The 72,089-nt window shown below is 38.9% G+C and overlaps 1 protein-coding gene, 1 long non-coding RNA gene and 1 pseudogene across 2 annotated transcripts in view; all 3 read left to right on the top strand.

The window, feature by feature from the left end:
* The first annotated feature begins 29,987 nt into the window (after positions 1–29,987).
* On the top strand, positions 29,988–42,994 carry LOC140598539 (mitotic spindle assembly checkpoint protein MAD2A-like; annotated as a pseudogene).
* A 1,823-nt stretch (positions 42,995–44,817) lies between these two features.
* On the top strand, positions 44,818–47,178 carry LOC140598538 (uncharacterized). The gene is made up of 2 exons (XR_012000978.1): positions 44,818–44,887; positions 46,993–47,178. It is a non-coding gene; the product is annotated as an uncharacterized lncRNA (long non-coding RNA).
* Positions 47,179–59,052: 11,874 nt separating this feature from the next.
* Positions 59,053–72,089, top strand: part of LOC140598723 (rho GTPase-activating protein 20-like) — a 24,350-nt gene continuing 11,313 nt past the window's right edge. The window contains exons 1-4 of the mRNA XM_072757250.1: positions 59,053–59,118; positions 66,094–66,243; positions 68,002–68,043; positions 68,682–68,766. Coding sequence (XP_072613351.1) covers positions 59,105–59,118; positions 66,094–66,243; positions 68,002–68,043; positions 68,682–68,766 — 291 coding nt within the window. The 5' untranslated portion in view covers positions 59,053–59,104. The remainder of the gene's footprint in view (positions 59,119–66,093; positions 66,244–68,001; positions 68,044–68,681; positions 68,767–72,089) is intronic.

Raw genomic sequence — 72,089 nt, 5'->3', positions numbered from 1 at the left:
ACATGCGTCCATGGGTCTGAAGAATTGAAACTCTTTGGCTTTGATCATTACTGTAGTGAACAAAGTGGCAAATGTAAGCCAATATTTTCCTAAAAGTATATTGCCTGTATTTCTGAGACATGACCAGAGTAGAGTAATTATTGCATCATTACCTCTGGGCTGCATTTATTTTCTCCTCCTCAGTCACTTCATCAAAAACACCAAGCCATTTATCCTAGAGGTCAGATAAAAGTAAACTTCCTTGGATATTTAGAAGAAAATACTATGTAGATAACAAAAATACACACACACACACACACACACACATATTGGAAATATTACAGAGAAAACACTTAGTTGAAAACTTCAGTTAAGTCCCTACTTCTTTCATAGATACCCAAAATGTGACCCACACGGAGCTCAGCTCTGACTCTCCATCGATGTGCACATGCGAAAGAAGGTGTGTGGATTTTCTCCAACAAAAACGAAAGCTTCAAAGCAGAGCCTAAGCTTTAGTGGAAATGAAGACAAAGCTCCGTTCTATCATATGGCACTTACTCTTTTGTGTGCTTTTTTGCAAACTACTAAAAAAATACTCTCATAATTGCATCATTCTTCCTTTCAATCACTGTATCAAATAGTGTAATGGCAAACTCATGATGGTCCTGAGGATATATTAATTTCTAGTGTAGGCCAATTCTCCAGATAGTTTGACATGATACTATTCAGGCCAAGGTTGCAGAGTCTGATTCTCCACAAAGATTAGTCAACTTTAGGAAGGGAAAACTTTAGAAATGTCTAAGAACTCTACACACACTTGGTCACCATCTTCCTAGTCTGTGCTTATAACACAGAAATAGAAAAGACCTGACTAAGTCTTGCTAGAAAAGTCAATTCCATGTGTGCAGCTTAAAGAGGGCAACACTTACCATGCTATGCAAGTACTTAATGTATCATCATTCTTTCCCCTTTCTCTTGGTGTCTATACATATATTTACTGGTGTGTTTTATTATAGCCCAGTGTAGTAGTGGTCAGAGACTATTGCTATCTATCATAGAGTTAAACAGTAATGGGGGACAAGGAAGGACCAAATATGACCTTGGTTCTAAGAGTGTCATCATTATTGCCTTAACATAGTTTTGTTCAGAGTTGTTAGCAAGTGCCAAGGTAGATGGATTAAATTGTTTGTTCTAGTTCTCACTTCTTTCTCCATTTCCCTTTTAGGAATATAACTGGATATCTGTGAATTAGCTGTATAATTTCAAAAACCTATTGTTTTAGTCAATCTTTTGAATTTTAAGAATCGAAACTATTTTTGTATGTTGTGCCTACTCCAAAAGTTAGCTTTATCAAAAGAGGCATGTAGCCAGAGCTTGTTACCATGTCGTTATAACCTTGGATGGTGGGATAGACATCTCAAATATTAATAAAAGGATGCTTAGGATGTGGTGAAAGGAGACACAAATGGCAAAATCCTTCCTCCATGACTTATAAAGTAAAAGGCATTAAGAGACAGGAGAAAATGATGCTTAAGAATGATTGCCTCACTGAGCCTTTTTGGATTCCTCATAAAGTAAACACTTGCGTACTATTGTAAACTTCTATACCTATTTTCAAATGTTTCATATGATTTTTCTTTTGGAAACTGCCTGCATTAGGAGGGTGGTGAGGATGTAATCAAAAGCGGGATGTTTGCTTTGGTAAACATTATGTATGTGCCAGTGGATATTTTGAAATTTATTATTACTAGTAGTCATATTAGCATTAGTATTTTGCATGGGGTCTTCAGGCGGGCGGTGAATGGTGAAAACAGAACGTATTTCTAATGTATGGGGCTTTTAACTCCTACAGTATCTTCCTTAAATTTTGATTTCATGAAGTGTTTTCCAGTGTGTCAAGTTCTTAATCAGTTATGCCTATGATGGTTCCTGGGCAATCATAATGAAAGACAACAATCAAACCTTGAGTTGTTCATGTGTGGATAAAGCTAGAACTTTGCCCAGCTTTAAAACAGATGCTACCACAAGAACAGATTCACTGTCAAAGTTCACTCTGTCCCCAGAATTTAGTTTCACCTTTATGATTCCGTATGAATTTATATGGGCTGATTTTCTGAAGATGCCTTCTGTGAGTGGTCCTTTCTGATTGATAAAGGAATGCATATCCTGTAGGGAAAAAAAAGAAAGAGTATATAGCATTTCATATCCCAAGCCCAGAGCAAAAGCTTTCTTCCTTTTGGAAAGAGGTAGGGATGTGATGGTATACATTTTAGAGCTGGAAGTACTAAAGTCAATTTAGATTCTTTAGTCAATGACTCTCTAGAGTTTCTAACCAAAAAATCCACCTTACAGTCATACACTGAAATATTGTAATCACTTATTTTAATACGATTTTTTCATTGAATTTATCCTTTTAAACAAACTTCCATGTTTCAAGGCCTTTGTGGAATCCTCGCCTGTCTCCTACTTTACCAGTCTTTTCTCCTTATTCCCTTACATAGATGCTCTTCCCCCAAGTATGGAATACTTTTTGCCATACTCATTTCCCATTCATTGATTCCTCTTTAAGTGATTGCATCCTCCATTCCTACTATCTCTATTTCATTTCCTCTTTTCAAATCAAGCTCAAATGCTCTCTTCTTATTCTCCAATTACATTCCCTTCATGAGTCTTTCACTGTCCTTTGCTCTATCTTCATGTCCTCTCCCTGCAGTGTAGAAAGATAATAAGGGCTGGAGTGAGATAGACCAAGGGACCAGAAACTTATTATGCTTCTGATCTATTGTGGGACCTTGGGCACATGCAAACTGTACTGAGAACTTTCTAATTCATTTGTAAATTGTGGAGGATGATAGTTTTAGCTACCCCCTAAAATTGCCATGATGTAAGGACTGGGGTAGTAGCTAGCAAGTAAGTAATGTGGTAAATTTCTTCACACATAGCATAACATTCCCAAATCTAGTGCAGTGCTTGCAGAGGTCCTGGGTACTCAGTGAATTTCCACACTGAAAATTCAGTACACCAATTTCAGATAACACATAACCAAACTCTTTGGCTGTCATTTAACATATTCTGGTAGGATTAATGGATTCATATTTGCCACAAGATGAGTCTTTATGCTTAGGTAAGATGTTTTCTAGTGTTAGATTAAGTAGACTCAGTTGAAGGAGACCTGAAACTACTGTGAGTTCCGGAAGACAATGGCAGACTGTGAAGATGATTCATGCACACAGAGTCCATTTTGACTGATCTGAACAGCACTACGTAGGTCTCTGTGGAAACAAGTGGAATGGACAAAAAGTTGTCCTATTGTATTAGCCTCATGACTCTGCAGTACCTAAATCAAATGACACTACGAAAGCTTCTCAGCCACAGCAGGGGCTGTCCAATGATTTCTCCATTTGGGTGTAGGTTTACATGAAAACACTTGGCCTCTCCAAGGTCCCCCTCCTCAGGAAGGCAATAAAAGACCAAACTGAGACCTACCAGAATTGGGAAGGGCAAGTTGTCATTATCACAGATATCAATGAGGGAAAATGGAAAGAGCTGTCTGGGTTTTGCAGAAGGTGCAGGTGTGCACTGGTTATTTTTGCAAGTGCCAGCGCACCGCCAAAAGGCCAAGTTTCTGAAAACACTAATTTTAATGGTCTTCTGGCCTGAATCTAAGGAAGAAGGGAGATTAGTGTATTTTAATTCACTTAGCCTTATTTTCACCATTGCTATTATACAGCGTGTTCATTGTAGTGGCTAGACGAGGGAAACTGAGTCATTTGTTGTATAGAATTCTGCACGTTCTGATGTTGGCTAATACCATCCTCTTGGTGTTGAAGACTTCTTGCCCATATCCTTCAGACTGATGGTTAAGCCTAGAGACTCGATCACACTCAAGGTCAGTATTTCCTGTGCCATCAGTTACTGTCGATTACACTGCATCAGGAGACACTGAACCTGTAGACGTTTGTTTTCTACTGGTGTGATCAGTGGGTTCAGGTGTCGGATCTCATTTTAAAAGCTAGAAGGATTTATATTCAAATCACGTGGAGTTTGCTAATCATAGGCTTTCCCAGCCCTTCTCCCCTCAGCCTCAGATATCCTCTTTGGTTTTCTCAGTGCTCAAGTTTCTCCCATGCAGAGGATCTGCCTCTTGTGACACAATTTGCCTGAGCCCTACTTCTCTGGTTCCTCTGCTCTGGGTCATCTTCAAGGACGACTTTCTGCAGTCAGGGTCCTTGGGAAGTTGTCATCACATGCTGGCTATGTGGTGGCTGTGTTTTCTTGTCATACCCCACCAACCCACCCAGAGATGATGTTTTTGTTTAAATATGTTTAACATTTACTGAAAAGAGCCTAAACCACAATGAACTGTGGAAACACACTTCCTCATACACACACTCAAACATACATGTATATATACATCTACACACAAGTACAAGGCTTGAGAAAACATAGAAAAAGCAAAACAATGAGAGGTTATAAATGCATTTATTTACCACCAGTTTCCAGAGATGATTTTTAATTACTCAACATTCCCTATCAAAGGAAGAGCTTTCCAAAGAAAAGGTGATCAGCAGTGAAAAGCTGAATTCAGTGTTTCGAGTGGTCAGCTATGAATTTTTTCCTTTGAAGATACCTTAACATTGCTTAAATAAGTGAATTCCTTAAAAGTCAACAGATGAGCCAAGCTGTTGAAGGATAAAGAGATGAGCAACATTTCACCAAATGACCTTAAACACCTGGCCTCTTGGCTTTTCTGGAATGTAGTGAGTACATCACCACCTCCACTGATGTGGGTGCCAGCACTCCACCAGAAGCATCCTAGTTCTGCCACTTAGGAAGCTCAGCATTTTAAAGCTTCGGTTTGCTCAACTTTAACATAAATGATGCTGCCTACAACTCTTAAACTAAATATATAATATTCTACTCAGCACAAGGCAATAAATGTCCCCAGGATGATTAATTTTCGGGGTCACTTCAAAAAGGTCAAATAATGTCAAATAAATGTGGCAAAATTTGGGGCATTTGACTTTCAAAATAAAAATATGAATTTTCCAAAGCAATTTGACAATGGAACATTTCTGGGAATGGGAAAACAATGCACGGATCATATATTCTATATGCACAGATACCAATCTCTGTCTATACACTGGCATATGTAAGAAACCTACAGTTCTGTAGTTCTAAATAGCTCACTTGATGTCTAGTTTGGTTCTCTGTTCCAAGACTGCTAGAGTTTTAGGATTCCTTAATTGCCCCCATGAGTGTGTCTATTATCTGGAGTCTTCTAGTGCCAGGGAGGCTGTAAAATGGTGAAGTGGCACTTATCTGGTTGCTCTGTGTCATTGATGTTCACTAATGGCCATTGAGGTGTCGGCACTGCTCTCTTGACCTGGGAAATTGGTCTGTGTGCCTGTTGATGAGGCATGTCTTTCAAACCCAGTGGATTTCTATTTCTTCCATACTATTCTGTGACTGATGGAGATACTTTTACTAACCGATCTGTTCCATGTTGAGATATAAGAAACTCTGCGTGACCATAGAGGGCCATATTTCTTAGACATGTCAGCTCGCTATTCTGTGAGGAATATCTGCTTCCTTTTGGTTTCCATGCAGGAAATGGTGCAGATATCCCATGGACCTGCCTAGTGGTTTTGAGGTTTTCCCATGAGATTGCCACCAAAATCTTCGACTCTATGCCATGAATCATTTTTGTTTCCTAGAAAGCTAAATCTTTAAGACTCATAAGCAACAAAGAGCTCCCTTTTCCTCATATTCTCCTCTTGCTTCTATTCCCTGAGGAGGTGATTTAGTTGCCTCTTAAGGCAGCTTAAGATGGGAAGAAGGATGAGGGACAAAATACCTGAGGTAAAAAAATGAGTTAGTACTTCAAAGATACTTCCTACCATACTTGGAATACCCCTTAGGAAATGCTGTTGTAGAGAACTGAGGATTAAAAGCCAGTGAAGAAGAGGATATGTGTAGTAGTGGTGCTGCCATGAGTTTTATGATGTGTGGTCTCAAGAAATAATGCCTCCTCATCTTGTAAACCACCATCTTGGGCGTGGTCCTTTGCACAGTCCTCTCCCACATTAACTCTTGAAAAGTCTCTTTTGGTTCTGGGAACTCTTCCTCCACCCTATGAAAGGAGGAGAAGCTACCTTATGGAAGACATGAGGACCAATTGAGAGCCAGCTCCAACAGACAGACACCTAGGTTAGCTCCAGATGAGCTGCAGGCTAACTGCAAGTGCACAAATGACCTCAGATGAGCCTCCACTGAAGTGTTATGTGAATCATAACCAAGTTAAAAAGTTGTCTAACCTACTGAGTTATGGAATGATTTTTATTATCCATATAAAAACATACAACACAACACAATACAGTACAGTACAATACAATACATTAAAATACAATACAAAAAGTATGTAATAGGATATGGTAGGCATTGAAGAAAAAGGAGATATATTGTGGGAAGATTTCCTCAATATGAATATATGGGACCAAGGGAAAAAAATTAAATGGAAATAGCTGGGTCTTGGAAGGGGTTCATTTCTCATTCACTGGAAAAATAAAGAAAGAGGAAAAGTCAAGCGTCATTATGGAGATTCCAGTCTTCAGGACTTAGTAAACTGTAGACATGTAGATGGATGGACCCGTGCCAGATGGGTACTTTGTAGCATTCTACAGTTTTGCCTTTTTGGAAATCACTATCACTCTCAGTGGCTTATTTTCAGGAGTTTGTTTTTATGTCACTGATGAAAAACAAACAATTGTCTTATACCAGCATATTCTCAGACATGACACTAGACTAATCTTAATTCCTAATGACGTGGGTTACCCTAAAGATTTCCTCAACACAATGAGGTATATGTCGTAAAAATGCAGACATGTCAAAACTATGGAGAGATTTATGATATGTGTCTCTAGGTTCTGAATCTAAACTCTGTTTTACAAAATAGGGTGTTGCCAGAGAGCTGTGGTCAGCTAGGCTCCAATAATACTCGCTCTAGTCTCAGGGGGGAACTTCTAGTTCCATTAGTTGCTTTATTAGAAATGTATTTTACATACATTATTTTATTTAATCTTTACAGCATATCTGAGATTTAGACATTATTTTTATCCACATATTAGGGATCAATAAACTGATACTGAGCTTGAGTAATAGGTCAAATGTCATATAGCTGATTAATGGGAGCACTGGAGTTTGTACTCTGGAGAGGTGGTTTGAAGTCAAGTCAAGTCCTTTTTTACTCAATGATGTTGGTTCTTTTCAACTCATTTCAAAGAGCACTGGAATCCTATGGTACCTCAAGACCACTGAGCAAAACGAGGAGGGAGGAGGAATAAAGCCTTGCACTCTGGTTTCAAACAGAACACATTTATATATTACAAATAGAAATACAAAATTATGCATTATATGCTTAACTACATATATAATATAATATATATGTGGGATCCATTTAAAACTGTGTTTAAAAAAAAATTCCCAAACACTCTATCATACCATGCTATCTCCTAATACTGCTAGAAACTTCTTGAAGTTTCTATGCTTTCTTTGTTCTCCAACAGTATGAAACCTCCCTTGAACTGTGAGCTAGCCTTCGGAAAAAGGAGCAGCTGGGAATCATTGCCCTGGGGATGCTCTGGGCTCCAAAACGGGGCGAAGTATCTACCATGACCCCCGGCAACCTTGCTGTCTGCATCTGGCCAAAGCCAATTAAGTTATTCACAGTACCTGCGGCCTTCTCATTGTTATCACAACTCATTGAATTCTCTCCCAAGAGAGAAGTGATGTCTTCTCCAAATATCTTGAGGCAATTTAAATCAAAAAGTGTACAAGACAAGCCTGTAATGCAAAAAGACCACAAAGGGGTGCTCTTTTTTATATGGCATAGCTATAAGTCACATTTTGTTTATAAATCTTGGATCTAACCAATAATGTGAAAGACTTCTAAGAAGAATTCAGAGTTGATAAAAATATAGAGAAACCTGAGTTCTCTAAGAAAAATAACATAGAGTGATACTTTACAGTGTACTTTGGGTACGGATTTTAAAATACTACTAGTCAGTGGGCTAAAGTTCTAATTTGTCGCCTAGTTTAATAGCTAACATTGTGATATCAATGGTTACATTTTTTAAACTAGCATGGTTTTCAAAGTAACCTACTTTATTAAACTTTACTTATTTTTCAAAATCTCATTTCCAGTTTATATTGGATTGTAACTTATGTATAATATCTTATTTAAATGCGTAAACCATAGACAAAAACTTATGAAATCCATTTCTTAAAAGAGGAAGTATCTTAGTTGGAACGTGGAGATTCTCGTGGGTTTTTTTGTTTGTTCATTTGTCTGTTTTTTGAGGAAAATCTCACATGGCTGGAGAGAAAACATGTCTGTCTGTCTAACTGCAGTCCCTTCTCATGTCTTGCTTTGCCTAATGCTGGCTCTAGACATGGGCTGGGAAAAAGCTGTCATCTTATTAGGTAGGTGTGACTACATTAGGAATTCCTCAATACTCTAGAGGTTTCTGTCTGATGTAGCAGAGGCAAAACAGTAGCCAAGTATTTTTCTAAATGAGCCACAACTTGCAGAGCAAGGCCAATGTATTTGGAGCCATGGGTGCTCATAGTGCCCGAGCCAACTAGAATGTGCCTTAATGACCAGAGGAGCTGGGTGTTGTTACCACTGTGTCATGAGGAGCCATGGCTTTGCCCAAGGTTCCAAGCTCCCCCCTCAAGGATCAGGTTGAGAGTTGAAGCTTGGCATGTCAAACTCCGGAGCCCAGGTTCTTTTCTACCATATCACCCCACTCTATCTCTTTTGTTTAGTCAGTCTAGTATTGAATCTCCTGGATAGGAAAGGAGCTACTCAACTGCTCTGCATTTCCCACTTTAACAACACCCCTTCCCATATTCCACCCGAGTAGGATAACAAACTCTGCCATTCCAAGGAAGCCTATGAAGATGTGCTCTTTTCAGTACTGATGCATCCGATTTACTACTATGGATTCTAAACCCCAGAGGACACAAATGAGAGCTCTCTCTACCTTTTTTAGGAAGTTGTCTTACAATTCCAAGCTGCAGGAATTAGACGGACAAAGAATGCTTGGGGCTATACGCAGTGATAAAATAAAAGCTGTCATCTGATTGGATGAGGTTCATTGCTCAATGTTGTATAACACTCCAAAACGGCATCACAAGAGAACAACATTCGCTTTTGGCAGCTGGGCTAGAAGCCTAAAGTCAGAAAGATGCACTTTTGAATAAGGCAAGTCATTGCACTTAGGAAGCTGGAAGCATAGAGACGGAGAACAGAGGACATCTTTTTAGATCTAGTACACAACCCGCTGTAGCAGAGTTCCAGGCATGAACGTATACAAAAATGTTTCACCGAATTCGATTTCTGAGGTAACCCACTCTGGTTAAATGTTTGACAAACGTAAGGTTATACCATGGGCTGTTGATGCTCTAGGATATCTCTTAGGCCACTGAATTTTGTCTACCAGTTTCATATATTCAGAAGGTGTACAATGGCTAAGGAATCTACATTAATAAGGTCAAGTGAAGAGCAATAATAGCCATAACACATGCCTGTATTCTGAAACATGCCTCCACGGGTATGTAGAATTGAAACTCTTTGGCATTGATCGGTATTTTAGTGGACAAAGTGGCAAAAAGTAAGACAATATTTTCCTAATAGTATATTGGCTGTATTTCTGAGAAATGACCAGACAAGAGCAATTATTGTATCATTACATTTGGGCTGCATTTATTTTCTCCTCCTCACTCGATTCATCAATAACACCAAGGCATTTATCATAAAGGTAGAATGAAAATATACATCCTTGGATATTTCGAAGAAAATCCTTATGTAGATTAAAAAATATAAATATATGCACATATATATGTATATATAATATAAAATATTTATTGGAAATATTACAGAGAAAACACTTAGTTGAAGCTTCTCTCAGTCCCTACTTCCTTCATAGATACCCAAACTGTGACCCACGCGGAGCTCAGCTCTGACTATCCATTTACTTGCACATGCAAAAGCAGGTGTGTGGATTTTCTCCAACAAAAATGAAAGCATCAAAGCAGAGCCTAGGCTTCAGTGGAAAGGAAGACAAAGCTCCCTTCCATCATATCGCACTTACTCTTTTGTGTACTTTTTTGCAAACTATTACAAAAGCTACTCTCATAATTGCTTCATTCTTCCTTTCCTTAACTGTATAAAAGTAGATGGTCTAATGACAACCTCATGTTGGCCCTGAGGATATATTCATTTCTAGTGTAGGCCAATTCTCCAGATAGTTTGACATGATACTATTCAGGCCAAGGTTGCAGAGTCTGATTCTCCACAAAGATTAGTCAACTTTAGGAAGGGAAAACTTTAGAAATGTCTAAGAACTCTATGCACACGTGGTCACCATCTTCCTAGTCTGTGCTTATAACATGGAAATAGAAAAGACCCTACTAAGTCTTCTAGAAACATGAATTCCATGTGTGCACCTTAAAGAGGGCAACACTTATCATGTTATCTGAGTACCTAATGTATCATCATTCTTTCCCCTGTCTCTTGATGCCTATATATATATATATATATATATATATATATATATATATATATATATATATATTTAGTGCTGTGTTTTACTGTAGCCCAGTGTAGTAGTGGTCAGGGACTATTGCGATTTATCATAGAGTTGAACAGTAATGGACCAAATATGACCTTGATTCTAAGAGTGTCATCATTATTGCCTTAACATAGTTTTGTTCAGAGCTTTTAGCACGTGCCAAGGTAGATGGATTAAATTCTTTGTTTTCGTTTTCACTTCTTTCTCAATTTCCCTTTTAGAAATAGAACTGGATATCTGTGATTTAGCTGTATAACTTCAAAATTAATCTATTTCTTGAGTCGATCTATTGAATTTTCAGAATTCCAACTACTTGAAGACATGGGGACCAATAAGAGCCAGCACCAATAGACAGACACCTAGGTTAGCTCCAGATGAGCTGCAGGCTAACTGCAATTGCATAAGTGACCTCAGCTGCGGCCAGAACTGCTCAGGTGAGCCTCCACTGAAGTGTTCTGTGAATCATAAACAAATGAAATGGTTGTCTAACCTACTGAGTTATGGAATGATTTTTAGTATCCATATAAAAACATACAACACAATACAATACCATACAGTACAATACAGTACGATTCCAAAAATATGTCATAGGATATGGTAGGCATTGAAGATAGAGGAGATAATTTGTGGGAAGATTTCCTCAATATGAATGTAAGGGACCAAGGAAAAAGCTTTAAATGGAAATAGCTTGGTCTTGGAAGGGGTTCATTTTTCATTCATTGGAAAAATAAAGAAAGAGGAAGTGTCAAGGGTCATTATGGAGATTCCAGTCTTTTGTGACTTAGTAAACTGTAGACATGTAGGTGGATGGACCCATGCCAGATAGGGACTTGGTAGCATTCTGCAGTTGTGCTCTTTTGGAAATCATTATCACTCTCAGTGGCTTGGATTCAGTAGTTTGTTTTTCTGTCACTGATGAAATGAAAAACAGACACTTGTCTTATCCAGCACATTCTCAGACATGACACTAGACTCATCTTAATTCCTGATGACACGGATTACCCTAAAGATTCCCTCAACACAATGAGGTATATGTCATAAAGCGAAGACATGTCAAAAGTAGGGAGGGATTTATGATATGTGTCTCCAGGTTCTGAATCTAAACTCTGTTTTACAAAATAGGGTGTTGCCAGTGAGCTGTGGTCAGCTAGGCTCCAATAACACTCGCACTAGTCTCAGGGGGAACTTCTCCTAGTTCTATTAATTGCTTTATTAGAAATGTATTTTACATCATTATCTTATTTAATGTTTACATCATTTATAAGATTGATACATTATTTTTATCCAAATTTTAGAGATGAATAAACTGTTACTGAGCTAGAGTAATTGGCCAAAGGTCATATAGCTGATAAATGGGGGCACTGGAGTTTGTACTCTGGAGAGGTAGTTTGACATCAAGTCAAGTCCTTTGTACTCAATGATGCTGGTTCCCTTCAACTCATTTTAAAGAAAACTGGAATCCTGTGGTGCCTCAAGAGCACTGAGCAAAACAAGGAGGAAGAATGAATAAAAGCCTCATGCTCTGGTTTCAACCAGAACACATTTATATATTATAAATAGATTTACATAATTGCGTATTATATGCCTAACTGCATATATAATATAATATAATATAATATAATATAATATAGATATGGGATCAATTTAAAATTTTGTTAGAAAAAATTGCCAAACACTCTATCATACCATGCTATCTCCTAATACTGCTAGAAACTTCTTGAAGTTTCTATGCTTTCTTTGGTCTCCAGCAGTGTGAAACTTCCCTTGACCTCTGAGCCAGCCTTTGGAAGAAGGAGCAGCTGGCAATCGATCATTGCCCTGGGGATGCTCTGGGCTCCAGAACAGGGCTAAGTATCTACCATGAACTCTGGCAACCTTGCTGTCTATATCTGGCCAAAGCCAATTAAGTTATTCACAGTACCTGCAGCCTTCTCATTGTTATCACAACTCTTTTTTAATTCTCTCCCAAGAGAGAAGTGATGTCTTCTCCAAATATCTTGAGGCCATTATCAATCAAAAAGTGTACAAGACAAGCCTGTAATGCAAAAAGACCACAAAGCGGTGCTCTTTATCATATAGTATAGCTATAAGTCACATTTTGTTTAAAATCTTGGATCTAACCAATAATGTGAAAGACTTCTAAGAAGAATTCAGAGTTGATAAAAATAGAGAGAGACCAGAGTTCTCTAAGAAAAATAACATAGAGTGATACTTTACAGTGAACTTTGGGTACAGATTTTAAAATACTACTAGTCAGTGGGCTAAAGTTCTAATTTGTGGCCTAGTTTAATAGCTAACATTGTGATATCAATGGTTACATTTTTAAAACTAGGATGGTTTTCAAAGTAACCTAATTTATTAAACTACTTATTTTTCAAAATTTCGTTTCCACTTTATATTGGGTTGTAACTTATGTATAACATCTTATTTAAATGCATAAAGCATAGACAAAAACTGATGAAATCCATTTCTTAAATGAGGAAGTATCTTAGTGGAATTTGGAGATTCCTGTGGGCTTTTTTTTGTTTGTTTGTTTTTGTTTTGTTTTTTGAGGAAAAACTCACATGGCTGGAGAGAAAACGTGTGTCTAACTGCAGGGCAGTCCCCTTCTCATGTCTTGCTTTGCCTAATGCGGGCTCTAGACATGAGCTTGCGGAAAAGCTATCATCGTATTAGGCATTGTGGCTCCATTAGGATGTCCTGGAATACTCTAGTAGTTTCTGTCTGATGTAGCAGAGGCAAAACAGTAGCCAAGTATTTTTCTAAATGAGCCACAACTTGCAGAGCAAGGCCAATGTGTTTGGAGCCATGGGTGCTCATAGTGCCCAAGCCACCTAGGATGTGCCAGTAACGACCAGAGGAGCTAGGTATTGTTACCACTGTGTCATGAGGAGCCATGGCTTTGCCCAAGGTTCCAAGCTCCCCCCTCAAGGATCAGGTTGAGAGTTGAAGCTTGGCATGTCAAACTCTGGAGCCCAGGTTCTTTTCTACCATATCACCCCACTCTTCTCTCTCTTTTGTTTAGTCAGTCTAGTATTGAATCTCCTGGATAGGAAAGGAGCTACTCAACTGCTCTGCATTTCCCACTTTAACAACACCCCTTCCCACATTCCACCCGAGTAGGATAACAAACTCTGCCATTCCAAGGAAGCCTATAAGATTGCTCTTTTCAGTACTGATCCATCCGATTTACTACTACACATTTCACATTCAAAGCATGGATTCTAAACCCCAGAGGACACAAATGAGAGCTCTCTCTACCTTTTTTAGGAAGTTGTCTTACAATTCCAAGCTGCAGGAATTAGACAGACAAAGAATGCTTGGGGCTATATGCAGTGATAAAATAAAAGCTGTCATCTGATTGGATGAGGTTCGTTGCTCAATGTTGTATAACACTCCAAAACGGCATCACAAGAGAACAAGATTCGCTTTTGGCAGCTGGGCTAGAAGCCTAAAGTCAGAAAGATGCACTTTTGAATAAGGCAAGTCATTGCACTTAGGAAGCTGGAAGCATAGAGACGGAGAACAGAGGACATCTTTTTAGATCTAGTACACAACCCGCTGTAGCAGAGTTCCAGGCATGAATGTATACAAAAATGATTCACTGAATTCGATTTCTGAGGTAACCCACTCTGGTAATGTTTGACAAACTTAAGGTTATACCACTGGCTGTTGATGCTCTAGTATCTCTCGTAGGCCACTGAATTTTGTCTACCAGCTTCACATATTCAGAAGGTGTACAATGGCTAAGGAGTCCACATTAATAATGCTCTTCAGGCGAAGAGCATTAATAGCCATAAGGCATGCCTGTATTCTGAAACTGGCCTCCATGGGTGTGAAGAATTAAAACTCTTTGGCATTGATTGTTATTTTGGAGGACAAAGTGGCAAAATATAAGCCAATATTTTCCTAATAGTATATTTGCTGTATTTCAGAGACATGACCAGAATAGAGTAATTATTGTATCATTACCTTTGGGCTACATTTATTTTCTCCTCCTCAGTCAATTCATCAATAACACCAAGCCATTTATCATAGAGGTCGAATGAAAATATACTTCCCTGGATATCTTGAAAAAAATCCTTATGTAGATTAAAAAAGATATATACAAACAAACATAGATATAAAATAGAAAATATATCTTGGAAGTTTTACAGAGAAAACACTGAGTTGAAACTTCACTTTGGTCCCTACTTCCTTCATAGATACCCAAACTGTGACCCACACGGAGCTCAGCTCTGACTATCCATTTACTTGCACGTGCAAAAGCAGGAGAGTGGATTTTCTCCAACAAAAAAATGAAAGCATCAAAGCAGAGCCTAGGCTTCAGTGGAAAGGAAGACAAAGCTCCCTTCCATCGTATCGCACTTACTCTTTTGTGTACTTTTTTGCAAACTATTACAAAAGCTACTCTCATAATTGCTTCATTCTTCCTTTCCTTAACTGTATAAAAGTAGACGGTCTAATGGCAAACTCATGTTGGTCCTGAGGATATATTCATTTCTAGTGTAGGCCAGTTCTCCAGATAGTTTGATATGATACTATTCAGGCCAAGGTTGCAGAGTCTGATTCTCCACAAAGATTAGTCAACTTTAGGAAGGGAAAACTTTAGAAATGTCTAAGAACTCTATGCACACGTGGTCACCATCTTCCTAGTCTGTGCTTATAACACAGAAATAGAAAAGACCTGACTAAGTCTTGCTAGAAAAGTCAATTCCATGTGTGCACCTTAAAGAGGGCTACACTTATCATGTTATCTGTGTACCTAATGTATCATCATTCTTTCCCCTGTCGCTTGATATATACATTGTGGTGTGTTTTACTGTAGCCCAGTGTAGTAGTGGTTAGGGAGTATTGCTATTATTGTATAGTTGAACAGTAATGGGGTAGAAGGAAAGACCAAATGTGACAAGGAAGGACCAAATATGACCTTGATTCTAAGAGTGTCATCATTACTGCATTACCATAGTTTTGTTTAGAGGTGTTAGCATGTACCAAGGTAGATGGATTAAATTCTTTGTTCTAGTTCTCACTTCTTTCTCTATTACCATTTTAGCAATACAATGCGATATCTGTGATTTAGGGTATATAATTTCAAAATTAATCTATTTCTTAGTCGATCTATTGAATTTTCAGAATTCCAAACTACTTTTGTCCATTGCACCTACTTCAAAAGTTAGATTTATCAAAAGAGGCATGTAGCAAGAGCTGGTTGCCATGTTGTTATCACTTTGGATGGTGGGCTAGACATCACAAATATTAACAAAAGGATGCTTAGGATGTGGTAAAAAGAGACACAAATGGCAAAATATTTCCTCCATGACTTATAAAGTAAAAGGCACTAAGAAACAGGAGACAATGATGCTTAAGAATGATTTGGTCACCTCACTGAGCCTTTTTGGATTCCTCATAAAGTAAACATTTGCTTACTATTGTGAACTTCTATGTCTATTCTCAAATGTATCATATGATTTTTCTTTTGGAAACTGCCTTCATTAGGGTGGTGAGGACGTCATCAAAAGCAGGTGTTTGCTTTGGTAAACATCATGTATGTGCCAGTGGATATTTTGAAATTTATTATTATTACTAGTAGTCATATTAGCATTAGTATTCTGCATGGAGTCTTCAGGTGGGCGGTGTGTGGTAAAAACAAAGTATTTCTAATGTTTGGGGCTTTTAACTCCTACAGTATCTTCCTTAAATTTTGATTTGATGAAGTTTTTTCCAGTGTGTCAAGTTCTTAATCAGTTATGCCTATGATGGTTCTTGGAAAATCATGATTGAAAGACACCAATCACCACTTGAGCTACTCATGTGTGGATAAAGCTAGAACTTTCCCCACCTTTAAAACCGATGCTACCACAAGGACAGATTCGCTGTCCAAGTTCACTCTGTCCCCAATATTTAGTTTCTCCTTTAGGATTCTGCATGATTTTCTACTTCCTGATTTTCTGAAGATGTCTTTCATGAGTGGTCCTTTCTGATTGATAAATGAAAGCATATTCTGTAGGAAAAGAAGAATAGTATATGGCATTTCATATCCCAATCCCAGAGCAAAAGCTTGCTTCCTTTATGAAAGACCTAGGGAATGTGACAATATGTGGTTTTACAGCTGGGGAGACTAAAGTCAATTTAGATTCTTTAGTCAATGTCTCTCTATAGTTTCTACCCAAAAATCCACCTTACAGTCATACACTGAAACATTGTAATCACTTATTTTAATTTGATTTTTTTCATTGCATTTACCCTTTTAAATCAAACTCCATGTTTCAAGGCCTTTGTGGAATCCTTGCCTGTCTCCTACTTTACCAGTCTTTTCTCCTTATTCCCTTCCATAGATGCTCTTGCCCCAAGTATGGAAATTTTTTTGCCGTACTCATTTCCCATTTGTTGATTCCTCTTTAAGTGATTGCATGCTGCATTCGTACTACCTCTATTTCATTTCCTCTATTAAAATCAAGCTCAAATGCTCTCTTCTTATTCTCCAATTACATTCCCTTCATGAGTCTTTCACTGTCCTTTGATCTATCTTCATGTCCTCTTCCTGCAGTGTAGAAAGATAATAAGGGCTGAAGTCAGAAAGACCAAGGGATCGGAAATCTATTATCCTTCTATTCTATTGTGTGACCTGGGGCACATGTTAACTGTACTGAAACATTTCTAATTCATTTGTAAATTGTGGAGGATGATAGTTCTACCTACCCCCAAAAATTGCCGTGATACAAGTACCGGGGTAGTAGCTAGCATGTAACTAACGTGGTATATGTCTTCACACCTAGCATACATTCCCAAATCTAGTGTAGTGCTTGCAGAGGTACTGGGTACTTAGTAAATTTGCACAGCAACAATTCAGTAGACCGATTTGAGATAACACAGGCCAAACTAGTGGCTGTCATTTAACATATTCTGTTAGGATTAATGGATTCATATTTGCTGCAGGGTGAGTCTTTATGCTTAGGTAAGATGTTTTCTGTTTTTAGATTAAGTAGACTCAGTTTAAGGAGACTGGAGTCTACTGTAAGTTCAGAAAACAGTGGGAAAATGTGAAGATGATTCATGCACACAGAGTCCATTTTGACTGATCTGAACAGGCCTACATGGGTCTCTATGGAAACAAGTGGAATGGACAAAAAGTTGTGCTGCTGTATTGGCCTCATGACTCTGCAGTGGCTAAATCAAATGACACTACCAAGGCTTCTCAGCCACAGCCAGGGGCTGTCTAATAATTTCCACATTTGGGGGTAGGTTTGTATGAAAACACTTGGCCTCTCCAAGTTCCTTCTCCTCAGGAAGGCAATAAAAGACCAAACTGAGACCTACCAGAATTGGGAAGGGCAAGTTGTCATTATCACAGATATCTGTGAGGGAAACTCCAAAGAGCTGTCCTGGTTTTGCAGATGGTGCAGTTGTGCACTGGTTGTTCTGACAAGTGCCAGCGCACCACCAAAATGCCGAGTTCTGAAAGCACCGCTTTTCATGGTCTTGTGGCCTGTATCTAAGGAAGAAGGTTGATTAGTGTATTTTAATTCACTTAGCCTTATTTTCACCATGGCCAATATACAGCATGTTCATGTAGTGTAAATGTCCCCAGGATGATTAATTAATGGGGTCACTTCAAAAGGGTCAAGTAATGTCAAATAAATATGGAAAAAAATGGATCATTTGACTTTCAAAGGGAAAGTATGAATTTTCCAAACCTATTTGACAGGGGAACCTTTTCTGGAAATGGGAAAACAATGCATGGATCATATATTCTATATGCACTGATAGCAATCTCTGTCTATACACTGGCATATGTAAGAAATGTACAATTCTGTAGTTCTTTTTTTTTTAATTTTTTTTAAATTTATGATAGTCACAGAGAGAGAGAGAGAGAGGCAGAGACACAGGCAGAGGGAGAAGCAGGCTCCATGCACCGGGAGCCCGATGTGGGATTCGATCCCGGGTCTCCAGGATCACGCCCTGGGCCAAAGACAGGCGCCAAACCGCTGCGCCACCCAGGGATCCCAATTCTGTAGTTCTAAATAGCTCACTTGATGTCTAGTTTGATTCTCTGTTCCAAGACTGCCAGAGATTTAGGATTTCTTAATTGCCCTCATGAGTGTGTCTATGTTCTAGAGTCTTTTGGTGCTGTAGAGGCTGTAAAATGGTGAAGTGGCACTTATCTGGTTGCTCTGTGTCATTGATGTATACTAATAGCCACTGAGGTGTCCAAACTGCTATCTGACCATGGGAAATTGGTCTGTACGCCTGTTGCTGAGGCACGTCTTTCAATCGCAGTGGCTCTCTATTTCTTCCATACTATTCTGGTACTGATCGAAAGACATTTACTAACTGATCTGTTCCATGTTGAGGTATAAGCAACTCTGCATGGACATAGAAGGCCCCTTCTTTCTTAGACTTGTCAGCTCATTATTCTGTGAGGAATTTCTGCTTCCTTTTGGTTTCCATCCAGGAAATGGTGCAGATATCTCATGTACCTACCCAGTGGTTTGGGGCTTTTCCCATGGGATTGCCACCGAAATCTTTGACTCTATGCCATGAATCTTTTTTGTTTCCTAGAAAGCTAAATCTTGAAGGCTCATAAGCAACAAGATTTATTCATTCATTCATTCATTCATGAAAAACACAGAGAGGGGCAGAGACATAGGCAGAGGGAGAAGCAGGCTCCAGGCAAAGAGCCTGATGTGGGACTCGATCCAGGAACTCGGGGATCATGCCCTGAGCCAAGGCAGACGTTCAACAGCTGAGCCACCCAGGTGTCCCTTAAAAATATTTTAAAACTTTTCCAAATTCACATGGTAAATAATCTAGAATAGGACTGAAATTCAGGGCTGTGCGATTAAAAAAATCAATGTTCATAACTAAGATTCTATGTTCTTATTTTAGTCCCAGTGCCTTCTTTTTGACAACTCTGGTCCATAAATTATGTTAACAGTTAATGCACTTAATTCTTATTACACCTATAGGTTATTTTTCTCTGAAACACATGGATACCATACATTTCTTCTGCTTGAAAAAACTAGAATTTTCCCATTTGCCTTCCAGATAAAACCTTGTATTTGTTAGTGTGGTATTCAGAAAGTAAAAGTAAATTAGGGAGATCAGAGTGAAGAAACAGGGGACTCAAGATGAGTTAAAGTTCAGAGTGATTAATGTACTTAATTGTATTTACTTATTTATGTTTTTTTAATTATCTATCGAAGAAAATATCCATTGGATTTCTGATATTTTTCCTAAGATACATTTAAAACTACCATCATGGGGTGCCTGGGTGATTCAGTCAGTTAAGTGGCAAACTCTCAATTGCGACTTGGAACCAAAGTACCACTACCCCCAGCCCATTTTTTGAGGTGGCACGTTGAAACTGACCTCTAAACTTTCCTATTTGCAATATGTAAAGAGTAGTTCATTCTGTCATGTCATGGCAAAATCCTTTTTTTTTTTTTTAAAGAATGACGAAGTTTTTTTTTTAATTTTTTTTATTTATTTATGATAGTCACACACACACAGAGAGAGAGGCAGAGACATAGGCAGAGGGAGAAGCAGGCTCCATGCACCGGGAGCCCGACGTGGGATTCGATCCGGGGTCTCCAGGATCGTGCCCTGGGCCAAAGGCAGGTGCCAAACTGCTGCGCCACCCAGGGATCCTGGCAAAATCCTTTAAAAAAAAAAGATTTTATATATTTATTCATAAGACACACATAGAGAGAGAGGCAGAGACAGAGGCCAAGGGAGAAGCAGGCTCCTCACAGGGAGCCTGATGCAGGACTTGATCCCAGGGCCCTGGGATCATGCCCTGAGCCAAAGGCAGATGCTCAAACACCGAGCCACCCAGGCACCCATCAGCATGGCAACATCTTAGCCATTTTTCAATATGTTATACATTTGTGCACACCACTGTGGATCTTTGCCACAAAATCTTTTTACCTCAAGGTAGTGTCCCCTAAAGGTAAGAGGTGATCACAGCTGCAGAAAAATTTAGAGGACTCTAAAGAATAGAGAAGTCAAAAAAGGACTGTCCCTGTTCCCACTGGGACTCCTAGGAGGTAGTTGAGTGTGTCTAAGCAGAGAGGGTTGGGATGATCCCAGAGTCTTCTGTGCCATGGAAGCAGTGTGGAAGAGGTCCAGGAGTAGGGATGAAGAGGGCAATAAATGAAGGACTGCTGAGGGAGACCATGGGGGAATTTCTGATGTCTTAGTAGATGCTAATGAGTTATGATGCCATTGCCCAAAAACTATGAAACCAAGCCTGTACCAATTTTTTTTAATGTATGCCTGATATTTGGATTGAAAACATTGTGACTGCTACCTAAGTCATGGGATCAAATATTTTTTCCCTCAGCCTTCTCTATTAAGAAATTATCTCTGTCCTCTATATGTCTACTCCATGTTTAAATCATTCCCGTGACACCTTTGTGGGGGAGATTATAGTAGAGTAACTAATGCTACATGTCCTGTTTTCTTTATGAGATTGTAATTTGGGCAGCCCAGGTGGCTTAGCGGTTTAGCGCCGCCTTCGGCCCAGGGCCTGATCCTGGAGACCCAGGATCGAGTCCCATGTCGGGCTCCCTGCGTGGAGCCTGCTTCTCCCTCTGCCTGTGTCTCTGCCTCTCTCTCTGTGTGTGTCTCACATGAATAAATAAATAAAATCTTAAAAAAAAAGAGATTGTAATTTTGCTGGATTAAGTCGTATTTATCTTGTTATATCCCATCCCTTGTAGGGTCAAACACAGGGTCTTATACTTCTCACATAGTAGGTACTTCGTATATAATATGTATATAATATGTAATATGTTATGAAATGAACTGAATTGTAAAGAAAATACCATTGAGTTTGTATTCCAGAAAAGACCCTTTCATATACTGCATTGTAGGACAAAGTAGCATCACACAGTTCTTTATCACATACATTAATGAGTTCTTACATAAATAAGCGAAGGGACAAAAATATTAGCAAAATGCTGTCAGTTACATAATAAGAGTTTTGCAGAGAATTTACTCTGAGTTCTCTAAAGCAGATAATTCAGTCCTGTGGCTCCAAATAGGCATTTATTATGTCTCCAGAATGCCCCTTTCTTTATTCCATCATTATAGAAGCTCTAATCATAGGGCACAATTTTAGAGAATATGTAAGTTAACATGAAAATTCAGATTTCCACTTATGGAAAATTGCATGTGGAAAAACCCCAGCTGTGATTCCTAAATAAACATCAAGAAAATGAACAGAAAAAACCTTAGTGTGAAACATTTCCCTTGAAGAATTTTCTTCTTACTCTGATACTGGCTTGATTACAGGAGGCTGTTGGAGTAATAGTTATATTTCCTTTGTGATTTTTTATTTTATGCCATTCTTGTAAAAACTGAATTTGTCTGATTTATTAATTTCTGTTTTGAGACATGAAAAATCACTGATCTCTAAATTTTCTTTGTATTGATTACCAACATCTCCATGAATCTGTATGAGACTGCCCCGGAAGACGACTTACCTCATTGTGAGAAGATGAGATATTGACTATTTCATGCATATAGCAAAATGTTAGAATAGTGTCTTGTAATTAAAAGTAACTGTATCTATAAGGATATGATTATGAAATAAACATTGGAAAATCTGGTTGAGAAAAAAGAAACTACTCACCCTATTAAAAATAATTTTTAAGGGTGCCTGGCTGGTTCAGTCAGTGGAGCATGTGACTTTTGACCTTGGGGTTGTTTATAAGTTTGAGTCCCACGTTGGGTCTAGAGATTACCTAAAAAAAGTTTTTATATGTCTCAAATTCTGAAACACTCATGATGAACATGACACCCAAAGTGCATTTTTACAATAAATGTGTTACTTTGAGAAGAAATATCTTTGTGTCTAACTAAAGAATATGACAGACCTGAACTTTTATATTCTAGAACTAAAAGTCTTACTGTTTGACATTTTTATGTTCATTTATACATTTTATATAAATATAGACATTTCTAGAAATATAAATATTTTCACATTTCCCCCTATACATATGCTTACATATTTATATTTCATTTCTAAGGTATTTATATTTTTTGACCTACCTCATACTTTAGAGATAGTGATGGTTAACTCATTAAACACCCAAACCAAGTAAATGGGACAACAGCACAATTGTTAGACTCTATAGTGGTGCAGGCCATTTATGTGACCTTAACATGGATCTCTTAACATGGATCCCACAGCATCATGGTAAACAAGACAAATACTTTGGATAGAACAAATGCCTTTGTGATGTTCTTACAAATTTATATTCCCATTAATGGTGATATACCAAGAATAGAGTATGTTTTTAATTTCTTTTAGGACCACAGCTATGTTTTCCTTCTCACAGCAAATGGTAAGATATCATCACTATTGGGAATTGAAGTCCACAAAAGAGAAAAAATAGTTCTTCAATGACCAAATGTGATTTTCAGAAGTCATGTTTAGTGAGTAACATGATTAATCTTGCATTTAAAAAGGAGTCAGAAATGATAAAAGGAAGAACATCTTCCTTCTTTTGAACTACATTTCACTCCACAAATACTAATACACAAAGAGTAGAGAGTCATGTGAAAAACCTATAAAGGATAATTCAATACAGGAACTTGCATAGAATTATTTTCCATGAACTAATCAGAACCTGCATTAATGTAAATGAAATCTATTTTAGCTTCCAGGAATGCCATTGATTCTTTAAGGGACCTAAAAGAATAAAGAATGAATGTATAAGAATAGTAATATGATGGTAATGTGTAATAATTATACATCTACCTAATTGCAGAATATAGTGCAAAGTGTAATCATTACTGTTGTTGTGCCCAAGATAGCGAATCCGAGAAACCACCGAGGAGCTGACAACGATGCAAGCACACGAGGGTTTATTAGCAAGCTCGAGCTTGGGTCCAAGTATACCCGACACAGCGGAACAAGGACTTGGACCCCGAAGTGGGTTACAGCTGGGTTTTTATGGGCTGGTCTAGGGGATTTTCAGAAGGGATGGAGGAATTTCTCAAGTTCTGTTTACATTCTGATATGGGGCTTTCAAGGGCATTGAGCTCTGTTCTTATTCTAATAGGGGCTTCCTGCCCTTGGCTTGGGGTCTGTTCTTGTTCTAATATGGGACTTTCTACCATGGGCGTGGGCTCTGTTGTCTTTCTGATATGGGATTACCTGCCGAGGACACTGAGGACATTCTGCAGTTTTCCCATAAAGTTCAGCTCTTATTCACAGGGGCCTAAAATGGCTGTACTTGTGCTAACGCTAAACTTGAGGTGGAAAGGCTTTGATTTTTCTTGGCCTCCACACTGTGAAGAGCAATTTAGTAATCATTAATAATTCTCAGGTGTTTCCCTCATAGTCCAGTGATACAAAGCAATTGTTGTACATTTTCTGCCGATATCAGCCATCACTTTAAAATTGGTTTTGTTTATCTTTACTGAGTACAAAAATTGGCTGTTTTTTAATTTCGAATAAATTTTAAATATGAAAATATTTTGATACTATATTACATATGTTGTACTTAAATTACATGCTGTAGCCTTCCACAACTCACCCTGATACTTTTGGTTTTCTTACATGCAAACTGAAACGTCCTTTGAAAAAAATCCTCATTAGCTGATAGGTCTCCTTTTGTTGACATATCCTAGAGATATGATAATTCCAGAAAGAGGATAAGGAGACAAGAATTTTAATCACTAAATCACAAAATCTTTTGTAAAATTGAATAACCTCCAGATGCTATCCTTTTTAGCCTTGTAAACTAATGGAAACATATTTCAAACTGTAGATTTTTCTTCCCTTTAATGAGGTCACTTGTACCTTTTAGTGGTCTACAAATAGCAAGCTAAATAAAAGAATGTCTTCTTTTTTTATACTCTGATAGCACTAAAAATGAACAAAAGCATCTCTGCTAAGCTTGTCTACTGTTATCTCCAGCCTCGTAGGCATATTTCATTTAAATTATTCCTTGTCTTTCATGAACATACACATTTGGTCTTGGCATGTAGCTGGGCCAGTGGCCATTTTTAACGTTGCAGCATAATAGACCCATGGGAGGAGAAAATAGTGTTCTATTTGTTAGTACTTCTCAAAGTACTTTGGATTGCATACAAAATTACCTGGGGATCTTGGTAAAATATAGCTTCTGACTCAGGAGGGCTGGGGTAAAGCCTGATGATTCACATTTCTAATAAATCTCAGGTGACCCAGTGCCGCTGGTCCACTAACCCTCACTTTGTTTGCTAGGTATGATCAAAGTGATGTATTTTCATCTTTTCTCTTGAATTGAGTGCAAGCTTGGGGGAAGGGACCTAACCTATCTTTATCTATTCTTCAGCAGGGCCAAGCACAGCACTTGGCATCTGGTGTGCGCTCAATAAACATATGTTGCATACCAGACGATAACCAAGAGTAAAGACTCCCTGTTCTCTGGTGCCCTAAATTTTGTTTTCTCTCAGAATGTATAACAACAAGAGACCCTTTTCTCACCTAGTAACGTGATCTGGTTACAAGTCAGAGTAGTAAATTGAAATTATAAGGTTGCACTCACTAGAAGTCACAGAACCAGGATGACAATTTTACAACTTCTTTTATCACCTCTTCCCAGCTTTCCTTTGTCTAGCTAGAACATATTCTAGGAGTGGTGCCCTCTTCAACTCCTCATGGTCCAAAGTGCTGAAGTATTAAGCCTCTTAGAGGGAAAGTAAGGGAGGAGCACAGGAGGCTGAGGGTAACACCTTGAAAGTTCTTTTTAATTTGAGAATATCAACAGAGGGTCACCCGGACTTACACATGCATTGCTTTGACCTTCTTCTAAGATGTAAAATTGTTTGTTCTTGAGGTTATTTATCCACAGTTGTTGTTGTTTTTTTTGTTTGTTTGTTTTGTTTTGTTTGTTTTTTTTTAGTTAGAATTGCTCCTAAGCATTTTTGGAAACTGAAGAGGTCACTGGTGTGTGGCTGTTGCATTTTGCCCTAGATCATTAGGCATCCACCTTCAATAGTGTACAGTGAAGCCATCCTGTGGGGTGCTTGGGCAGCTTGCCTTCTTCGTGTGATGGACGTGTAGACAGTCTTATACCCACTCTGTGCTTAGAAAATCAGTGTTAACAAAAAGACATTAAAGGCATTCAAATTGGCAAAGAAGAAGTCAAACCCTCCCTCTTCGCCGATGACAAGATACTCTACATAGAAAACCCAAAAGCTTACACCCCAAGATTGCTAGAACTCATAGAGCAATTTGGTAGCGTGGCAGGATACAAAATCAATGCCCAGAAATCAATGGCATTTCTATACACTAACAATGTGACTGAAGAAAGAGAAATTAAGGAGTCCATCCCATTTACAATTGCACCCAAAAGCATAAGATGTCTAGGAATAAACCTAACCAAAGAGGTAAAGGATCTATACCCTAAAAACTATAGAACACTTCTGAAAGAAATTGAGGAAGACACAAAGAGATGGAAAAATATTCCATGCTCATGGATTGGCAGAATTAATATTGTGAAAATGTCAATGTTACCCAGGGCAATTTACACGTTTAATGTATTCCCTATCAAAATACCATGGACTTTCTTCAGAGAGTTAGAACAAATTATTTTAAGATTTGTGTGGAATCAGAAAAGATCCCGAAGAGCCAGGGGAAGTTTAAAAAAGGAAACCATAGCTGGGGCCATCACAATGCCAGATTTCAGGTTGTACTACAAAGCTGTGGTCATCAAGACAGTGTGGTACTGGCACAAAAACAGACACATAGATCAATGGAACAGAATAGAGAACCCAGAAGTAGACCCTCAACTTTATGGTCAACTAATATTCGATAAAGGAGGAAAGACTATCCACTGGAAGAAAGACAGTCTCTTCAATAAATGGTGCTAGGAAAATTGGACATCCACATGCAGAAGAATGAAACTAGACCACTCTCTTTCACCACACACAAAGATAAACTCAAAATTGATGAAAGATCTAAATGTGAGACAAGACTCCATCAAAATCCTAGAGGGGAACACAGGCAACACCCTTTTTGAACTCGGCCACAGTAACTTCTTGCAAGATACATCCACAAAGACAAAAGAAACAAAAGCAAAAAAGAACTATTGGGACTTCATCAAGATAAGAAGCTTTTGCACAGCAAAGGATACAGTTAACAAAACTCGAAGACAACCTACAGAATGGGAGAAAATATTTGCAAATGACGTATCAGATAAAGGGCTAGTTTCCAAGATCTATAAAGAACTTATTACACTCAACACCAAAGAAACAAACAATCCAATCATGAAATGGGCAAAAGACATGAAGAGGAATCTCACAGAGGAAGACATAGACATGGCCAACATGCACATGAGAAAGTGCTCTGCATCACTTGCCATTAGGGAAATACAAATCAAAACCACAATGAGATACCACCTCACACCAGTGAGAGAGGGGAAAATTAATAAGGCAGGAAACCACAAATATTGGAGAGGATGCGGAGAAAAGGGAACCCTCTTACACTGTTGGTGGGAATGTGAACTGGCGCAGCCACTCTGGAAAACTGTGTGGAGGTTCCTCAAAGAATTAAAAATAGATCTGCCCTACGACCCAGCAATTGCACTGTGGGGATTTACCCCAAAGATTCAGATGCAATGAAACGCCGGGACACCTGCACCCCAATGTTTATAGCAGCAATGTCCACAATACCAAACTATGGAAGGAGCCTTGGTGTCCATCGAAAGATGAATGGATAAAGGAGATGTGGTTTATGTATAAAATGGAATATTACTCAGCCATTAGAAACGACAAATACCCACCATTTGCTTCGATGTGGATGGAACTGGAGGGTATTATGCTGAGTGAAGTGAGTCAATCGTAGAAGGACAAACAGTGTATGTTCTCATTCATTTTGGAAAAATAAATAATAGTGAAAGGGAATAAAGGGGAAAGGAGAAGAAATGTGTGGGAAATATCAGAAAGGGAGACAGAACATAAAGACTCCTAACTCTGGGAAACGAACTAGGTGTGGTGGAAGGGGAGGAGGGCGGGGGGTGGGGGTGACTGGGTGATGGGCACTGAGGGGGGCACTTGACGGAATGAGCACTGGGTATTATTCTGTATGTTGGTAAATTGAACACCAATAAAAAATAAATTTATTAAATAAAAAAATTAAAAAAGTAAATTCTAGAATCTCCAAAATTATACCAACAATTATTTACATATTCAGAAAAATGAAACCGAAGAAAATATTTCGTTACGTGCTCAGTATCAATATAAAATTCCTCAGAAAGAGAAACAATTTTTATTTGTAGTAAGCTGAGCATGTGGCTCTACCAGTATAATGCCCGAGTTCTGCCTCTAAATTCCTGGTGGAAGTAGTGAAAAGATGGTGATTTAAACACACCTGTGTGTATACACAGGTACAAAAGATTGAAGGGTGTACGGAAAATATTTTAGGGCTACTTGGCCTATTAGGTATGTTTCAAACTGATCAAAATCTGATAACACTGTCATAGGCAGCATTCTAAGATGGCAGAAAAATCCTCTAAGGAGCACATTTTATGTATTTTTTATTTTTTTAAAGGAATCTTTTCAATTTATTATTATTTTTTTATGATAGTCATACAGAGAGAGAGAGAGGGACAAGGCAGAGATACAGGCAGAGGGAGAAGCAGGCTCCATGCACCGGGAGCCCGATGTGGGATTCGATCCCGGGTCTCCAGGATCACGCCCTGGGCCAAAGGCAGGCGCCAAACCGCTGCGCCACCCAGGGATCCCCCAAGGAGCACATTTTAGATACTCTCCTCATTTTGAGTGTGGCCAGAGCCTGTGAATATGATAGGATTCACTTCCCGGATTAAATTCATCAAAGGTAAAAAAAAAAAAAAAATTTAGCTAAGGGTAAATTAACTGACTAGGTCTAACCCAGTTAGATGAATCCTTAAAAGGGATCTCCATGAAGTCAGACTCGCAGTATGAGAAAGTCTATGGAAGAGCCATCTGGCAAAGGCACAAGACTCCCCTCTGGCCAAGGAGCAAAACAACAGTAACCCCAGTCCCAGGTTATTAATTCTGCCAACAGCCAAGGGGCTTGGAAGAGAACCCTGGGTCTTCTGGGTTGATGGATGCAAATGGATGAGATTGCACTTGCAGAGACACCTGTATTTCAACTGCGTGAGACTCTTGAGTAGAGCATCCAGCTGTGTCACAGCAACCCCTGATGTACCAGATGGCGATAATAAATGCGTGTTATCTTCAGCCATCAATTTGCGGTAATTTGTCATGCAATCATAGACAGTAAGACACTAAGGCATTTCTCATATAATCAAGTAGGATAGCATGTCTGGTGCGTAGTTTTTGAGACTTGATTTTTACAAATAATGTTTCTAGCTGCTTCAAGGACTACAGTGTTTTTGCAATTGACACGGATTGTGCGCTCTCTTTCAAACTTCTCATCCTAACATAACATAGTGAATTCGTGGGTCAGAATTCCCTGACAACTTCTTCCGCGTGTCTGGGCCTGATTGGGGGGGAACTTATTCCCGAGGAACTTATTCCCGCGCGCAGAGGCAGCCCCTGCGGCTCCCCGCTGACAGCACAGGACAGGAGCTGCGGCTCACCCCTTTAACCCCAACCCAATTCCCTTGTTTTTGAAGAATTTATTTATTCATGATAGACACACAGAGAAAGAGAGCGAGGCAGAGACCCAGGCGGATGCAGAAGCAGGCTCCATGCAGGGAGCCCCACGCGGGACTCCACCCCAGGGCTCCAGGGTCAGGCCCAGGCTGAAGGCGCCTCAACCGCTGGGCCACCCCGGCCGCACCCAATTTCTTAAAAGCTGCGCCCGGATCCAGTCACCAGGCCCTCTCAAGCTGCAGCTGGGCAGCCACGCAGGCGGGTTCTTCACTGACTCCGGAAGCATCTAAGCAGAAGTTTGGGGAGGTGGCGGGGGTCCCTGGGGCCACGTTAAGAGGCAACCCGCGCGGTTCACATCACTTTGAAAATGGCTTTGAAAAAAAAAAAAAGAAACAATCGCTTTGGCACTGACGAGCTGGGATCCTGGGCCGCTCAGTCCGCAGGCCTCGGGAGCGGGCGTCAAAGCAGGTTTTGCAGTCCTCTCGCCTCAGCTGCTGCCCGCGACCACAATTACAGGGGCCTGCCAGGACCCTTTGGAGCCCGACAACCCGGAAGTGCCTGACCACGCCTACCCACTGCGCCTGCGCGAGGCGCCCCCCCTCCGGCGAGCAGGGAGACTGGCGCTGGGCGGGCTGAGAGGCTCGTCGCGCCTGCGCGGATGGCCCCGGGGAGCAGCGTCGTTACTTTCCAAACCAGTGGCGGGAACCGTTGGAGCCCGTGTGGTCGCCGCCTGCCGGGTAGCAGCGCGCTCCCTCGTCCCTAGGCCTGGTCATGGCGCTGCAGCTGTCCCGCGAGCAAGGCATCGCCCTGCGCGGGAGCGCGGACATCGTGGCCGAGTTCTTCTGCAAGTCCCGCTCCCGCAGGCCAGAGGGCGGGGAGAGCTGAGGCCCGGCGGCCCTGGAGGCCCTGGGCCACGGAGGCGGGGGCGGGGGCGGGGGTGGGGGCGGCTCTGCTCCAGCGCCCGCCTGGCTGGAGAATCTAATCTAGGCGCCTTGCTCCTGGGGCAGCGGGAAGCCCAGGTGCTGCCCAGGCCTGCCTCGCGCCGGCCCCTCCCCAGCAGCCTTGCTTTAAACTGCGGATCCCACAGGCTTCCCAGCCCGGCCGGCCGACACCGCCCCGAGAGGGTGGAGCCCCAGTACATTTTGCACAGCCCATCCACCAAGCTTTGATTCCGGCACTGAGGGCGATGGACTGGATTTAGGAAACTCTGTCCTGGACCAGGCCATGTTTGCACCCTCTGATAGACTCTGGCAGGAGAAGAGGAGGGAAAAGTGAGGGAGAGGCTTGCTCTGGAGCATTGGACCGGTTAATCAGTCAATTGCTAATCCAGACGCAAAAGCCTATTTGGACACCCTGTGATCACATAACCTGAATTGGGGCTTGCATTACCGTGAGCTTGTAGTTCTACTTTGACGCTAGGTTAATGCAGTTTGGCATTTTTATTTCCGCATAAAAGCACGTATCGTGTTCTTTTGATTTAGAAGCAACATTTTTAAGGATTTTCAGTGGCACTTTTCACCTACTCTGCTTTCAGCGAGACACCCACAAACGCACATTAGGCTTTTTCAGTTTGATGCCATGAATGAAACCGAAGCCACATCTAAATAGGTTTTATTTTCCAGAGTTACAAAGTGGAAATAACTTTAACATTCCTTTTGTTTTCAGCATTTGGCGTCAACAGCATTTTATATCAGCGTGGCATATATCCACCTGAAACCTCTACCAGAGTGCAGAAATACGGATTCACCTTGCTTATAACAACAGATCCTGAGCTCATAAAGTAACTCAGTAATGTAGTGGAACAAGTGAAAGGTATTTAATTGTTGAAAACCAATTTGAGTTTCGCAGGCCTTCTTGGACCCGTACTTTCTGGCATCTTGGTGTTCATTTTTCAGCTCTATACAAAGAGGTGTAAAACACTGCAATCTCAAATAAAGCGATTCTCCATCGGAAGGAAGCAAATAATAAAGTGAAAGAAACTCCACTCTTCCCTACCACATTTTGAGTGGGTTAAATACGTTGATGTTAGGAATCTGATCTGGCTTCACAAAACAATCTCTATCAACTCTTTTTGAAGTGATTTTTGCAGTTCGTGTAGCCAGGTGGAACAAGTTGGAATTTTACATAACTATGATGATGTTTATTGTTGGAGAGAAATCCACTATATATTTTTACATGACATATTTTCTATAGCTGCCTGGAGTTTAAAACCGTCATTATTTTAAGATAAAAGAAAATGAAATTGGATCCAGCCTGGGAACTAAACTTAAAAAAATACTACTAATAGAGTACCCAATAAAGTTTTTTAATGTCTTACTTTCTTCATTTGTCTTTGTTAAAATCCTGCCTGTAAGTTAGCCGTTTCTATCTGAACACTCCTTGTTTTTCCGTAGCTCAAGAAATTCCTGAATACTTGTTCTCCATCTATTCTGTCTCTTTTTCCCCCATGTTTTTCTCTACTTAGGATTCTCACTTCTAATTTTTCTGTGTTATAGGATGTTTCTCCCTGGCTCCTCATTTGACCTTCCAAAGCTAGTTCCAAAAAAAACCAAAAAAAAACATTATAGTATTTTTTTTTATTCCTAAGTCATATATATATATATATATATATATATATATATATATATATATATATATATATATATTGTTTCAAGAGGCTTTATTTTTAGAATTCTATTAATTATATTTTTATCATCTTCAGGGCTAAATCACCCAGGGCGATACTCAGATTACTTAGCCTGCAACATAGAAGTAACTAAGAATCTATGTCACCTTAATTTGATGAAGAAGCAAACTCTGCCTAAGTTACTGGTTTTTAGGTTGTCTCCTTTAAGACTACACTGATGACATTTCACCTCGGTTGTATGTACACCTTCCTATTTAATTTGTCCCTTTTATTTTAGTTAGAATGGGGGAATTGCTCTTCTTAGAGGCAAATTGTTCAATCTCTTTGAATCCCCATCCCTCTAGCCTTCTTAAGGACTCTACCCTAGTTCTTCTCTGGTATTTCTGACTTCTTTCTTTTGAGATATTTTCATTGGTTTCATTTGTCTTCAGTTTTAAAAGAAAAAGATTTCCACCCACCCCAGATCTTTAAGTGACTACCCAATCTCTTCCTTTTCAGACCAAAATTGAGAAAAGGTTGTTTTTTGTCGAGGGGTCGGCAAGCCTGAGGGCACATATCCAACAAGTGGCCTATTTTTGTACTACCTGCAAACTGAGTGTTTTCAGATTTTGAAAGGCTAGTTTTTAAAAGACTACGCAAGAGACCTAGGGGGCCCACAAGTCCTAAATATTACAAGATTGTTTTTGTCTCTTGAAAGAAAACAACAACTGTGTATTCTTGAGTATATTATCCCCAGTTCCAAGATTAATTCAGGGCTCATTATGAGGTCCCCTTATTATAATCTCTAAGATGACTTCTGACACATACATAACTTTACTAACAATCTTTGTGTAGTTGACTCACAAACATACATCCAACCCAAGTCTTCTCTTTGCTCATATAGTAAGTGGCTCCCTTGATATCCACATGTGGCTATCCTAGTGATACTTGAAAACTAAATTTAAGGGGGTCCTGGCTGGCTCAGTCAGTAGAGCATGCAACTCTTGATCTTGGGTTGTAAGTTCCAGCCCCACATTGGGTGTGGAGATGACTTAGAAATAAAACCTTAGGGCAGCCCGGATGGCTCAGCAGTTTAGCACTGCCTTCAGCCCAGGGCATGATCCTGGAGACCTGGGATCGAGTCCCACATCAGGCTCCCTGCATGGAGCCTGCTTCTCCCTCTGCCTGTGTCTCTGCCTCTCTCTCTATGCCTCTCTCTCTCTCTGTCATGAATAAATAAATAAAATCTTTAAAAAAGAAGAAAAATAGAACCTTATAAAATTGTAAGCATCATGTCTCATTCCCATTCTCTTTCTCTCAATGAATGGATCAACCTTCCAACCAGTGGTATAAACCAGAAAGTTGGGAACTATCCCTGAGTATTTCCTCTTCCTTAGTCTCATAAGTATCCAATAAATCTTAACAATTTTAACCACGAAATCTCTTCACTCTACCTATACTGATCCATCTCTCCCAATTTATCCTTCTATAAGCCTTCAGTACCTCTTGCTTGAATTACTAATCAATTAGCATCCCTAGATCCTCTCTTTACTTCCACTCTACTTTCCACACATCACAGCCAAAAGGATAGTTCTGAAATATAAGTTTAATCACATCACACCCTGCTTCAGACACAGTAATGACTTCCCTGGTACTTGAAGTATAAGTTCTTTAGTTTAGCCCATGTGACCTTGTGTGGTCTGACCCCTATGTATCTTGCACAAACCGACCTTGTTCATTCTCCCTTTCTTAACTGTATCTGTATTACCCTTTCAATCCTCTGGTCAGATACTTTTTGCTTTCCAGTATTTTAGACCTGTACCCTTTTCTGTAACCTTTTGCATATTTAATTGTATTTACTTGTAGAACTGAAGTCCAGTGAGAATTCCCTGAGTCAAATTTTCCTATATTCTCTCATTGGATCACATACTGCACCTTCTTGGCACTTATTACAATTAAAAATTTACATTCATTGCTGCAGTGATTAGATTAATGCTCATCTTCTGCAATTTACCTTGGATTACAGTATACTGCATGTTCACTACTCTGTGCTTAGCATTCAGTACTAACTACATCTGCTATGGATACTGAGAATTGGAAAACGGGAGCTAGGTTATCGTGAGGCAAGTTTTCTGTACAGGTTGGAGGAGTTCCAAAATACCAGTGGTAGGATTTGCTAAGGGTAGAAAGTGAGACCTGGGAAGAGTTACTTTGTAATGCAGTGAACCAAAACAGATGCCTTGTTCTGTATTGCAGATTGGTTATACAAGTGTTCAGTTCAGAAGCTGGTGGTATTCATCTCAAATAATGAAAGCAGTGAAGTCCTTGAAAGGTGGCAGGTTGACATTGAGTGCGACAAGACTGCAAAAGATGACAGGTAAGTATGAATTAAACTGCTTCCATTTTCATGATTTTTTTCCCAAAACTTGTTTTCTTGACTAAATGAGTTCTAACCAAATTGAACTAGTTTCGTATAAGGTAGTTTGTTTGTAATTATGTTAGATCTCCTGTGGAGAAGAATAAGACTCACAAACTGTGCTCACAAAAGAGTCATGCCTATTATGGACTTGTATAGTGTACTTTTAACATAACTGCCCTTAGTCTAAAATCCATGAATTTCAACCGTTAGTATTTATGGTGCTATATGTAAGCTATGTATTAGGTGTATTAGGATGTATTAGGTGGCCCATTTAATGGATTGTGTCAAGGTACTTTTAACCATGAAGTATTATCCTAGACGTTCTCCTAGCTTGATATGCAGCTCTACTGTATTTCATTTAATGCTATGAACTTCCTAAGACACTCTGAACTGAAGTTCTTAGATCCTCTGGATGGGAAATGCCCCCTCATTATATGCTAATTCTTAGCATTGTCCAAGGCATGCTTACCTGTAAACTCAGAACTCTCTCTCATAATGAAATGTACTTTGTTCCTGAAGCCTTTGGTCTATTTTAGAAAATGTTTATTTTATTATTTTAAATAATTTATTTTTATTGGTGTTCAATTTACCAACATACAGAATAACACCCAGTGCTCATACCGTCAAGTGCCCCCCTCAGTGCCCACCACCCAGTCACGCCCACCCCGCCCTCCTCCCATTCCACCGCCCCTAGTTCATTTCCCAGAGTTAGGAGTAAGTAAGTTCTGTCTCCCTTTCTGATATTTCCCACACATTTATTGACCCTTCCCTTATATTCCCTTTCACTCTTATCTATATTCCCCAAATGAATGAGAACATATAATGTTTGTCCTTCTCCGATTGACTTACCTTCACTCAGCATAATACCCTCCACTTCAATCCACGTTGAAGCAAATGGTGGGTGTTTGTCATTTCTATTGGCGGAGTAATATTCCATTGTATACATAAACCACATCTTTATCCATTCATCTTTCGATGGACACCAAGGCTCCTTCCACAGTTTAGCTATTGTGGATATCGCTGCTAGAAACATTGGGGTGCAGGTGTCCCGGCATTTCATTGCATCTGAATTTATGGGGTAAATCCCCAGCAGTGCAATTGCTGGGTCATAGGGCAGCTCTATATTTAACTCTTTGAGGAACCTCCACACACTTTTCCAGAGTGGATGCACCAGTTCACATTCCCACCAACAGTGTAAGAGGGTTCCCTTTTCTCCACATCCTCTCCAATATTTGTGGTTTCCTGCCTTGTTAAATTTCCCCATTCTCACTGGTGTGAGGTGGTATCTCATGGTGGTTTTGATTTGTACTTCCCTGATGGCAAGTGATGCGGAGCATTTTCTCATGTTCATGTTGGCCATGTCCAGGTCTTCCTCTGTGAGATTTCTGTTCATGTCTTTTGCCCATTTCATGATTGGATTGTTTGTTTCTTTGGTGTTGAGTTTAAGAAGTTCTTTGCAGATCTTGGATGCTAGCCCTTTATCTGATACGTCATTTGCAAATATTTTCTCCCATCTGTAGCTTGTCTTTTAGTTTTGTTGACTGTATCCTTTGCTGTGCAAAAGCTTCTTATCTTGATGAAGTCCCAATAGTTCATTTTTGCTTTTGTTTCTTTTGCCTTCCTGGATGTATCTTGCAAGGTGTTACTGTGGCCGAGTTCAAAAAGGGTGTTGCCTGTGTTCTCCTCTAGGATTTTGATGGAGTCTTGTCTCACATTTAGATCTTTCATCTATTTTGAGTTTATCTTTGTGTGTGGTGCAAGAGAGTGGTCTAGTTTCATTCTTCTGCATGTGGATGTCCAATTTTCCCAACACCATTTACTGAAGAGACTGGCTTTCTTCCAATGGATAGTCTTTCCTCCTTTATTGAATATTAGTTGACCAAAAAGTTCAGGGTCCACTTCTGGGTTCTCTATTCTGTTCCATTGATCTATGTGTCTGTTTTTGTGCTGGTACCACACTGTCCTGATGACCACAGCTTTGTAGTACAAACTGAAATCTGGCATTGTGATGCCCCCCGCTATGGTTTTCTTTTTTAAAATTCCCCTGGCTATATGAGGTCTTTTCTGATTCCACACAAATCTTAATATAATTTATTCTAACTCTCTGAAGAATGTCCATGGTATTTTGATAGGGATTGCATTAAACGTGTAAATTGCCCTGGGTACCATTGACATTTTCACAATATTAATTCTGCCAATCCATGAGCATGGACTATTTTTCCATCCCTTTGTGTCTTCCTCAATTTCTTTCAGAAGTGTTCTATAGTTGTTAGGGTATAGATCTTTTACCTCTTTGGTTAGGTTTCTTCCTAGGTATCTTATGCTTTTGGGTGCAATTGTAAATGGGTTTGACTCCTTAATTTCTCTTTATTCAGTCTCATTGTTAGTGTATAGAAATGCCACTGAATTCTGGGCATTGATTTTGTATCCTGCCACACTGCCAAATTGCTGTATGCGTTCTAGCAATCTTTGGGTGGAGGCTTTTGGTGTTTCTACGTAGAGTATCATGTCATCGGCAAAGAGGGAGGGTTTCACTTCTTCTTTGCCAATTTGAATGTCTTTAATGCCTTTTTGTTGTCTGACTGCTGAGGCTAGGACTTCCAGTACTATGTTGAATAGCAGTGGTGAGAGTGGACATCCCTGTCTTGTTCCTGATCTTAGGTGAAAGGCTCCCGGTGCTTCCCCATTGAGAATTATATTTGCCGTGGGCTTTTTGTAGATGGCTTTTAAGATGTTGAGGACTGTTTCCTCTATTCCTACACTCTGAAGAGTTTTGATCAGGAATAGACGCTGTATTTTGTCAAATGCTTTCTCTGCATCTAATGAGAGGATCATACGGTTCTTGGTTTTTCTCTTGCTGATATGATGAATCACATTGATTGTTTTATGAGTGTTGAATCAGCCTTCTGTCCCGGGGAAAAATCCTACTTGGTCATGGCGAATACTTTTCTTAATGTGTTGTTGGATCCTATTGGCTAGTATCTTGTTGAGAATTTTTGCTTCCATGTTCATCACGGATATTGGTCTGGAACTCTCCTTTTTGGTGGGATCTTTGTCTGCTTTTGGAATTAAGGTGATGCTGGCCACATAGAACGAATTTGGAAGTACTCCATCTCTTTCTATCAAACAGCTTTAGTAGAATAGGTATGGTTTCTTCTTTAAACGTTTGATAGAATTCCCCTGGGAAGCCATCTGGCCCTGGACTTTTGTGTCTTTGGAGGTTTTTGATGACTGCTTCAATTTCCTCCCTGGTTATTGGCCTGTTTAGGTTTTCTATTTCTTCCTGTTTCAGTTTTGGTAGTTTGTGGCTTTCAGGAATGCGTCCATTTGTTCCAGTTTGCCTAATTTATTGGCGTATAGCTGTTCATAATATGTTTTTAAAATCGTTTCTAATTCCTTGGTGTTGGTAGTGATCTCTCCTTTCTCATTCATGATTTTATTAATTTGAGTCTTCTCTCTCTTCTTTTTAATAGGTCTGGCTAATAGTTTATCTATCTTAATTAATTCTTTCATAGAACCAACTCCTGGTTTTGTTGATCTGTTCCACATTTCTTTTGTTCTCAATTTCATTGAGTTCTGCTCGAATCTTTATTAACTCTCTTCTGCTGGGTGTAGGATCTATTCGCTGTTTTTTCTCTAGCTCCTTTATGTGTAAGGTTAGCTTTTGTATTTGAATTCCTTCCAGTTTTTGAATGGATGCTTGTATTGTGATGTATTTCCCCCTCAGGACTGCTTTTGCTGCATCCCAAAGATTTTGAACGATTGTATCTTTATTCTCATTAGGTTCCATGAATCTTTTTAATTCTTCCTTAATTTCCTGGTTGACCTTTTCATCTTTTAGCAGGATAGTCCTTAACCTCCACGTGTTTGAGGTCCTTCCAAACTTCTTGTTGTGATTTAGTTCTAATTTCAAGGCATTATGGTCTGAGAATATACAGGGGACGATCCCAATCTTTTGGTATCGGTTCAGACCCGATTTGTGACCCAGTATGTGGTCTATTCTGGAGAAAGTTTCATGTGCACTTGAGAAGAATGTGTATTCAGTTGAGTTTGGATGTAACGTTCTGTAGATATCTGTGAAATCCATCTGGTCCAGTGTATCATTTAAAGCTCTTGTTTCTTTGGAGATGTTGTGCTTAGATGACCTATCCAGTGGAGAAAGCCTTAAATCGAAGTCACCAAGTATATTATTATCTAAATATGTCTTAATTTATGTTATTAATTGATTGATCGTTTTGTCAGCTCCCACATTCGGGGCATATATATTGAGGATTGTTAAGTCCTCTTCTTGGATAGATCCTTTAAGTATGATATAGTGTCCCTCTTCAACTCTCACTACCGTCTTTGGGAAAAACTTTAGTTTTTCTGATATAAGGATGGCTACCCCTGCTTTCTTTTGAGGACCCTTTGAGTAGTATATGGTTCTCCAACCTTTTATTTTCAGGTTGTAGGTGTCTTTCTGTCTGAGTCTCTTGTAGACAGCAAATAGATGGGTCCTGCTTTTTTATCCAGTCTGAAACCCTGTGCCTTTTGATGGGGTCATTAAGCCCATTCACGTTCAGAGTTACTATTGAAAGATAGGAGTTTAGTGTCATCATGATATCTATTCAGTCCTTGTTTTGTGGATTGTTCCACTGAACTTCTCCTTAAAGGGGAATTTTAAGAGTTCCCCTTAAAATTTCTTGCAGAGCTGGTTTGGAAGTCACATATTCTCTCAGTGCCTGCCTGTCTTGGAAGCTCTTTATCTCTCCTTCTATTCTGAATGAGATCCTTGCCGGATAAAGTATTCTTGGTTGCATGTTCTTCTCATTTAGGACCCTGAATATATCCTGCCAGCCGTTTCTGGCCTGCCAGGTCTCTGTAGAGAGGTCTGCTGTAACCCTAATACTCTTCCCCATAATAGTCAGGGATTTCTTGTCTCTTGATGCTTTAAGGATCTTCTCTTTATCTTTAGAATTTGCAAGCTTAACTATTAAGTGTCGAGGTGTTGAACTGTTTTTATTGATTTTAGGGGGAGATCTCTCTATCTCTCTATCTCCTGGATTTGAATGCCTGTTTCCCTTCCCAGATTAGGAAAGTTTTCAGCTATGATTGGTTAAAATACGTATTCTGACCCTCTGTCCCTTTCGGCGCCCTCGGGAACCCCAATTATACGTAGGTTTTTCTTCCTCAGGCTGTCGTTTATTTCCGTTTATCTATCTTCATGGTCTTTTAATTGTTTGTCTCTTTTTTCCTCTGTTTCCCTCTTTGTTGTCTTCTATGTCACCCACTCGTTCTTCCAGCTCATGAACCCTCGTTGTGAGGACTTCTAGTTTGGATTGCATCTCATTCAATTGATTTTTAATTTCTCCCTGATTAGGTCTAAATTCTGCAGTCATGAAGTCTCTTGAGTCATTTATGCTTTTTTCTAGAGCCACCAGTAGCTGTATAATAGTGCTTCTGAATTGGCTTTCTGACATTGAATTCTAATCCAGATTTTGTAACTCTTTGGGAGAGAGGACTGTTTCTGATTCTTTCTTTTGAGGTGAGGTTTTCCTTCTAGTCATTTTGCTCAGTGCAGAGTGGCCAAAAACAAGGTGAATTGGGAAAAGGAGAAATTGAGAAGAGAGAAAGGAGGAAAGAAAAGAGAAAAAGAAAAACGAAAAAAGGAAGAAAAAAAGAGGAAAAAGAGAAAGAAAAAGAAGGGAAAAAAAGGCCAAGGGAAACAAATAAAATTCAAAAAGCAAAAAAAAAACAAAAAACAAAAAACAAAAAACAAAAACAAACAAACAAAAAAACAAAAAAGAAAAACAAACAAACAAACAAAAAACACAGGGGAGTATCTTCTGATTCTGTATACTTTAAGTCCCTTGACTTCCCCTGGAACTTGTCCGTCTAGTTGGTCTCTAGGGGACGGGCTTGTTGTGCTGATTTTCAGGTGTTAGCGCTTGGGGGAGCTGCTCTTCCCCCTGCCTGGTGCAGGGCTCAGAGGGGCTTGTTTACCCCTTGAGGCCCCAGAAGAAACACCTGCAGTGGCAGCGGCCTGCTCTGGAGCCCTGGAGTCAGCTCCTGCAGTTACTACGGAGCTCTCCATCTGCTGGGGCCTGGATGCTCCGGGGTCGGGGCCGCTGATCTGCTCACCTTGGGGCAGGAGCGTCCTTCCCATCCTGGACCCGCCTGGCCTCTGCCTGTCCCGGGAGGAGGCCGGATCCTGGGCTGTGTCCCTGGCGCCCTGTGCTCCTGGGCCTGTGCTGTTGGATTTGTGCTCCCACCACACAGCCGCCTCTCTGCGGAACTGTGGCCCTAGACCCTGTGAGCTGCTCCCGGGTCCAGCCGTGTCTGCGCTGCAGCCCTTTAGGGAGCTCAGCACACTCTCCCCGGGGCGCAGTTGCTCTGTTAGTGTCCCATGGAGCCTGCGGGCATCCCCGCCTTTCTGGGGTCCTGCTCCAACTCCCTGCGAGGCCATTCTGCCCAGGAAGATTGGTGAAGCTCCTGCTTCTCTGGGCCTGGGCTCTCCTGTCCTGGGGACACTCGCCCTGGCCTTCGCCTGGCTCCTTGCAGGGCCCCTCCCCCTTGGATGCCTTTTGTTTCTTTATTTCTTTTTTCCCCGTCTTCCTACCTTGATAGAAGTGCGAACTCTTCTCACTGTAGCATTCCAGCTGTTCTCTCTTTAAATCTCAGGCCGAATTCATAGATTTTCAGGATGATTTCAAGATTATCTAGGTAATTGGTGGGGACAGGTGATTTGGGGACCCTACTCTTCCGCCATCTTGCCCCTCCCCTGGAAAATGTTTAATAATAAAAACAACTTGATATAACATCTTCTTTGAAGCACTACAGAATTAGACATTTATGTATTCCTAAAAATGCCAAAATGATTATGCCAATTAAAGATCTTAGATACTAATTGTTATCTTTATTTTACAATATGCTGAATGTTTCCTGACTTGAAGCACTTGGCAGGTTTTCTGGTCATCTGTTATTTAATGACCTGATACTAAGATCAGCCTTAATCACTGGAATAATAAGTGAAATTATAATTGTTTTTTAAAAACTCTTTTTGAATGCATTCCTTAATTTGAGTTTTGAAGCATTTAATCAAACAAATAATCTTACCAGTGTTTTAAATAACTTGTTAAAACTTAAAATGAATCAACTCATTTGGTTTCTTCAGTAGCACACCCAGAGGAAAGTCTCAGAAGGCCATCCAGGATGAGATCCTCTCCGTAATCCGACAGATCACAGCTACCGTGACGTTTCTGCCGCTGTTGGAAGTCTCTTGTAAGTATTATATGACTTCATGATGGTTCAGATTTGTTGTGGAAAGATTAAGCTATTACTTTAAGAATTAACAGTTTTGTTGAGTTTTTTCTTAATTATCCATGTCATGGTATATAAGTGAGAAAAACGTCATGAATCTAAAGCGATGCTGGTTGTGTTTTATTTACAAGTGCTGAATAGGGAAAGAATGAAAGTTTTCATTCAGTACTCCTGAATATTTTGACGTAATTTCTTCCATTACTTTTATTTTATACACATTTCCTTGTATATAATTAAGACTTAGACAGGTATAACTGTGTCTTTCTTTTCTGGCTTAGTTACTCCTTCATTCATCAGATATACCCTAAATGCCTACTGTATGCCTTCCATGGTTCTGGGCATTGGGATACAGCGGTCACAAAACCAAGATGTTCTTTTTCTCTGGCTTAGATTCATGCTGTCTCGTGATCAATTATATACTTTCTGCAAATATCTTTAATGGCTTTTCTCTTTGAAGAAAAAAAAACAATCGAGTTTTTCATTAAGTAAAAAGGAGTACAGTATTTTCTGTACTAAAATTTCCATTGAAGAAAAGCAATTAGCTAATATAACTGATTAGAGATCAAGCCAAACTAGCTTTTCTGACATGATAGGTGGCTCACATGTGAGGGAGAGAGGAAGGATACTTGTACCTTTCAAAAAATAATTGTACTTTAATGATCTTATCCCCAATTTAGGTTCATTTGACCTACTGATTTATACAAAGATTTGGTTGTACTTGAATAATGGGAAGAGTCGGGACCACAGTATATTACCAATTCTGAGGAAGTCTGTCTTCATTCATTTACTACTACTATCCACAAAGTAAATAGCATGGTGGCCTATAAAATTCCGACCAGTGACTGAGGATGAGATTAGGACAGTGATGTACTTGTAGTTCTCAGATGCGGTTTTCCTGAAACCAAGTCAACTATAGTTGATAAATTTTGTATCACTGGTTAATTTTTAGACTGGGGAAACTTAACATTATACATCTATTGAACTGTGCATAATTGTCCCATTTTTTGTTACCTGTATGACTTGATACAGGGTTGGCATAAATTATTGCACATTGTTCAAAAGGGAACTAGCAGATCACATCAGCATTGTTGTCAATTCCTTGAAAGTGGTAACTGTAGATGGATAACTTTTGCCATAAAACTAAATGCCTTCTTAAATCAGACCTTTTGGTCAAGGACTTTGACTCTGGAATATAGGTAGGGAGATATTAAATGTAAAATACAGCAACAGAAGTATGAATATTGAGAGTCTTTGTTTAGATTCTGAAATTATCTAATGACAACCTGCAAGTAATGAAACATTGCTCATAATAGGTCTCTGCCATTTATTTCATTTGTATATTTTCCATATTGAAAACACTTCCAATTATTTGATTTTGATTTGTTGTAGAACTCGAACCTACAAAGCTATGTGTATTGCCACTGTTTAAATTCCTGTGATACAGAACTCTTAATTTTTTTGTTTTATAAAATCAAGCTTTAAATGATGATGAAATAAAGTTAAATATGTATGTTTAAAATTTGTCTTAAATATGTTTATATTGGTGTGGTATTAACACATATAATAGAATGGATTCAGTATAGCAAATAATATCTTGTGCCTACTGAGGCCTAAGGATACCAACTTGAATAAATCTGGAGGTACTTTCAATTTAACGAACAAGCTTTGATTATATCCCTTTAATCTTATAACCTTAGACTTAAAATAAGAATCATTCTCTGTATAAAATAATACATGTCATTTGGAATTAATTCATTTTAGCATATAGTGGACTGGAGAACTTTTCTATCCTCTTAGCTTTATTGCCAGCCTAGTTTTCCTTATTTTTTAAGGGTCAGTTTAAGGCAAACTTCTGACATCTTTTCTAATCTCTATTCTAAATGTTACCTTGTTTTGTAATTAAGTGCTTAGTATCAGACACCGTTCTAAGCTTTTTATATGAATTAACTCATTAACCTTCACTATAAAGTAAAAACACATAGCCTGTATCACTCATTCAGAAATGACAAAGTGAGCACCTGTTAAAGTGCCAAGTATTAGGATGAATGAAACAAAGTCTTGGTCTTTCTGAAGCTTGAGATATGGAGAGGAAAATAGATGGCAAGCTTCCAGGCAGTTACTACACAGGTTTATCTCATTATGTATTTGTTTTTTCACCTGAGTAATCTAATCTCTTTGATCCAGTTGCCTGCTTGTTAAGAATAAAAGGCAATTCTCTCATTGCAAGACAAATAAGTGCCAGTATTTGATGACAGGTATAGTGAATGCTATTGTGAAAGCCCATTGCCTGGAGAATTGTTGAAGCTATCTAATTGAGGTCCACCCACATATGTCCTTTTCCTGAATAAGAAAAGCAGTTCTGCAGAAAGGAAAATGATGTTGAATTAAGGTATGGTCAAGAGTCTGGTTTTCCAAACATGAGGTATGTTAACAATGTGGACACTAGTAAGATTAAAGCATTTAAATTCTGTGCTGTTTGTAACCTCTAAACATGAAACATTAGGTTGAGAAGGAAAGCAGAACTGGAAGTTCAGTAAAAATATGAAGAGTTAAAAAATCTGGTCCTACTTTTGGGACAAAAGTTTGAAATTCTTTTTAGAAAGCAGTAACTGCTTTAGGAAACACTAAATGCCTCTGCTAAATAACCAGAAATAATGTGGTCATTCCCTGAAAAATATTCACCAGTAGCAACTTTCTTAATAGATCACGGATAATACTTAAATTTCTGTCAGTTGTTTTTATTCGCCAAATTAAAAAGTCCTAATATTACCACTTATACTTCGTGGCTTATACCACTACTGACTCCTACTAGTACATATATTAGAGTTGAGTGGGAGCCAAGCTACAAGCTTTATTGGCAAAGCTCAACCGGAAACGCTTTAGCCTATGGCTCCAACTAAACTTGTCCTGCCCTCTTTTCCTATACCTTGAAGTCCACCTTAAGAGGAAGATATTTAAACCAACAGATGTAAGAATTGCAAATGACCTATGAACAGTGGGTATTATATGTAAGTGATGAATCACTAAATTATACTCCTGAAACCAATATTACACTATATGTTAATTAAAATTTAAATAAATGTTTGGAAGAAAAAAAAAAGCCCTACATGACTTCCACACCATGTTATACAGTGAACCCAAGATTCTAAGAGAGCCTAATGGGCCTGCCCTGGACTCTTGACTCAGTTTTGCTTACCATAGGTAGAGGAATGGAAACATGTTCCGACTGGGCCTATCCGGGTCTGAAATAGAGCCCCAGAAGGGACTGAACCACACATCTCCAGGAATCTTCTCCCAGTGTCATCAATTGGAGAGAGGAGTCAAGCTTCCATGGGAATTCACACAGAGGTGTGTAATAGTCTCATGTATTAATTGGCTTTTGCACAAACAACCATAGAATAACAATTTTTTCCCGTGTAGTCTGTGGGTTATCTGGAGTGCTTGTCTTCTTCTTTGCCCCTGCAAATCTGCAGGGCACGTGTCTCCTTCTATCATTGAAGGGGCAATGGCTCACCAGGACTCCTAAAGCTTATCTTCAGAACTTTCACACTGACATTTTTGCCCATATTCCACTGATGCAGGTAAGTCTTAAGGCTAAGCCAAACTTCAATGGGGCCAGAAAGTACACTCTTCCCATGGACGTGGGGAGAGGGCTGTGCGAAAATCTGATGAAAGTGATAGAAAGATCAGGATACCTAAATAATGCTACCCTGTAACTCGTTTTCCATCAGATGTCACTAATGCTACAATATTCAAATTAAGGTGAACTTTTAACTTTAGTATTCAGCCTTTCCTATTCGAAATTAACATTGGGATTTCTGGCTACAAAGATATAAAGACATCAGAGGAAGAAAACACAGCACGTGTATTGGCTAGGTAATTTTTCATTTAATTTTCCTGCTTTAGTGCACAAGTAGAATTGCAGGATCAATGGACACACAAACAGCTCTACATTTTTTAAACTTTAGGTGGTCTCTTCTGTCCATGATCAAGAAGCTCATTTGGCTCCTCAGCAAGCACATCAAGAGAAGTGTGTATTCACCTTTCCTAATGGCTCCTACCCTTTTACATCCTTTTAGCAATTGAATGTCCATAACACATTACTTTCCATTTACTGTATTTACAAAACTCCAGGTTTCTTTGGGAGCGTTGTAATTACACTGTCCTCAGATGACTTTAACCAATTAATGGCAGGAACCAAAAGACAGAGGACTGAATCCTGTAAGTTATCTATATCGTTCAAAGAATAAATCAAGTGTGAATTTGTGAACCGTTGTGCAACACTTTCCCAACCAGTCAAAAGAATTGTTCATTAAATAACCTTTTACTCTTTAGGGAATTAATTTTTGGCTAAAGTTGTAAATAATAATATCTTCATCTTTTTATTAAATATGTAAAGCTCTGTTTTAAGTTATTTTTGTACAATGTAACCATGATAAAAACTTGTGTGTTGGAATAACTATGGAATAGAAATGCTGCTAAATTTCAAATTTTATTAGTTACACCTTCTTAGAGCAGATCTTTGTTTTTTATTTATTTTTTATTTATTTTTTACTGGAGTTCAATTTGCCAACATAGAGCATAACACCCAGTCCTCATGCCTTCAAGTGTCCCCCTCAGTGCCCGTCACCTAGTCACCCCATCCCCCCACCCACCTCCCCTTCCACTACCCCTTGTTCGTTTCCCAGATTTAGGAGTCTCTAAGAGCAACTCTTTAAAGATCTTTCCATTCTTCATGAATATGGCTTTGAAAGCCAGCAGCATTAACTGATGTTTATTTTTAAAAAATCTCGTTGGGAAATCTACTTAATCTTCATTAGAGTTGACAGTCCTCTTCCAATCTGGCAAAAACATGGTAGCCTTAGCAACAAAACTATCAGAAAAAGCTTAGAGAGGAAAATGTCAAGAGTTGACCCTCTGATTACAAAAGTCAGTTTATGTTACCATTTCACCTATTTTTGTGCTCTTACCATTTGATCTATTTTTATACTAGAGAAACATAATTTTCATTTATTTGTATAAATTCCATTCATCTGTGTTTATCTGCACCATTTTGCTAGGCAAGCTTGTTTGCACAAAGGAACACATGACATCAAAATCTTTATTGTTTTGGCATTTTATCTGTGCTAACAAAAGCCTCTGATTATAGGCACGACCACACATACTCCACTATCCATGCAAGGGAAAGATCTCAAACCTCTTCCAAAACTATCTAGTTATGGACATACCCAGTGGATACCTAGACATGGATCTGAATTTCTTTCTGAACGGCAGTGTCACTGACTCACATGCATTATTACTTAATCCTCACAGCAAATCTAGAGGGGTTATTCCCATTTTACACGTATAAAACCTGAGACTCAGGAAGGCCAGGTAATTTGCTGAACTTCAGACATCCAGGATCTAGCCCCAGGCCTGACCCTAAACCAATATTCTTTCTCATTGTTTTTCAGAAACTAGGCAACAGCGGAAGGTGCCCTGCTCCAGCTGCAGGGACTCAGCCAGAAAGACTGGAATACTACATGACTGTACCTGCAAGTTGGGGAAGGAGAACTCAACACTATTTGAGTATTGAGTTGCATTCATTTTTTAAAAAACACTTTTTCAAAATAAGCTATCATTAAATGTTTATATATACATAGTATTTTTGCTGTATAATAGCAGCATGCATTTTCTTCCATCAATGTTTTCTTCTCTCATTCTTTCACTTGTTTATGTAACTACATGCTGTGTTGGAATTTGGGCTTCTTTACGGGTTGGAACCAGTTCGAGAAAGGGGACACAGCAGGCAATTGAAATGTATGTTATCATCCAAATTATAGGGTTCCCTAGTAAAGCTGGGTAGAGGCTTAGACGTCATGCAAAAACAGGGTTTGCTACTGCATCTCCATAAACAAGCCATGGGATGGCCAGACAACTGCAGTTGTCCTCACTCAAGCCCACTCCAATAGGGGACCAAGAAACTCTTTAAGTACAAAAGCTCTACACAGCTTCTATAGGTCTTAAAAAGGTCTGCTCTACGTTGCTTGGGATGGTGTGAGAAAGTGAAGAGAGCGACCCCAAATCTCTTCTCCAACACCATGTTGTGTCATCAGGATTCGAGTCGAATCCTGAAGAGGGGAATAACACGCATCCCTCCTAATGCTTGCCAGCTTTTTAATTTTTTAAATATATTACATTGTGGATTCCACTGGCATCATGTGAGTTGTTTTAAGTAGGCATACTCCCAGGCATTTTTTTTTCAGTTTTATTAATTATGTATGCATTTTCATCTGTAGTCAGAAAGATACCTGTTTTTTTTTTCCTAACATGTTTTAACACATATTACCCTGAGCAAAGATTGTAAAGTCCATGCTGAATACTTAAAAACATGTATTTGTAGAAAAGTCATGAAGGCGGTGTACGCATGATGGAAGGCTGAGAAACAATGTCATAACCCTTTGTACTCAGGCATCAGAAGGGGACCAGGCAGCTGTCCCTCTCAGCCGAGTGGTGCATGCTCACAGTGCTGCTGTGCTCACACAGACCCCATGTCTGCTTCTCCCTACACAGAGTCCTTCTGGGACTTCTTGAAGGGCATTTTGCTTTTTGCCCATAAAAGACTAGCACCATGAGTCAGATAGTACTAAGCTGAAAGTTCACTCTCTAATTCTATTTCTTATCACTAATTATGCCCAGTCATGGTGTCCAAAATAGCTCACCAGATTTTATGAAATGAATACAGAGAACTATATCAATATGAAAATGTCCCAAATATGAACAATATGAAACTGATTTTTGTTACTCAACTTCCCCACAAACTAAATCCCCTTGCAAGGAAAAGCTCATGGAGCTTTTATTTAAAGTCCAAATGCTCTCACTCTCCATTTTATACAATTGGCTCAGTGTAAGCCAGAGGCTTTTACTTAGAGCCGAGGTTCCTATAGCTGCAGCTGTGTCCTGGGATTTCACAGGAATGAGTATAGCTTCTTCAGCCTCTTCAAAGTTGCTTCAAATCTCTAATTAGTTCTAGTCTCCAAGGGGTCAGCAGTCCCAAAAGAAACTGTCCACTATAGAAGTTGTCACAAACAAAACTGTGGTACACCAATTAAGTGACTATGTAATGTCATCTGATACTGCTATCGGAGCACAGCAGATAACTTAGTAGCACCTATGCTGGAGACAGCGAGGACCTGGTCTAGGTCCGGTGGCAAGCGAGCCAGCTGCACCAGCACTGAATCCACGGCCTGTGAATCTGTATGACTGAGCAGAAAGTGCCCATCAATAGTTGTGCTTCCCCATGTTTAATATAGGTATTCCTTTGCTTTTGCTGTTATTTTGTTTTGGTGATGTGTGCAGTGGTCTCCCATATATATTACCTACTTTCTCTCAGAGAGTGACATTTGAGACATTATTGCCTTCTTCAAAAATGTAGATAGGTATTCTGGTTTCTTCATTTCCTTGTGTCTTGTGTCTCATGTTTTGGCTACTTTGGTACAAGATTGTGAGACCACAAGTCTAGAGAGAATTTCTCCTCCCACATTCTCCCAAGTCTGTTCTCTCTAGGACAGGGAAGTACACTCTCCTCTTAAAATGCATGAGGAATGGGATAATGAACATCATCCTACTCCCTTAGTGCTATGTTTTACTAGTATATGAAGTTTTATTTTTTCTGAAAATGATAATTGTCATCTCTCTTCCATAGATGTTTCATTCCTACCTAGGCAGGTTGAGTTGGGCCAGGCAAAGCAGTAGTTGGACAGAATCAAGATTCTAAGAAAATAAAATACTGTGATCACAGTAAGAGGCAATGAGTCAAGATTAGTCTTTTGTCAAGAAGTAAAAGAAGGATAACAAAGTTTAGCAAAACTTTAAAGAGGATCTAGATATCACAGATTAAAGTAGTCAAAAGTTAGTATTCCAAAGAGTTGCACATTGAAAAGATAGAACCCAAGCACAAAACAAAAATATTCCAAAAAACTTAAATTCAGGACAGAAACTTTTTTTTAGAAGCTTTTTAAAAATTTTTATTTATTTATGAGAGAGAGAGAGAGAGAGAGAGAGAGGCAGACACAGGCAGAGGGAGAAGCAGGCTCCGTGCACTGGGAGCCCGACGTGGGACTCGATCCCAGGTCTCCAGGATCATGCCCAGGGCCAATGGCAGGCGCTAAACCGCTGCACCACCCAGGGATCCCCAGGACAGGAACTTTTCTAGTCTCTTATTCCTTCCTGCCTCCATAGGATTGGACTACTGGTGTGAGGAGAGAGATTGCAGATGGGAAGGAAGTGGTGGCAAGAGCTGCAGCTGCAAAAAGTCGAGTTGGTTTTGTTTCTTCTAACTTTTAAACTTAAATTTAATACATACACATGTTTTAAAAATCAAGCAGTAGAGAATGATACCAAGAGAAAAGTAAATTCTCAGCCTGAACTTGTTCCCCGACTTATTTCCAGCTCCCTGTTTTTAAGTACTTTCTGTTCTCCTGGTGGTTATCACAGTACCCCTGAAATATGTGTTAATACTTGATTTCTCCTTTTATCTTGTTTATCAACCTTAGATAGCATCTATTGGAAGATGAGAAACTTATTTCTTTGATCCATCCATGTCTACATTTTTCCAGTTACATTGCTTTGATATTTCTGGTGATTATCATTTTAAAGAGTATATTTAAACTCTATTTTGTTACATCAATTTTACACGGTATATAATTGATTTCTTGCTATATAAATAAATAGGTGAGAAAAATCTGTGACATTATCTTCCATATCTCTCTGCTGCTTTAATATTCAGACTTCCAGTATTTCATATTATCAGTGTTAATATTAGTCAGATTCTCTTTTACACTTGTTGTCTTCCAAGCTTTGTTTGTATGTTGATTCTACCAATTAAAATAGCTTTTCTGTTATTCCAATGATTAATTTTCTCCTTACTGAAGGACTAAATAGGTCTAGTTATTGAGGAAAAAAAAGGGTAACCTTAGGTCAGGCAAACTGAAAGATGAATGTTCCAAGTGTCAAGGTCAAATAGGATTCCTTGAACTCAATCTTCAAGACTTTCTATTCAGTTTGGTCGATGATACCTTTAATATACAAGAAATATTTATCTGCCTTTGTTCTTATTTTGTAGCCACCTCTTTTTTGGCTTCTTGACTCTAAAGATGTTTGTTGGTTTTGTTTTCTTAATTTTTTTTTCCGTTCTCTTGTTTTTCTCAGGAGTCTACTGTTATAATATCTGTTCCACTTGCACCTTTTTTTTTTTTTTTGGTTTATTCTAAATTTTCTGGGTCTTTTTCCCAAATATGCGAATGACGAAAAAGGTTCATCAGCGCTGGTAGCATGATTTTCCACTGTGGTATTAGACCTTTTTCTTGAATGAAAAATGGATGGCAGGGTCTTTGTACATATAAGCTAGTAGTACTGTTTTAGGGTACATTTCGGTATTTTGTTCATCATGTATTTTTTGAAAATTGACTTCTAAAAATATTACATTAAAATATCATATCTTCTTTACTTAGTTTTTTGGTGCATCTCAAATTTTGTGTGCCTGGTTTCACTCACTGCAGTATCTCTATCTGCTTTGGGACAAGGACCTGGAAGGTTAAAAGTAATTTCCAGATATGGTCAGTAGAGGGCAGCAAAGGGTAGTGGCGTGAACACTCAACTGCCAAGGCCTGGGCTTCCCTTTTTTCCCTCTTTATAGAGATCAATTAGTGGTAGTAGAAAATCCAGAGTGCCAGAATCAGGATAGAAATTACTCATAATACTGATCCAGGATGGGTATCAAGCTTAGAAGGCAGTGGAAATGTTTAGCCACAAATTCATAGCCTGGTATCTATCAAAGAGATGTGAACTACTGGACATTAGGAGGGGAATCATTAGACTTTCACAGTCCTGACTCTTACTCCCAGCCTGTCTAAAACCTAAGATCTCGTTCTGTAAAGTATCAGGAGTCTCCTACCCACATTGAGAGCTGATGCAAATTTCCTGTCATTATCTGATACGTCATTTGCAAATATCTTCTCCCACTCTGTAGGTTGTCTTTTAGTTTTGTTGACTGTATCCTTTGCTGTGCAAAAGCTTCTTATCTTGATGAAGTCCCAACAGTTCATTTCTGCTTTTGTTTCTTTTGCCTTCGTGGATGTATCTTGCAAGAAGCCACTGTGGCCGAGTTCAAAAAGGGTGTTGCCTGTGTTCTCCTCTAGGATTTTGATGGAATCTTGTCTCACATTTAGATCTTTCATTCATTTTGAGTTTATCTTTGTGTATGGTACAAGAGATTGGTCTAGTTTCATTCTTCTGCTTGTGGATGTCCAATTTTCCCAGCACCATTAATTGAAGAGACTGTCTTTCTTCCAGTGGATAGTCTTTCCTCCTTTATCGAATATTAGTTGACCATAAAGTTGAGGGTCCACTTCTAGATTCTCTATTCTGTTCCATTGATCTATGTGTCTGTTTTTGTGCCAGTACCACACTGTCTTGATGACCACAGCTTTGTAGTACAACCTGAGAATTCTCACAGAGGAAGACATAGACATGGCCAACAAGCACAAGAGAAAATGCTCTGCATCACTCGCCATCAGGGAAATACAATCAAAACCACAGTGAGATACCACCTCACACCAGTGAGAATGGGGAAAATTAACAAGGCAGGAAACCACAAATGTTGGAGAGGATGAGGAGAAAGGGGAACCCTCTTACACTGTTGGTGGGAATGTGAAATGGTGAAGCCACTCTGGAAAACTGTGTGGAGGTTCCTCAAAGAGTTAAAAATAGACCTGCCCTACGACCCAGCAATTGCGCTGCTGGGATTTACCTCAAAGATGCAGATGGAATGAAATGCCGGGACACCTGCACCCCGATGTTTCTAGCAGCAATGTCCACAATAGCCAAACTGTGGAAGGAGCCTCGGTGTCCATCGAAAGATGAATGGATAAAGAAGATGTGGTTTATATATACAATGGAATACTACTCAGCCATTAGAAATGACAGATACCCACCATTTGCTTCGACGTGGATGGAACTGGAGGGTATTATGCTGAGTGAAATAAGTCAATTGGAGAAGGACAAACATTGTATGGTCTCATTCATTTGGGGAATCTAAATAACAGTGAAAGGGACTAGGATGGAACGGAGTAGAAATGGGTAGGAAATATCAGAAAGGGAGGCAGAACATGAAGACTCCTAACCCTGGGAAATGAATAGGGGTGGTGGAAGGGGAGGTGGTCGGGGGGTGGGGGTGACTCGGTGGTGGGCACTGAGGGGGGCACTTGACAGGATGAGCACTGTGTGTTATTCTGTATGTTGGCAAATTGAACACCAATAAAAATAAATTTATTTAAAAAAAGAAATGAAAGAGGAGAAATAACAAACAATACCACAAAAATATAAAGGATTTTAAGAGAATATTATGAAAAAATTATATGCAAAGTCATTGGGCAACCTAGAAGAAATGGATAAATTCCTAGAAACATATAACGTCTCAATGCTGAGTTGGGAAAAAATACAAAATTTGAAAGACTGATTATCAGCAGTGAAATCAAATCAGTAATAAAAAAACTCCCAAGAAAACAAAAGTACAGGACCAGATGGCTTCATAGGTAAATTTCAGCAAACATGTAGGGACGCCTGGGTGGTTCAACAGTTGATCATCTGCCTTTAGGTTGTGATCCTAGAGTCCTGGGATTGAGGCCCACATCGGGCTCCTTGAGTAGATCTTGCTTCTCCTTCTGCCTCTGTCTCTGCCTCTGTCTTTTTCTGTCATGGATAAATAAATAAAATACTTAAAATTTTTTTTTTACCAAACATATAAAGAAGAGTTAACACCTACTTTTCTCAAACTACTTCAAAAAACAAAGAATGAAAGCTTCTATGTATTCTGTGAAGGCACCATTACCCTGATATCAAAACCAGATGAAGACACTACAGAGAGAGAGAGAGAGAGAGAGAAAGAGAGAGAGAGAGAGAGAACTACAGGCCAATATCTCTGATTAACATACATGCAAAAATCCTCAACAAAGTATTAGCCAACCAAATCCACCAATACATTAAAAAAGTCATTTACCATGATCAAGTGGGATTTATTCTTAGTATGCAAATGTGATTCAATATTCACAAATCCATTAACATAATACATCTCATCAACAAGAGAAGGGTAAAAACGATGATCATTTTAATAGGTGCAGAAAAGCATTTAAAAGTACAACATCCATTCATGATACAAACTCAACAAAGTAGGTTTAGAGGGAACATACCTCAACAGAATGAAGACCATATGTGAAAAAACTACAGCTAATGTCATACTCAATGGTGAAAAAGTGAGAGCTTTTCCCCAAGGTCAAGAACAAAACAAGGATTTCCACTCTCACTACTTTTATTTAGCATAGTACTGGAAGTCCTAGCCCCAGCAATCAGACAAGAAAAAGCAATAAATGGCATCCAAATGGGTAAGGAAGATGTAAAACTTTCACTATTTGCAAGTGCCATGATACTATATGTAGAAAACCCTCAGGATTCTACCAGAAACGGACTAGAACTGATAAATGAGTTCAGGAAAGTCACAGGATACAAACCAATATACAGAAATCCACTGCATTTCTATACACTAATAATGAAGAGCAAAAAAAGAAATTAAGAAACAGTCCCATTAACAATTGTACCAAAAATAATAAGATACCTAGAAATAAGCTTAAACAAGGAAGTGAAAGACCTATATATATATATACACACTGAAAAACTATAAAACATTGGTGAAAAAAATTGAAGACAACACAAATGGAAAAATATTCCATGCTTATTGATGAGAGAACAAGTATTAATAAAATGTTCCATACTCAAAATGATCTACAGATTTGATGGAATCCCTATCAAAGTACTAATAGTATTTTTCGCAGAACTAAAACAAGTAATTTGTAAGGATGTATGGAACCACAAAAGACCCCAAATAGCCAAAGCAATCTTGAAAAAGAAAAAAACTGGAGGTATCACAGTCCCAGATTACAAGATATATTACAAGCTGTAATAATCAAAACAGTATGGTATTGACAAAAATGGACAATAGATCAATAATACGGTATTATGGGCGTAAAGATCACCTTACAGTATCTCTTCTATTTGATATTTAGGGTGAAAACATAGGTGTTCGGTGAAATAGATGAAAACAGACCCGGGCAGCCCAGGTGGCTCAGTGGTTTAGCGCTGCCTTCAGCCCAGGGCATGATCCTGGAGACCCAGGATGGAGTCCCACGTCAGGCTCCCTGCATGGAGCCTGCTTCTCCCTCTGCCTGTGTCTCTGCCTCTCTCTCTCTCTCTCTCATTCTGTGTCTCTCATGAATAAATACATAAATAAAGTCTTGAAAAAAGAAAACAGACCCCATCATTATTATTCTCTTTAGAGCTCATTCATCAAATTAAAATAAATCACAATGGTATTATGGAAGAAATTAAGCTTTATTACTGCAAAGGTAACTGTGACATGGTAAAAGAAAGCTCCCTTTAGCTTTCTCAGGCAAACTTTTCTCTCCTTTGCTTTACTACAAGGAGAAGATGCTATCAAAAACTGTATCTTTCTCAATTAATTCCTTAAAACCAGTGACTCACCATCCTGGTTACATGTAAGAATCACTCAAAGAGCTTTTTCCAGATCTGATGAATCAGAAGCTCTGGGGGAGGCAGTTTCAGAATGAGTGCCTGAAAAGCCTCCCAAGTGAGTCTGATGCATATCAGAATTGATCAACAGGACGAGATTCTAAAAGGAGAGAAGTTTTCCTGGCCTCTAAATCTCTAACCTCTCTGAAGGGAGACGCAGAGAATGGGACATATTCTGAGAATTGGGGAAGGTGCAGAGAGAAGTCTGCCTATATTTTTTTACCTGAAATAGATTATTTTTTACCTGAAATAGATTTTGACAGGTGCTTGATGGGAGGCCAGAAAGTGTTGCCCAATGAGCCTCCATGGTTCTGAATACAGTCAAGCATGGCCAGACTAGCACTTGTCCTTTAAAAGTGGTGAGAAGGGGCGCCTGGTGGCTTACTTGGTTAAGTTTCTGACTCTTGATTTCCGCTCAGGGTTATGATCTCAGGATCATGAGAGAGAGCCCCAGGTCAGACTCCATACTCAGCACCATTTGTGCTTCTTTCTCTCTCTCTCTCTCTCTCTCTTTCTTTCTCTGCCCCCCCTCTTGTGCCCATGCACTGTCTCTTTCTCTCTCTCTCTCTCTCAAATACATAAAATAGTTATTCTGTATGTTGGTAAATTGAACACCAATAAAAAATCAACTTATTTTAAAAAATAAATAATAAAAATTTAATAAAAGTGGTTTGAAGCCTGGAGGCCACTATCTACATGCCACTTCTGTGTTAGTTTGGTTTTAAGATGAGAAGCCTTAATAAAGTCTAAAAGGACTACCAGGACTTGTGCTCTCACCTCTACCTAATTTACAGGCCGATTTCACTCTCCTGTACCTTCTGCCTGTGTCTCCAATCCAGCAAAGTCTTCCATGTTTCTGAAACATCAGTTAGTCACATTCTGTCCCTTCAACTGACAAATGTATCTTCCCTCCCTTGCCCCTTTCTTCCTCTTTCTCTCTTCTGTGTAGTCCCAAGTCATTCTTTAAAGGTCATTTCAAATGAGCTCGTCAAAGAAGTCTTCCTCTCCATAATTGAAATCAGGTGTCAAGTCCCTCTCTAAATTTCTCATCTCACTCTTTAATTTTCCTCTGCAGTACTTCCCAGAGGCTGTGTTAGGCAGTTCTTGATGGCATTCTCTGTTTAATATCTGTCTTCCCCCCTCCTCACTTAAATCCTGGTTTTGTGAGACTTGGGCCTGGCTCCCTGTTGCCCAGACCTATCAAGTGCCTTTCTCCTAGTACAGGTTCAAACACTATCCGTTGAATGAATAAAGTAAATAAGACAAAGACTATTTTATGTCATGCCTTTTCCCCTGTCCATCCCTGCCAGAAAACTATTTCATTCACTTGTTCAATACAGAATTTTTTGATTCCTCTGATGCGTCAATGTTTGTGAGAATTTAATGATAAATCAGACATAGACTCCTTCCTTGAGGTCCCTAGAGTCTAGTGTGGCATAAAAGATAGGTTTTCACATGCCTGTTACAGGAGCCTGTAAGAGAAACCACAAACTTTGTCTGTAGGATCAAATTTCAGTCCTCCACAGTTGTCAAAGAAAGACACTGTCCATGTGGGAAGAGTGGGGGTGGGGGGTCCTCACAGGAAGCTGCGTGACCTCCTGAGTCAGCTGGATTTGAATCCTTCATGTTACGTCACGGCTGCTTGGATTCAGAGCCCAACCTGTATGCGCAGGAGCCTCATCATCTGTAAAATCATCAGTTTCCTAGTGGAAAGGGAACACTGTCTTCATGTAACATGTTTTTAACAGGCTCCTGTAGGTGCTTGGACACTGAAGGAGATGTCCAGGTGGCAAATCAATGGTTAGTATCACTAACCATTTGGGAAATGCAAGTGAAATCCACAGTGAGATATCACACTACACAGCTATCAGAATAGCTAAAATAAAAAATGACAACACCAAATCCTCGTGTGGATGGGGGGAAACTGAACGACTCATACAGTACTGGGGAGAATGTGAAATGGCACAGCCATTCTGGAAACCAGTTGGACAGTTCCTAAGAAAAAACTATAAAAACAACAACAACAACAAAATAGCTAGCATATGACCTGGCTCTTCCCGTCCTGGGCATTTAGCCCAGAGAAGTGAAGACTTCACACTGACACAAAAACCTGTACACAGATGTTTATAGTAGCTTTATTAGTGACAGCCAAAACCTGCAGACACTTCGAACTCCTTCAACAGGTAGTTACGCAAACTGTGATACATTCATATCATAATGTACTACTAAGGGACACCAAGAAATAAACTGTGAATCCTTGCAGCCATCTAGATGAATCTCCAGTTACACCAAATGGGAAAAAGCAAATCCCCAAATGTCATAAACTATGTGATCCCATCTGTATAACATTCTTGACATGGCAACCTTTTACACATGGAGAACAGATTTTGTGATTGCCCGGGATTAAGGAGGTGGTGGAGGGGGAAAGAAATTTGTGTGGTTGTAAATGGGGAATAGGAAGGACCCTTGTGGTGATGGAAGTGTCTCTGGAAGACTCCATCTGTAAAAAAAACTGATGTCATCTCCCTGTGTTATTTCTTATAGCTGCAAACGAATCTACAGTTATCTCAAAATAAAATGATTACTTTTAAAAAATCAAAACTTGGAGGCCAAGAAAAGGAAACCAGTATGTCAGTTTGGCAGTTACAGCATGAGCTTTGAATCTGTGACATCATAATGGCAGTGACCGCGGACCGCTGCAGAATCTTGAGGCTTCAAGCAGTTGACAGTACTCTGCCAAGTGCTGTAGACTCCCTTGATTTCCTGTCCCACGAATTGAAGAGAAAAGGATGTTCCCGTCAATCAGAAAGCATGCTGAGCTTACAGGTGGTCATTCAAGGCTTCAGCGCATGAGGTAGTCTTCTGATACACTATTTCTGATCATCCAAACAGACCGGCAATAACAGGAACTGTTGTTTTCTTTTGTTTCCTCTAATACATAGAAACTAAGTAGTCACTTCAGCACCAGCTTCCTGAAAAGCTGCTCCTGTTCTTAAGATTCAGTGCTGCTGAGCAGAAGGGAGCAGGCTTTATACATCCTTGGGGGAGGCGGAGACACTTTCTTGGCTCCACGAGAGAGCCAACTCTCTCTCTCCATGAGACAGAATTTTCAGTGGGTCTCTGAAAATACCTGTCCTAGTTATGAAAGAATTTTTACATTCTGTTCAATTGTGTTGTTTTAGTACCTATTTTGACCAGGAATTCCTGTCAGAGCTCAGCCAAGGAATAGCTAAACTCTTGTGTTCAGAAACTTTCTGAGGTTTCCAATATTTTTGCTGATCTTTGAGAATTTTTACCCCAATTTTGAATATTGAATTAGATAAGATGGGGGTCAACTTCCAGGATCTTCAGTTATCTTCATTTTATCTTAACATAAAAGCAATTTGTAATTGATTCTTCACACGTTGTTTTATTTTATATTAGGCCACAAGTTGTCCTGTTTATTGTTGTTGTTCATTCACCTTCTTGTAATGTGCTCTACCTTTGGCTTCTTGGCTTTTGCCTACCTAATGGCTCACAATGAGCTTTGCTTCTTTCTCCACCACACCTCTAAGTATTGGCAGGCCCAAGGGCTTTGTCCTTGAAACTGTCCTCCCTCTGCATCAGTTTTCCAAGTGACCTCACCACTTTCTATAGCTTTCGGTAACTCAGGAATCCCTGATTCTGAGCTCTGGAGCTCTGCTTTGGGGGTTGAGACTACATTTTAGTGTTGTGTGAACCTTGAAACTTGGCATTAAACTATATTGTGTATTTGACCAGTAACTAGCTGCTCTGTGTTTGATGTGTTGTAGGAAGAGCTCGTCTGTGGAGGTGGACACCCACAGCGAAAGCACTACATCATCTGAGGGTGCCACTCGTACCCTGCTCATCCATGGTCCCATTGAGCTCAAGAAAGGCTGGAGGAGGAAGAAGTGGCAGCTTTTCTTGTACAGCGATTTATTACTGATGTCTAATACCAAGTAGGTGTACCATGTTTCGTGCTCTTGTGATTCTCCAAAAAATTGCATTCCCATTAACCCTTACTATACGAAAACATTACATTTTTTCCCTTTTGTGTTTGCCAATGCTTGAATCCTTCATTCCATGAGTACTTCTGGAGGTCTTGTTTTGTGTCATGTCCCTGCAGCAAATACAATTGCCAATGTGACAGGCCAATGTCTCTCCTGCCTGGGACTTACAAATGGCAAAATAAGAGGGGGAATGATAATGATTAGTGCTGCTGATAGAAGGTGGATAGGGGGCTGTGCGGAGAGGGTGGGAACGTGTTAGAGAGGAATAGTCTAGGAGGGCTTCTCTGAGGTGGAGCATTAAAACCAAATCTATGAGAAGAGAAGCAGCCACATTCCCAGACAATGTGCCTGAGCCGTCGAGGCTGAGGGACTTGCAGGCCTACGTGGGTACAATCTGACCCCTCAGAGAGAGGGGCTCAGGGAAGCCTGATTTGACTAGAGCCCAGAGCATAGGCCATGCTATCAGATATGATACTATGCTCAGAGGTCTAGTCACACAGGGTCTTCACAGGCCATGGTAAAAAAGTGGAAATATTTTGCCAAAGGATTTTTAACTAGGGGACTGACCAAATCTGATTTATATTTCTAGCAAATTTTTCTGACTGTTGCTAGATAATAGATGGATGGGTAAGCAAGAGTGGAAGCAGGGAGAGTAGTTAGGGGAGGCCATAGTCCTGATGGATGGTATCAGGGCTCTATCTTAGCAGTTTAGTAAAAAGGAAAGATGGAGCAGGTTAACCCGGGTGGCTCAGGGGTTTATCTTTGCCTTTAGCTCAGGGCGTGATCCTGGAGACCCAGGATTGAGTCCCACATCAGGCTCTCTGCAGGGAGCCTGCTTCTCTCTCTGCCTGTGTCTCTACTTCTCTCTCTCCTCTCTGTGTTTCTCATGAATAAATACATAAATCTTTAAAAAAAAAAGATGGAGCAGATAGATGGAATCTAGGAGAAAGAATCGACTGTGTGCACTTTCCTCTCAACCGTGAACACAAATGCATCGAATATCCAGTCTAGAACATGATGATTGCTCAATAAACGTCTGGGAGAAGTTCATGGAAGGTCACCTGTTTACTTACTCCATCTCTGTTTGCATTATTCACAAAACATGGAAGACAAAGAACACTCCCACAAACAAAATATCAAGAAGCTATGGTCTTGCGAAAAAACTAACTCCCTCTTTTTTTTACTGCTTTCACCCTAGATCCCAGTTATGCCATGTCATAGGTAAGACATGCTAGTAATAATTTGGCAAAATGCTATACTCATCTGAGTTACATTAATAGTAATTTATCAGGGGCTTACTACATGTCAGATACTATGCTAAAAAACTTTATGTACCTAATTTTGTCCAACCTTACAACGACCCTGTGAGATGGGAGTATTTTTATATTGGAGAACCTTGATGCTCAGAGGTCTAATGGATCTGCCCAGGTTACCATATTAGTAATGGACAGAGTCTACATTTGAAATCAGGTCTATTTATTTCAAAGCACAGGCTTTTATTCACTATGTGGTGCTACCATTTCTATTCTCTCTTTTTTCCTGAATTTCATACAACATTCCATGAACACCTAGATTCTTTCACTATTGAAAGCAACCCTTCCTTTACATTGAGTGAACAACTAACTCCAGTCTGCTTGGTAACAAATAGATCAGAACGCTTAGCGAATTGAAAAATGAAGGAAATATAGCTATCAAAAAATCAGAGGCAAAGATAGTAGTAAAATATATTTGAGACTAGGGAAATTGCCCATAGATGTAACTTCGAGGGTGGTGATGTCATAAGGAGGCCAAAGAGAAAAAGAATGTCCAGGCCTTGGCATGAGGTCCATATGAAAGACTCTCTTCCTCTTGATAGAGGCCCATGTCATTATTTTAAAAATGCAGACTAGTTACCATTCTCTTTATTTAACCAAAGTGAGTATGGGAGACCAAAATATGCGGGATGCATGCTGGGAACCACACTAGGAACATCACAGATGCCTCACCCACCTGGGTTTCTCAGTGATTGAGCATCTGCCTTTGGCTCAGGTCGTGATCCCTGGGTCCTGGGATCGTGTCCCACATCAGGTTCCCCACAGGGAGCCTGCTTCACCCTCTGCCTATGTCTCTGCCTTTCTCTGTGTATCTCTCATGCATAAAGAAAATTTTTCTCACAGCACTCCAAGGCCCATATTTTTTATCATCAACAGGCTGCAGAGATGAAAATGGGGACAGAGGAAGTCTCAGAAATGGTCCAGTCATACATAGGGAAACCATGCAAGAGATTCCTACCCAGGCCTGCCTTCATCACAAGGCCATGTTCTTCCACATACCATGTTGTACCCTTCCATCCTTAGCCCAAGAGACATGCTAACAAATAGCAAACTCATTTCCTGGTTGTTAGGACCTTGCAGACCACTCATATTCAATTTGTAAGGGGAATATGTTCTTTTTTTTTTTTTTCATCTTTGTAAGTATTATAGCCTTTAGGGAGAGGAGAAGACTTTCCTTTTCTTACCAGAGCTATTTCTTCTCCTGGGTGCTGCCTACCTCTCAGCGGGTTTTACAGAGCCTACGATATTCTGCTAAAAAGATTTTTATATAAAGATAGTGTTGTTTTTCCACTAGAGAGTTGCCTCTATTGAAGGGCTGAATTTTTATTTCGAATAGTTCATTAAGACAAAACAAGTTGAACATTTTTCATCTTTCACATATTGCTTTTGAGATATGTCCTTATGTCTACTCAAGGGTTTTTATATGACAAAATCTTTATCAATTTATTTGTTAATGTTCTTTGAAAGGGACTCGGTTCCCAAAAGTTTATCTTATATACTTTATATTATACATTGGTAATATTAGAAAATGTAAGTGATCACAGGCATTTGAGTTTCATATTTAAGCCACGGTCTTTGATATAGAGAGAACACAGATTTTAGAATTCCGAGTTCGAGATATCATCATGGTCAGGTTCTGGTGAGAGCTCTTTTTCTGCTTGCACGTGGCTGCCTTCTCACTGTGTGCCCCAAGGCATTACCTCAATGCATGTATGTACACACATACAGATCTCTCCCACTTCTCACAAGACCATCCATCTTACTGGATTAGGACCTTACCTTGATGATCCCATTTAAACTTAATTACCTTCAAAAGCTCTATCTCCAAACATGATGATATTGGCAGAGAGGGCTTTATGGTAAGAAGGCAGGAAAGCAGTGGGAGGGAGACACCATTTCATCCATAGCAGTAGCAGGCAGCACTTAATGCCTGCCACAATCTTTAGAAAACTACTATGAGATCATTCCCATAATAAATATTTGGGTATATTTATGATCACTGTTAATATGAAAAAATTTACCTTTTTTTCTAGAAGGAAAAACTAAAAAGAAATAGCCCCTGAAATAACCAACATATTTAATCCCTGTCATGCCTTGGTCTTACATGGAGGAATCAATACCCTCCATCAATCTATTCAAATGAATAATCTGAGTTTAGTGCCTAATTTTTCCAATTAGCAATAAAAAGGGGGTAGGGTGACCCAGGTTCCATTTTACCTCAGCTCACCCTCAGGCTTCAGCTGGAGACTCTCTCATCTTTAGGTTGACACTACAGAATTTAACAGAAATTGAATAAATACTTGATTAATTTCTACCAATTTTTCGGTCAGAATTAGTGAATTTTGGCTTGTGTGTAACAATGAGGGGAATTAAATGTTTGTTTCTTCACAAAGAAATTCTATTTCTCTAGTTGTACAAGATGTTAATAATAGTGAAAATTGTTTGGGGATTTTTGTCACTTCTTTCATACACTAGAAAGTTGTGTTCGCAAGAATTGAAGTCAAATGGAACCTTCCTTATCACTTTTGATATTCATTAGAATGCTAAATAAGTTATTTTTCAAATAAAAATTACTTTAAAAATTAAAGTACTTTAAAGTACTTTAAAAATTGAAATAAAAATTATTTTATTTTTAAGAACAGTATCTACTTGGGGCCCTTGGGTGACTCAGTGGTTGAGTGTCTGCCTTTGGCTTAGGTCATGATCCCGGGGTCCTGGGATCAAGTCCCCCACCAGGCTCCCCAGAGGGAGCCTGCTTTTCCCTCTGCCTATGTCTTTGCCTTCTCTCTCTGTGTGTGTCTCTCATGAATAAATAAATGAAATCTTTAAGAAAGAGAGAATAGTATCTATTTGATAAAATATTAAGTTATTTGTACTAGTAGAGACCCGTGAATAATTTAGAAAAAGGGACTGAACTTAGATCACACCCTTTTTATACATCACATTCCTCATCATTAGTTATTAAGGAATGTAGAAATGAAATAAAAAATGAATTTAATTTGGTCAAAAGATGAAGATGACTATTAACTCACTGTCGGTGAAATGACGAATAGTTACAGAATAGACTATGACCCCTTCTCCCAACATTTGTAAGAGAATGCCTCTATCTTAGAACAGAGGAAATCTCCCTAGAATACTGCAAAACTCCACAGTTCACTGGGGCTTACCTTCTGGCATAAAGATTAAGGTAGTGGAAAGCAAGAAGGACATCATGTTAATACAACTATAATAAATGACTATTTTTAGAAATAAAAACTGCAGTTCTCCTCCTCTTCTTCTTGAGTCAGTTTACAGTAGATTAACACTTTCTAATTTCTGCTGAGATAATCCAATTGGGTCAGTGATTGAGAGTAAAGAAACACAGTAAGACCTTAGAAGAATCTATTGAAGTATAAAGCTTAGTTGTACACGTTGTAAATATTTCCAAGCTAGCAACTGGTTTTATTGATATAATGCCTTGAGATTTATCCTCTCACTCCCAGTGTAAATCCCACGAGAAAACCTGATGGCTCTGGGGACAGAAATGAGGATGAGGGTAGGAAAGATGAAAAGGTTACTTCACGGTCAAGTGGTTACAAACATGGGCTTAGGAGTTAGGCTGTCTGGGTTCAAACCCTGTCTCCTGCATTTGACAATTTATTTAAACTTTCTGTGAGTTTCCTTATTTGTAAAATGGACCTAATAGAGACCATCTAGTGTAGTTGCTTGAGGATTAAATTTTTTATATTTATATTTATAAAATATTTAGAACAGAGCTTGGCATATGATAAGTGTTCAAAACGTTGTAGGAGAGTAGAAACCACACACTGGGCTCTAGGAAAATTCCTTGGTTCAACTAATCCTGGTGCCTTATTGAACTAAGGTTATTGGATGGATTTTTCCAGGTCAATGTATTTGGAAGTTTCCACACAGGATCTTAGGGGTCTGTATATACACAGATACCTATATTAGAAAGAAAAAAATGTGTAAGAACAAGCAGATACCTGTCTATCATTCCCCTTGGCCATATATTTTTGACGTGACAATGCCTTTGGAATTACTATCTAGAAAAATGATTTTATCTGTTAATTGACTATGTTCCATAAAAATCTCCAAGCACAGAGATACAGGCACTTGGGTGTAATGTTGAAATAAAAAAAATGTGGAAAGATGTTGGTATCCATCATATTTATATTCATTGTGTCCTAAGTTTGAATCTAGATTATCCTTCAAGTGGGCTTCCTAAAAGATTTTTTTTTATTTTATAAATCCCACTGAAGAGTTTAGCTCTAATTGTTCCATGAATCAGTGGAGCCATAGGGATTTTTGCACATGAGGTGGCTTTCATCTCAGTTTAGTTCAGTGTTTTCCACATGTGTTTCTGAATAGTAAGGAGTTCCAGAGTGGAGGATCCACGTTCCCCAGGCATTCCTTATAGGACTTGTAACTATTTAAATCTCAAGCCCACCTGCGAGTCAAAGTTATGAATTAACCAAATTAATCAATTAATCAACCAAAATAAATCAATGGTGGTTTTCATCTTTGAGATCAAAGAGGATTAGGCAGAAATTATCAAAAACCCATTTCACCCCTTCTTACTCCTCAGAGAAATGGGAAGTATCCATGACTTACATATAAGACCTCCGGACCACTGATCTTGGATTGATTGATGGACAGATGGATGGATGGATGGATGGATGGATGGATGGATGATTTTTCAGTTGGGCTCAGTCTGTAGGCTAACAATTTTTTTGTTTTAGCCAGAATCTAAGGGAAAATGGTATGGACAAAATTTTAAGAAGGGAAATTGAAAATAACCTATGCTTCAAAGGCTAGAAAATATTTTGTAAATTAACGTTGAAAGTAACTTTTAAATCTTTCTGATCCAAGCTTATGTTTTTGTTTCGATTTCATCTGTCTTCCTCACACTCTTGAAAAGATTATTTATTTATTTATTTATCTATTTATTTATTTATTTATTTATTTTAGAGAGAGAGTAAACATGAGTGGGGGGCAGGGCAGAGGGAGCGAGGAATCCGACTCATTGAATGGGGAGCCCTACACAGGGGCATGATCTCAAGAGCCTGAGGTCGTGGCCCAAGCCAAAACCAAGAGTTGGATGCTTAACTGACAGAGCCACCCAGGTGCCCCTGGTTTGTCTCTCTTAAGGAAAAAAAAAAAGCATATAACTGTTTTTATAAGTCATGTATCAGGTACCTTTCTTCAGCCCCTCAAACACTTTTTGAAGTATGCAAGTCATAAATGAATAATTAACTGCAATATTAGCCATAAAAATTATCTGTAATAAGTAACAAATCCAGCAATAGAAAATGAATGAATGGTTTTCCTACAAAGCTCTAAAATATACAGTGGTTACTCAATACTCACCATTCAAAAATATGGCTATTTGCTGCCTTTAGAGGAAGTGTTTTCAGGTTTCCAAGCCAGAGTTTGCTCAACACACACATTGCAAAGGCCCATCTAACCATTTTCTGTGTGTGCACAGAGGGTAATAGAGATGCGGGAGACATGATTTGCCCTGGAGCAGTGAGAACTGGTCTCTAAAGAGCACAGCTGCTCCCATAACATTTTTGAAATGAACTAACAGAGGTCTTGTTTGGGATCTTTCTAGGTATAAGAAAAACTTTAAGATAAAAAAGAAAATACCACTGAACACCATGTGGATTGCCAACTGCATGGATACAGTGGGAGATGCCAACATCCGTTCTGGGAGGTCCTTTGTGTTGGGCTGGCCCACGGTGAACTTCGTGGCCACCTTCAGGTAAGACCGATGCCTTGGTGTCCTGTATCTACATGGCTTGAAAAGGATAACATTGTAATCTATTGTCTACCAAGCTGGTGACTCACTTCTTGACCTCCCATGACACTTGTTTTGCCTTGTACTCTGCGTAAGAAGGTGCTTATATCCACAAGGAAACAAGTAGATAATGTATAGTGGGAACTACTGGAGTAATTTCCTTCGGTTTTGATCAATGGTTTTTCAAATTTTGTTGTCTTACCTTTATGATGACCTGCGAGATTTTGGTGGAGTGGGGTGAGGAGAAGAAAGCAGTGTGTTAAGTGCAACTGCGTAAAACAGGAATGAGGCTTGGGGTGTGGATGTTTCAAACAGAGATGCAAGTGTGGCATGATCCCTGTAAACTCAGAGGTGTCTGCTCAGGATATCCAGGGTCGAGAGCCACATTCCCATCCTCATGTCAGCCTAAGAATGTGTCTTACACAACTAAACTCTACTCAATGGAATCAAATGAATAATCTGAGTTTAGTGCCTCAATGGAATCATATTTTGTTTCAGATCGTTACCAACTAAGATAATCTGTACACAGCAATTCAGGCAACCTAGTATTCAATGGCATGATCAATTTATTTGTATAATTACATACTGTTGTTAAGGGAATTAACTTGGGAGTGTAAAAGCAATTTCTCAAATTTAATGGGACCCTTTAATAGTACTTGCTCAAGAAATCTATTCCGGTGATTTAAACATGCAGATACCTCCTGGGAATCAGAGGGCAGGATCTTGGAGAGGAGACCTTGAACCTCACTCTGTTGTAGTTGTCCCAAAAGAAAGAAAGAAAGAAAGAAAGAAAGAAAGAAAGAAAGAAAGAAAGAAAGAAGAAACCAAGTTTTTATCAACAATATACAAAATGTGGTACAGGAGCTAGGGACAGGAGGGAAGGGAGAGTGACTGCTTAATAGACACATGTTTGCTTTGGGGTGATAAACATGTTCAGTCACGATCGTTGCACAGAACGATGAATATAGTAAAGGTCACTAATGGTCAATTTTCTTTTATGTGTAATTTACCACAATAAAAAAGAATGCTGGTAAGTGATAAGTCCACGTGTGGATGAGCCTTAAGACATTTGCAACTTTGGATATTAAATGCTGTGAAAATTTTAGCAGAGAAAATATTAATCTTTAGTAATTTTGCATCAGGGGATTGATCTTTCTCAGAAGATCACAGTGATGAAGAATAAGGTTTTTAGGAACTAATTTAACATATTACAATCTGCCATATGCATAAGGAAATAAAACTATTACAGGTGTTTTTTTCCAAAAAAGATATTCTTGTTTCTGAGCCAAGACAGTTCCATCAAATTGCTAAATTTCTTAAATGTGATTTAATTTGAATGGTAATATTCTTTATAGCTGAATAGCCCTTGCAGCTGCAGGAACACTCTGAGCTATAATTTAACCCCTTTCCAGTTCTGGAAACTAAATATCAGAGTGGTTAACAACATGCCCGTGATCTCATAGCTTGCATCACATAGTCACAATTAAGTTTTCAGATTTGAAATCAACTTTTCTCCCTCTTTAGGATCTACTTCCCATTGCTTTAATACCACTCACAGAAGAGTGGAGTCCATCAAAACCACTCTAAGGGGAGTACAATTTACACATCCACATCCCTTAACAACGGGCTGCTCATATTTTTAGTCTGGAGTGGTGATCTTAATATGTTAGTAGGAGTATCGTACGTTCCTCAATTTTTTTCTTCTCATTTTTTAAATTGCAGCTCTTCAGAACAAAAGGAAAAATGGCGTTCTTACCTTCAAAGGTATTTTGTCAGTGTAATATTATAAGTCTTTAACCCATGATGAAAAAAATGTAGATCTCTTCAAAGCAGTGCCCCCAAACTATGTTCCCTCCCCTTAGTACGAATTGTTACACTATCCTCCAATGATTTCTTATTTAATTGTACCCTGCCCATTACTACAAATAACCTGCTCTCCTTTACATCCATATATTGCTTATTTTTTTTTATGAAATTCTGGTTATTACTCTCATCTTCCCCCACTTTCCAACCTCATGATTATAGCTAACATTATTCTCAAAACATATATTAAATTTCCATAAGTGCAGTTTACCCTACCAAGTAATGCTCAAAGCAACTTCTCATTCCTACATTTGAAGGTGCTAGTATGACCTCCGGTCTAGGCAGGAAAGCTTTGGTGCCTGGATCTGCTGGTCAAATCTCACATGACAAGAGTGATCTATTGTTTTCCTAGTCACAGCTTATTTTCCTGAAATATTTTTGCATGTTTCCTTCCAACCCCCAATTTTTTTTTTTTTGCTGAGCTTATTTATATGCATTTAAAAATAACGAAGTATGTTGAAAATATGATCAACATAAATTGATTTGAAAGTAAGGTAATTTATCCTACTCTCTTTTGGGTTACTATCGAATTGGATTAGGTACATCATGCTAGCCAAAGAGAAGGAGCAGCCAAAAAGCATTCCCCTCAAAATCTTCACTGAGAACATCAAGAACTGTGCCTGTGTAAGTATTTTTAAGACCAACAATTAAATTCTGAGTTCCTAATTCTGACTGAATGAAAAAATGGGATAGAGGTGGAGACACAGAGAGGGAGGAAGCAGTGAGTTGGGGAGAGAGGAAGGAGAGAGCAAAAGGTAGGAAGAGAGAGAGAATATTTAGAAAAGTGCCATGAGGAAAAATGTATTTTCCCCCTCTCCATGTACTTCTTTATAGACCTAAAAACTGTGTCCTAGGTAACATGAAGCAAGAGGAATACATACTACAGTGCTTAAGCAAGGAAAGAGTATTGGATGTTATGTGTCTATGACATTTCTCTGGATCCTTCTAATTGCTTATAGTGGCTTGTAATACAGTGATTTAGAAGGAACCATCATTTTTTCCAAGGGCCACCACTTACATACAGAATGGTCTGGATTGTCTCCACAGTCCTTTTTCCCCTCCAGATATTTTATTTAGTATAACTATAAACTCAGAGAAAAGTTGTAAATATAAAAGTAATACAAAAAACACCCCGTATACTCTTTATCCAGATTCACCTATTGGTAACACTTTATTCCATTTGCTTTATCATTTATTTTCTTTCTCTGTGTCTATTACATGTATGTGTATACATACGTTTGAGGGTCATACATATACTATAGCCCTTTTTCCTTAAACCTAAGCATTTCTTAAGAATAAAGATATTCTACAGTTATCACCTTTAGTGAATTTAACCTTGGCGTAATACTTTACTCTGCCATTCCCATTCTCATTTTGTCAGTTGACCTCAATAATGTCTCCTTTCTAGTACAGGATCCACTTAAGGATCAGGTGTTTTATTGAGTAGTTATGTCAAATGCAGAGGAGTTTCAAAAAGTCTTTTGTTCCAAGGAATATCAGGATTGAATTGAACTAAGAGGGATGACACTTTTAAGGGATCAGCATATTTCTATTTCAATTTCTTTATACTGTGGGGAGGAAAAAATCAAACCAATTGGCCCAGTTTTGTGTGTAAAATTTGATTTCTGAAATTGTAGTACAGTAACCAAGACATTTACAGTGATGAACAAGATACTTTGGGTATCTTTAAATGGTATTTTTTGTGGTTGTTGTTATAGTTCGAAGTAGCTCTAGATCACACAAAACAGCATTTGAAGGTGGAACAAAAAAGGTATTCCTGGCTAAAGCAAAAGCCATGCAAATAGTTTGATCTGTTGTTAAGTGCCAGCTAGATGCACTGCATGAAGGAGAGAGAATTCTCTAGCAGCAGAGCACATTCTTGTCTCTGCCTTTGATATCAATTGTGGCAGTGGTTTACATTCAGAACTTTCCTTGGAAAATTACCTTGAGGTTTTTAAAAATCAACTTTATTGAGGTATAGTTTTGGTGAAATAAACATTTCTGATGTTCTTCACCCATTCTTAAAGATCCAAGTTTCCCACTGCACTGTTTCACTTCATCCTAGAAAGATGATTCTTAGCATTCCTTGTGCAGAACTGCTGCAAACAGATTTACTTAATTTCTTTTATCTGAATATGGCTTTATTTCACACTGACTCTTGAAGGATATTTTTGGGGGTGTAGAATTTTGTTTGCAAATTTTTTTCCTTTTAGTCCTTTAGAGATGTTCCAGTCTTTTGGTCTTGATGCTTTCTGATGAGTAGTCTGTGATTAAACATTAATCCTCAGTAGGTGATTTGTCATTTTTTCTCTAGCTGCTTTCAAGTTTTCTCTTTATTTTTGGTTTTTAGCAGAGTGGCTATGAAGTTCCTAAGCATGGTTGTCTTTGAATCTGTCCTATTTGACATATTCTGAATTTCTTGAATTTGTAAATTTATGTCTTCACCAAATTTGGGAAATTTTAATCATTATTTCATCAAATATTTCCTTCCTCATTATTTCTCTTTCTCTCCTCCTGACAGTTCCATTCTTTCCATATCAGACACTTTCACATTGTTCAGAGATCCCTCAGGCTCTGTAATTTTTTTTCAATCTTTTCCCCCCTTTTCTTCTTCACACTGGATAATTTCTAGTATCTATTTTCAAATCACTGACTTCTTTTCATCATCTCCATTATGCAATGTAGCCTAGTCAATAAATTTTTTAAAAATATTTTTCAAAAAAAATAAATAAATAAAAATATTTTTCCGATAAAAATTTCTATGTTAAATATTTTTCCTCTCAAATAAGGAAAAGTCATTAATACTTCTTATTTCTATACTATGATGCCTCTATTTTTGTTTAATGTGAACATATTTTCATTTGTATCATTGAGCATTATTGTAATAGCTGTGTTTGGCTAATAGTCTAAGCATCGAGATCATCTCAGGTGTGGCTTCAGCTCTTGAAAATTGATCTCATTTTCCTGGTTCTTCATATATTAAGTAACAGTTTTGACTCATGAACATAACCTAAGTTTTCTTTTTCTTTTGAATTATTTCAAAAAATAGTTTATTTTTCTGAAGTTATTTGTTTAGAGAGAGTTCTATCTAATGGAATTTGTCTGTTGGGAGAACCTACAACATGCAGGAAAATATACATACATCCCTTAAATTACTATTTGAATTGCTATTTGAATGATTATTGAATTACTTTGGGACCATCTGTGATATCAAGCAATTGCATTCAATTCATAAGAAGAAAAATACAATGAAAGGACAAGGAGTGATTTATGAAAGAGTTTCTTTTAACTTTGCTTTTAATATTTTCAAGGCCTGTGGGTGTCCACTTGTGCTGTTTCTTCTTTATGCACTGTTTCCCGAAGGACACAGGCCCCATTGCCTAAACATGTTATAAAAACTGTATGCATAGTAAATGTTCTGGTTACATATTCTCTTATATGACTTTCGTAATTTTTGTAATTCAGATAGTTTGTAATTCAGATAGTCTTATAGATCCATCTCAGATTGCTATTAACCCCTTTCAGAAAATTTTCTTTAAACTTTTCCTAGTTGTATGGAGCAGTTTCTCAATGTATGGTCTGATAGAGAGCTATTAGAAGTACCTACTCGCTGGCAGAGTTGTGAATGGAACATCAACTTCTAACATTTCCAGTCTCATTTCCTAGATTCATCAGTCTTAAGAGATTGCAACAATGGAAGTCTTAGTTAACCATGATGCCTGACAAAGAAAATATGGACTAAATAGTAGTTTTTAAAAAGTGTCTTTCATAGCCAGTTCTTACCTGATTTTACTGAAACTGACTATGTAATTACAAAGGAACTAAGCCAAAAAAAAAAAAAAACCCAGAAACAAACAAACAAAGGAACTAAGCCATACTATACAAACACAACTCAGTAAGAGAGGAAAGTATCTAGTGCCTTCCTTTAATACTATCCCCCTCCCACC

This window comes from Vulpes vulpes, chromosome 4 (assembly GCF_048418805.1).
Source record: "Vulpes vulpes isolate BD-2025 chromosome 4, VulVul3, whole genome shotgun sequence".
In the NCBI taxonomy this organism is placed as follows: domain Eukaryota; kingdom Metazoa; phylum Chordata; class Mammalia; order Carnivora; family Canidae; genus Vulpes; species Vulpes vulpes.
This window is presented reverse-complemented; position numbering and strand designations above follow the sequence as displayed.